This window comes from Triticum aestivum, chromosome 5D (genome assembly GCF_018294505.1).
Source record: "Triticum aestivum cultivar Chinese Spring chromosome 5D, IWGSC CS RefSeq v2.1, whole genome shotgun sequence".
NCBI classification, from domain to species: domain Eukaryota; kingdom Viridiplantae; phylum Streptophyta; class Magnoliopsida; order Poales; family Poaceae; genus Triticum; species Triticum aestivum.
This window is the reverse complement of record NC_057808.1, coordinates 386077845-386149235: the sequence shown is the minus strand read 5'-3', so window position 1 is coordinate 386149235 and position 71391 is coordinate 386077845. Positions and strand designations below refer to the sequence as shown.

The 71391-nt window shown below is 50.9% G+C and overlaps 2 protein-coding genes across 3 annotated transcripts; both read left to right on the top strand.

Annotated features, from left to right (window-relative positions):
* Positions 1-13358: 13358 nt before the first annotated feature.
* On the top strand, positions 13359-18892 carry LOC123121992 (uncharacterized). Of its 2 annotated transcripts, XM_044542099.1 has the most exons (3): positions 13359-13610; positions 14863-14984; positions 18044-18892. In XM_044542099.1, exons 1-3 carry the CDS (start codon positions 13496-13498, stop codon positions 18110-18112), a joined length of 306 nt encoding a protein of 101 aa, XP_044398034.1. In that variant the 5' UTR covers positions 13359-13495; the 3' UTR covers positions 18113-18892. The 2 variants fall into 2 exon arrangements, with proteins under 2 accessions (XP_044398034.1, XP_044398033.1); XM_044542098.1 differs by lacking the exons at positions 14863-14984; positions 18044-18892 and adding an exon at positions 13705-14259 and having other exon boundaries at positions 13374-13610.
* A 6956-nt stretch (positions 18893-25848) lies between these two features.
* LOC123125046 (uncharacterized) lies at positions 25849-28370 on the top strand. Its single transcript, XM_044545582.1, has 3 exons — positions 25849-27000; positions 27539-27605; positions 27701-28370. The coding sequence occupies exons 1-3, from the start codon at positions 25986-25988 to the stop codon at positions 27879-27881; spliced, it is 1263 nt and encodes a 420-aa protein (XP_044401517.1). The 5' UTR covers positions 25849-25985; the 3' UTR covers positions 27882-28370.
* Positions 28371-71391: the final 43021 nt, after the last annotated feature.

Here is a 71391-nt window from a genome sequence, read left to right as displayed (position 1 = left end):
ATGTGCGGTGCTAGGTGTGCCCTGACGCGGTAGGAGGTGGTATCGGCGAAGGGGCAAAACATCCGGGAAAGTATTCCCGGTGTTCCGCGTTTTCGGACAGATGAATCGGAGGGGAAAAGTTACGAGTTTGCTATGCTAGGGATGTGTGGCGGATGAACGGGCTGCGTATCCGGATTCTTCTCGTCGTTCTGAGCAACTTTCATGTACAAAGTATTTTCATCTGAGCTACGGTTTATTTACTATGAATTTCTAAAGGTTAAGGTATTTTCTGGAATTATTAATATTAACAGAAAAGGAATATTGCATCAACATGATGTCATTGTGACGTCAGCGGTCAACAGGACGGCTGACCAGGTTAAACTGACCAGTGGGTCCCACATGTCATCGACAGTGGACTGACAGTGGGTTATTTTAATTAAACATGGCTAATTAGCAGCTGGGCCCCACATGTCAGTGACTATTTAGCCTAATTAATTATTTTTAATTATAAAACATTTTGTTTAGCTTAATTAAGCGGTGGGGCCTGCATGTCAGTGGCACTGGGCTGCCCAGTCAGCAGTTGACTGGGTCAACCCAGTCAACTGGGGCCCGGTGGGCCCACTGGCAGTGAGCCAGGGGTGGGGCCCGGCCGGCCACGTCGGCAGGGCACCAGAGAGGGGCTCCGGCGTGCTCCAATGCGGCGGCGAGGCGCGGGTGAGCTTCGGGTTTCGCCCACAGCGCATCCCCGGGGCTGTGGTTTGGCCCGTTCGAACGGCCAGTGCACACCGCGTCGAATGGAGGTGGTGGCGTGGCCGGGGACGGCCGGGAACGTCGCTGGCGGCGAGTCAGGTGGTGGTGGGTTTCCGATGAGCGGCGAACAGGGGGCTGCGGGGCACGGCGAGAGCAGCAGACGCGCGCATTGGGCCACTAGGAACCCCAGGAGCACGATGCGGCGCTCGGCCGCATGTGAAGGCGACCATGGCCACGGCGCCGAGCTCGTCGGCGGCGAGGTTCTTCGGGCGAGCTACGGGAACGGGGCTACGGGCGTCGGAAAAGCTCGGGAGAGAGAGGGAAAAGAAGCGCAGGCTCACAGTGCTCCTGCAGATGTGCTCAAGCGTGCTCGAGGAGGGCTCGGTGCGGCGGAATCGACGGCGAAGCTCCTCGGAGAAGAGGAGGAAGACGGCAACGTAGGGGATGATGCAGAGGCGCTCCTGCTCGGGTGATTCGTCGGGGAGGAAGAGGAGGTCGAGGCGGTCCTTCTTGGCGCGGAGGAGAGGCGAGGCGGTGTTGGGGACCGCGTGCGTTACTGCAGCAGGGCCACGGCAGCGCTCGGATGCCGTGGGGAATGGGAGAGGCGGAGAGGGAAAGCAGCAGCTCGCGGGGAATGGGGGAAAAGATCTCTCGGAGGAGGCAGGGGGGTCGGCGCGGGCGTCTTTATCCTCCCCGTGGCGCCTGTAGCGGCGTGGCCGGCGAGGTGGTTCGGCGGCGACGCCCCTGTTGCGGTCTGAGACCGAGGAACAGGGCGGGGGGAAGAGAGACCGCTGCGAGGGGGCAACTGGGCTGGCTCGGGTGGGTTAGGTGGGTCGGCCCAGGTGGGTTCGGTCCAGGGAGGGGTTGCTCTCTCTCTCTCCCCCTTTCTTTCTCCTTTTTTTTGTTTTTCTTTTTCCAGCAACTTTTGCATTTTTCTTTTAGCCACTAATGACTTTGCAAAATTATGCCACTGGCTAAAACAATTCCAAAGAATTATTTTGCATTGCCACAAAAAGATTGTGAGGCTTTGTGAAAAAGGTAGCAATTTTTATAAATTAAAAAGCCATTTAATCTATTGTTTTAGCCATTGCTTTAATTGGTTTAGGCCATTTAAACACCTTGCAAAAATGTTGGTCCACCACCAATATTAACAAATGATTATTTGCCACAAGATGAACATTTTAGATTTCATGTCTGACAAAAAGAATTTTTGACTTTAGATTGGACTTGAATTTGAATGGTGATTTGGATCAAGTGAAGATTAGCAACAATAACCTGATGACATGGCACCATTAACAGGTGATTACTGTAGCATGACACTGGGGGTGTTACATTTTTGGTGCCAATCTGAAAATTGGTCTTAAAGTTTTGTGCTTCTGTCGTGCTTTAACATGACACATCCGGTCTCTAGACTTCAAGTGGATCAGCCTTCGGCTTCAACCTCTCTATTCCGAAGGCGGAGTGCGTTTCCAAGGCCAGTTTAGCGAACCAAACTCGAGCGGCTTTAGAGAGAAACTAGGCCATCTGGCGATTGACCACACACTCGAGTCGAGTAAGGAGTGGTAGAAAAATACTTTGCAACAACTTAGAAGAAGAACATTTATTATAAAACAGCTCATATAAATTTAAGAGCCCCCAGTTAACATGGGAAAGAAAGTGCTTTTAACAAACAATGTTTGTTGACAAACTAAGTTTTTAACGCAAATATAATGTTTGGTCGAACCGAAAAAGAATAAAAAAATGAGCATGGAAGCGACTTAGCTGGTTAATGTGCTCAGTGTCGATGCGCGTCCTGAGCTTACGGCGGGACGAGGTCCCAGCCCCCAAGCCGGTCCCGAGGTGGCGGAGCGAAGAGCTTGGCACTCCGAAGTGGCGACATAGCACAACTAATGTGGCGAGGTGAAACTCCCAGTCCGACTGAGGCGACGGAGCAGGCTGACAGTATGACGCCTAAGTCCTCGGTGTGGGTTAATGAAGTGATGACAAAGCCCCGGTCCAGCCGAGGTGACGTGGTACGTCGGTACGCCAAGGTGACAGCGCTGCCCAACCTGGATCATTTACCTGTGCACAGAAAATAGTGCAAGCCGGAGATAATAGCAATAATAATAAATTAAAAAAATTCGTTGCATAATTAATAATTTATGCAAAGTGAATAATAAAAGAAATATGGCTTGTGTGCCGAACACTCGATGAGGTAGAGCTCTCTCAACATGCCGAAGTCCCTGAGGCAATCGAACATGTCCGTATGGCAATTCGACCAACAAGGTGATCACGCGAGCGACGTCGGCTTGCCGAAGTGACCGCGTAACGCGGTCGAAGTCGATTACCTACACATGTAAAATAGTGCAGTCCAAAAAATAATAATATAAATATATAAAAATCCTCGCATAATTAATTTACGTGATTTTTTTTAAAGATGTGGCCTGGCGTCGAAGCCAATGTCGATGTGGCCTGGCGTCCAAGCCAATGTCGATGTGGGGCGTCGGCATGACAAAGCCCGAATTCGCAGGGCGGTCCGAGTCCCCGATGCGACGTTCGCCGAACTGCAGACGGGAAACTGACCAAACCATCACGCAACCATCGTTAATGCGGCCATCATTTGAGAGACTTGTGTACAGATGATGAAACAAACCATAGTAATAGGACGTCATTAACTGCCACACGTGTGGCAGGAAGGGAGACGCACCACACGTCTCTAATGCAAACAGATTGCCACGTCATCGCATGCATGCATGTAGGAATCTTTTTGGATTTTTAGTTTTTAAAAGGTTTTATCTCTTAAATGAAAAATCCGATTGAAGATCCGTTTTCACCATTAAATCTCTCACGACGAGATCTTCGAAACTAGATCCCATGTTGATATGTTTTGATGATTTTTTGATTAAAAGTTGCCATGTCTATTGCATATGAATTGCCATGGTGTTTACACTGAAGTTGCCATGATATGTTTTAGCTATTTTCTTCTACATTTAAAAGTAAATTTTGACATTTATAAAACGGGGAATTAAGAAACTAGACTTGTCATGAACCATAAACTAAAATTGCCATGATACATGCACGTAAAATTGCCATAGTTCATACAAAAAATAATTTTCATGGTTAAAGTACTGGAGTTGCCATCATCAAAATACTAAAATTGCCATGATCTACAAACTAAAATTGCCACATGGCAACTTTAGTTTAAGCCCTATGGCAACTGCAGTATAAACATCATGGCAACTTCTGGGCAAAAAAAAACGTCAAAACATATCAACATGGGGTCTAGTTTTGAAGATCTCGTCGAGACGGATTTAATGGTGAAAACGGATTTTTAGTTCGCTTTTTTATTTAGGAGATACAACATTTTTAAGCCAAAAACCAAAAAGATTCCTGCTGATGTCATCTATTCATACGTGGCAAAATGAGTGGTGATGGAGGCGTGTGGGCGATGTGCAAACGCCCACACGTGTGGGTGTTAGCTTTTTCCTAGTAATAATTCCTCGGGAAAATAAACCCAAGCAAGCAGAAATTACTAGGGTTAATAGCACATGGTTTATTTGTTGTAGCAATCCGAAAAGACACATGTGGATGTTCACGGATTTGCTTCTGTTAGGCGGACGCAGGCCGAGCCTTTATGATGCCAGCGACTGACGAGATAGCAAACTTTTTGATCCTCATGTGAGGTATTGAATTAAAAGGGAAGAAACAAATCTCCCTGTGGTGTGCTGCCATCGAGCCGAGCTTTGATCAGTGCATTGCTTCGCACTATCTCTTCGGCTAGATCATGCGGGGGCAGATTGAGTCCGAATTCGATGTATCGCCAAGCAGCGGACGCGTACTTAGGCCGTGTTGTGATCTGTATACATACAGCAGTATAAATCTAACAAAAAATATGATGGCACAAATAATTTGTGTTGTATGTAATTATTCGGAAGAATGGCACCTGATGTCTTGTGAGGCAATCAGCAGATGATGTAGTAATCAACATTAGATCCGAATCAAACAAGGTGGAGGAGGTCTAGCATCTCACGCAAGTGTTAGCAAATACTAGTATAATACTACTTTTAGTGCAACGGTCAAATTAATCTAGTACGTGAAAAAGTGCACGGAAGACAGACGACAAGACAAAAGCGTAGGCTGCCTCCAGGCTTTGATTAAATAAACAAAAGGGAGAGGAAGGATTAACTCTCCCTGCGAGTTGCCGTATGGCCGAATTCTTGTCGGCCCTGGCGTGTTGGTCTCCTGGGCTGGAATGCCGCCGGTCGGATCGCCACATATATTTTTATTGCGCTAACTTAGATCGAGGCCCGCAAACTCCAGGCTCTTGTTTGCACGCTGGCACTTCTCAAATCCGAAGTACTGCCCAGTGACGTACACGGGCTGTCGCTGTTGAAATTTTCTCAATTCTGATCTGCCAAAATAAATAAAAGGCAATGGCATGTACAAAATAAGTAAGAACTAGTTCCATGAAAAGATTCTCTTTGATCTCTACGCGAGGTAGTATTTTGGATTACTAGAATCCAACCACGTCCAAGACACTGTACTGCAAAACTAGTAGTCAATTGGATTAGTATACTAGTACTCAATTACGTGAAGCAGTAAGATTTTAGGACTATGCACTTTTTAGCAAAAAGGTAACAGAGGACTGGCGGCCGAGCAGGAGATGAATTAAAAAAGGAAGGGAAACGGATCTCCCTGGTGTGTGCGTTCCATCAGGCTGATTTGATCGTCCGTTGTGCACAGTTGTCACGCGTGAGCACTACTAGTTCAGGGTGGCTCGTTGGCTAGGGCGCCGCCTCATGGATTTTTCCATTGCCTCCATGCCCGTTTCTCTAACACCTCCACGGCACGCCGACGCCGCAACAACAGAGATTGGATCTGCCGTATTATCAGACGTCGGACACTTTTGTATGATCTTGATTTGACTACGAACAGGGTATGCCGAGGCAGTAGTCATAATTTACAATAAAGATAGTCTATACATAACACATGTAATTGTAAAAATATCATCTGATCATCCCATCGATCCACGACGACCACCCAGCAGGCTCTTGATGAAAGCATCAATGTCGGTGTCAAATCCGGCATATCTCGTAGTAAGGGTCCTAAGCTAGGCGTCTTGAAACGATGGTAACATGGACACAGGATTTACCCAGGTTCGGGCTCTCTCGAAGAGATAATACCCTACGTCCTGCTTTTGATTGTATTCATATGGGGTTTAGTACAGAGTACATGTATCTACCACGAGATTGTTTTAATGAATATTAGATTATCTATTGACTAGCATGGCATCGGTTTATATAATGCACTAGAGGCCTAGGGTTTGGAAGAGTCTTTATCTTGGGCACCAAGTCTTGTGGAATATCCCTTGTATGCGGCATGGGTTGCCCGAACTGGCCCAATAGTGAACCGCCATGGGGGTCCTCGGCCCGACCGACTGGTCGGGAGACGACGTGGTGAGTACCCCCTAGTTTAGGACACCGTCACTAGGCGCGACCCCCCGGGGAGGCCCGCCAAGCGCACATCTGAATTTTTGTTGCCATTGCTATTCTTCCCACTGTTTCTTTCATTAGTTGTTGTAGAAGGTCTGTTCCTTTTGGTTCCTGTTTCGAAGAGGGGCTCGGAGGTGGATGCTGGGAATTACTCCCGTCCTCGAGGAGGAGTGTATTCCCCGCAGGGGCTGTGAGATCCGCCGCTAGGGTCGCTCCCCTCTTTCTATTGTTCTCAGCTTCTATCATCTCTGAGTCTAGGTCATCATCCTGCTCTGATCCACCTTGTTCATACCGGGGAGAGCCACGTCCGGGGCCACGTCCTCCTCTTCCCCGTCCTCTATTTCCTCCTTGTCCCCTTCCCGCTCCCGGGCCACGACCAGGCCCGTGGAACCAGTCTGCATGTAGGTCCTTGAATACCAAGGCCGATGGAGGGTGAACCCCGTCGCCACAGTCCTTGTGGAGGTGCCCTAAATAACCGTAGACTGCACACCAGTCGGGCAGCCGCTCGTATTTCACCAGAATGATCTCCCTCCTCTTTTTAATCACCAGTGAGACATCGTTCCTCAGAGGCTTGGTGACATCAATCTTAACCCTGACTCGGTAAAAGTTACCTTCACAGTCTGGAGATTTCTGCTCAGCGTAGATGAAATCACCTACTGTGCTTGCCAAAGATTTGATCAGATGGAAAAATAGGTCAGACATCGTGGATTTGAATCCACAACTCAATCTTATTCAGCTCTATCGATGAGGGCCTTGTGAGTCCATCGTAAGGTTCAATCACCACAACCTTCCCTTTGAAAGTCCAGGGGCCTTCTTCCATCACCTGCTCCCAGTCACCTAGGCACGAAAATTGAAGGATATACAGATTGTCATTGAGAGGCCCGAACTTCACCTCTTGAGCCAGATCCCAAGCCACCCTCATATTACGGTAGAACCAGTATTGGCTGAAAGTTTTGTCCGTGTGAACCCGGGCGATCGCCAGCCATCTCGCTGCATCCTTTGGCAGATCGTTGTCCTCCACGACTATGTCTACCATGTCATCTTCTTTAAGTCCAAGTTCTTTCATCATCTTCTCCACATCGCTCATGCCCGAGCCCGAAGCTCCGGTCGAGCTACCCATCAGATCTCTTATCCGTGAAAGAGTGGTTCCACGGACGGGAGGACCCTAGCGAACCCCCTTCCAGCCGCAGTGCCGAGAGCGCCGGCGCCCCGGCCAAGCCTGTGGTAGGGGGGCAGGGGATTGGAGATCTCCACGAGGTACCAATGGCGCCGCCAGGAGGAGCAAAACCCTAACGAGAGTGGTACGAGTCAACGCAGCTACATGTGATGGAAGAAAGCGAGCTAGGTGCCTGCGTGTTTAGTTTCCTGGGTTGCACCTGGCTCACACCCACCGTGCAATTTCTGAATGTTTGGTATCCTGCATGACGAATTGGGCCTAGCCCGACAGATGCAAAATGAGGCTCCAGTCAGGGTGAGGGGAAATGCAAGTTTCGGCCGTTTCCCCAAGCCTGCAGCCGCGCAGCACCCGCGCGTGCCAAAGCAGCTACGGTCTCTCTCCCAATCGGCTCACACCCTCTCATTTGCGTTGCTCTCCTCGCTCCTCTCCTCTCTCGTGCAACACTGGATCTCGCTGCCTCGTCGCCTCTATGCACGTCGCCGACGCGCCTCCTCGCTGTTGCATAGTTGACCTCTCCTCCCCTCCTCTCCCATCTGTCCTCATCCATCTCGAATCCCCTCCATCCCCGTTTCTTTGCTGCTCGTGTTGCTTCTTCTGCAGATGCGGATGGGTGAGCGGATGGATCGGCAGCCTCCTTCGGCCATGGACGAGAATGAAGGCGAGGTGAGGATCAGAGATGTTCGCCGAGCGTTGCGTGTGGCTTGATACCAATGCTCCTCATCCCAACGCCCCATCTGGATTAGAGATATATAAGCTGAGATATGTCCCCAACCTCCTTTTCCCGTAAGGATTTGAGATGGTTTGACTATAGTATGGACTGATTGTGTGGATTGTAATGGAGTATCGACGCTCTTTTTCCATGTGAGCCAGATTGTGTGGAGTATCAATGCTTGTTTGTTAAACTGTAATACGCACTCTTATTGGACTTTTATTGTACTGGATAATTATTTGTGTGCACTCATGATTCTGGTTCATTGCTTTTGATAATATGTAGACATGTGATTTTTTGAACTTCAACCATCTCTGCCATTTCGAAGATATGCGATTATATTTGACCCTATTTTTTTACTTCAAGCAGCAAACATATTTGAGTTGGAGTTCTATCACCAAAACAATCTTCCAATTATTTTTACATACATGTACAAGCACCTTGAATCAATATATATGCAAACTACCAAACAACATTGGTTGTGTAGCATCTCTATCTAATACAACCCAAAATGCAATATACCAAAAAAATATGAGCTTAGCCTTCCCCATATCATGCAGCCAACTAAACACGCTTCTCTACTCGTTCTTGCATCTGCTCAACCAGGTCAGGCTCAGCCAAGCTCCTTCATGCGATGCAAGCTAGAGCCCGCCTAGGGAACCAAATACACCCTATTAGTATGTGTTGTGAATTTTCCCCCATGAGAATTTAATCTTGTCTTAGATATTCAATTGTCTTTCTGATATAATATATGATAATATGATCATTACTATAATATTTTAGTATTTTGGGGACCTGATGTTGGTCTACCTTTTTGCCCGGCCTATGGATCGGCCTTGTCACCTTCCAAAGGCCGCCAGGAGTAGCGAGCCTGAAGGTCGTCATTCCGGTGGTGAGGTCGCCAATTACAACTCGCTCCGGGCTCCGGCAGCCGCTCCATGTCTTGAACACGCAAGTAAAACCCCAGTCGAAAATGGGGCCCCTTAACCCTAGCCTTTGTAGTAGGAAAAGGGAGCGCCTCACATGAGATGAGCATGGGAGGAGGGCAATTGGGGCGGTTAAAGACCATTTCACCTTGTGTGAGCCCAAGTGTTTTTATCTACTTTTCAAAATTTAAGAATAAACATGATTTCATAAATGTATTCATAAATGCCGCACCTCACCTGACTGATAATTGATCGTGTATCAACTGCTTTTGCGACCGTCAGATCCGAGTTTTATCCGACGCCACGCAGGGCAAATCTCTCCCACGCGCTGACTCATCAGGTTTTGCAACACAGGCTATGTTGCAAAGACCTGAAGCCCAATACAGGGTTTGTTACGGTCCGAGTAGGTGAGGCCGCTGTCAGGTTATCGACTAATTCGTCATATTTTTCCACCTCAGTTCACCTCCGTCCGTAGTTGAATACGTCATCTTTCATCTGTGTCCGGCCACCCCGTGCCTACGAGACCACGCGAGGCCCTCCTTTGTTTCCCCCTCTTCTTTGATCGATCCCTACTCTTCTTTGATCGATCCCTACTCTAGCAACGTTGTCCCACTCGAAGTCCGAGCTCTTGGCTATGGCCTCCATGACCACAAAGGCCAAGCACGGCCGGCCTTCCCTGACTCACGGCATCCCACATGACCTCGCACCCCACGATCGCACAACCAGTGCCACACCCCACGCCGCACTAGCCAGCGACTCCCGACTATAGCGAAGGGTGTGTTTGATTTTGTTTCTGCAACAGAGGTTATGTTTCAGGAAGGGAAAACAGTTTGGGGTGATTGCAACAAGCCTCCTTTTGCATAGGCCAAGTGCAACACTACGTTTGTTGCAAAGGGGGCAACAATGAAGATTATTTTCTACGGCGCGACGTTACATGGTAGATCGGAGGTTCCGGCTGCGGCGACGGCCGGCTTTTCGACGTTGGCTCATTTGCAGGCGGACCATATTGGCCTTCGCCTTCTCCCTCGTCACACGTGTATTGCCTTAGCCGGAGGGTTGGTCCTCTCCCAGCCGTTGTCCACCATTTTGGGATAATCCCGCCGCCAGCAAGGCCACAGAGTCATCCTTGCCTCCCATCGGTTGGTGGTGTGCCACCAGGCAACTCATCCTTTGCCCAGGAGGGGTAGGCGCGGGGAGGTGGCGGCCAGATCTGGCCGACCTACGGGGGGTCTTAGGGCCGCCCAGGGGTGGGAAAGGAGGGTCCTTTCTGGTCGTCTCTCTTTATTCATCGTAGCTGCGTGTCTCGAGTTGGGTGGTGTCGGAGTCTTGGATGCTAGGGCGGCGGCCTTGGTGGTGGTAGCCACGGTGCTCATGGGTGGAGCTCGCGGCTCGGGTGTGGACTAGCTGCCATGGTCGTGCGGGCGGCATGGTGGTTAGTGTGCAATGGACAATGGCGGTGGTGTGGTGTGTGGTGGCTTGGTGTACTCCGTTTGGGAGATGCCGAGGGCTTGCCGGGGTGGAAATCTGGCCCTGCCGGGTCGCCGCCGCCGCCGCCTTTGGTGTCTACCCTTCTTGAAGGCGTCCTCGTGACTCTTCTCTGTCTCCCTGTTGCTCCGGGGAAACCCCGATCCCTGGATCGGTCGGCACCACAGTATCGTATCCTGTTTGAAGGCGTTGTCTTGGAGCTCCCTTTTCGTCATTCACGGCTTCTCTCGTAGATGTTTCTATCACCGTTGTATCTTGCCTTGCGTGTTGCGCTGTGGTACCGAGTGGGGTCTGTTGAGTTGTATGTTGATTGGTCATTGCTCCACCACTGCGCCCCACCATCGACGCCGAGCATCCGCCTCCGCTACCATCGGTGCCTGCATCCCGCCGAGCTCTGGGCTGACGCCGCCGCGTCGTCTGCGCCGCCGCCGAAGCTTCTCCAAACACCGTCACCAAAGCGCCTTTACGCGCCACCGCGGAAGCGCCTCCATGCACCGCCACTACATCCCAATGCCGTCGTGGCCGGAACCCGCGCCCACCGTGGCCTCACTCCGCCACAGGGAAGTGCCAAGGACCACGGGCCTGGTGGGGCATCTAGCTGCCTCACTAGTCCCTGGTGCGAGCGCGTCCACACGGCTAGAGATTCCGCTGGCCTTCGAGTTGAGGTGAGGACGACAATGGACGACGGTGGTCATCGACGACGTCTTGCGTCATGGCGGCATCCAGGCTCCAAGCGATAGCGATAGCGGGTGTTCCTATTGATCAATTGTGCGTCGCGACCGTGCAGTCACTGTTGAATACATGTGGTGGTGGCCATCGGCTACCAGTCTTTCTTCCTAGAGTTCATGGAGTCTGACGATAGGAAGCGAGAAATACGATGAACCAAGCACGCCCTCGTATATGGGAATATATCCGCATGTATTATTTACTGGTATTACCCGGTATTGCCCGATAAACTCTGGAACCCTTACGCTGAGGCGCTGACCTCGAAACGCTTCCAGTTCCTCTCGAAACTATTTTGAATATTAATAAAACAATTTCACAAATAAATCCTCGATACTCTCGTCTTACTAAGATTCAGCAAATCGTGATTACCTTAAACTGATGACCCTGTAGGTTCGATAAAACATAGACATGAACGAAACTCCTTCGTTCAATGACCAATAGCGGAACCATGGACATCCATATGAATACTTATGATTACAAGAATGACATTCGAGTGAACCTTTGGTTATCATGTGATTTCCCTTTGCTTCGTGATACTTTACAAAACCCGAGGTGAGATATATCGGTATTCTCTTGAGTCATACACATGCTCACTATACCGGTCTCCTTATTACCGGTTTTGTTCTTCTTTCTCGTTGACGTGTTCCGGCATCCCCGTGACATTGTTACCTATGTCTGGCCAGATGATAATGGACGTTGTCACAGCGGGAGGGCCTTAAGAATATATCTCCATTGTCGGAGGAGCAAATTTCACTCTCGAGTTATCTAGTCCCTTTTCAAAGTTTTCGATGCACCTGTAAGTTATCATTATGATCACCTAGTTACAGATGATGTTTGAGCAACCCCAAAGTGCATCGTACGGTAAGAAGTGACTATGATACTCTCCTGGTCTAACAACTAAAACACACGTTAACATTCTGTGTTATAACAATTGACATATGATGATATTATCTCAAAGTACAACAAACAAGTTTAGGTCGTTTCGATATGATCATTCTTCTAACGTCATACTCTCAATAATGTTTTGGGACTATCGTTACACTTAACAATATCGTAAGATCTCGAAAACGTGATCACCAACAACACTTGAGCTAGTCTTAGAGGCGAGACTAGGAATCTTATTTTAACGTTTATCATTTCACACGTGCATATGAGTTTTCGACTGAATCGCATATTCCAAGATCATAACAGTTATAGCATAAAATAAAAACTCTTAATTATGAACAAAGAAATATATTAATACAACATTATTGCCTCTAGGGCATATTTCCAACAACACCTTTGAGCCTAGGCGAGGGAAGGGGTCCCCTTTGATGTTTGCGGAGGCAGGTGTCTAGGCATCTCTAGCCCCTGGTTTCAGTCTTGTGCTCGACTCCTTCAGGCGGTTTGCTGATCCTCAAGGCTTCATCCAAAGTCGTTTTAGGTGCCTTTGAGCAGAGGGCTTCTACTCAACTAGCTGTTCTATCTCTGTAATTCTCTGTTTGCTAGTTGTGTGTAGCTTTCTAAATTGTCCTAACAGCTCCCTTGTACCTTTCTGCTGTTGTAGTTTGGTGGCCTAGTTCTTGTACTCCTGGCCGGTTGATGGCTTTATTAATTTAAAGTCGAGCTCTTCTTGAGCCTTCGTTCTAAAAAAGAACAAGCTATATAAGATATCTTACTTGAGGTAGAGCATTCATCATAAATGAGAGGGAAATAAATGCAGCACCATACAACTTACTCGGCTTAAATATCGATGTCAATGAGAAGATGAACACAGTGAAAAAGGAACTTTCTATAGAGGTGATCTATGTCTGAGCTTGTTAAATTGAAGTGAAAAAGTAAAATTGAAGCTTCTTTATTCGGCGTTGCCGTCGTCGCCGCCGAAGCCAAGACGTCTAGCGACCCAAAGCCTAAGCTACTGAGGCCTAAAACCTAAAGCTACCTAATCAATACGTGTGGAACTCGGCGACCCCCTTCATCCCCGATGACAGAGACGTCGCCTCACACTGGAGAGGAAAACACTTCGCGGGGAAACAAAACTCAATCCCTACATTTTCCCCTTTTCTGTTGATTTCGAACTCTCGGCTTGTTCAAGAGCAGTGCCTTAAAAAACTAGGAAAAAGAGAAATAGAAAAAAGCTGCAATTTATATCCATAGAAAAGAAAATCCCTAAAAAGGAAAAGGATCGCGCTCAGGGTCATTTGTGCAAAAAAGGAGAGGGGGGAGGGGGGAGTTCGCCGCGGCGGCGCAGAAGCGCAGTTCGCCGGCGACCTCGCCGCCACATCTGCCTGCGATGTCCCTCTTCCGGGTCGTGCCTGCGAATGCAGGTCCCTACGCCGTGGCGCCGCGGGCCACCGTCGTCCGCTTCATCACCTTGCGCTCGACCGTCGCGCGCCCCGGCCTCGCAGGTTACTCCGCCTTCCCCCTCCCCCTCTCCTCCTCCATCTGTCGAGGTCCATCCACCCTCCCCTCATAGTTCCCCTTCCTCTCTCGCTCACGCAGCAAGAGGGGTGCGGGTTACGCGTCGTCTCCCCTCGCGGTGTGCACCCGAGGCGCCGCCGCCTCCGCCCGACGTGCTGCCACCTCCGCTCGACGCCTCGCTGCCGCCACCGCCCGACGCCTCGCTGCCTCCACCGCCTGACGCCAAGGAATCGTCAAGATTGTTCACAGGGTTTGCGAAGGCGTGGGGCGAAGTGAAGAGGAATTGCTTGTACCTTTCTATCATGCTAGTCTGTATCGGGGTTGGCTATTTAGTCACAAAGGAAAACCCGCAAGCTGCTTCCTTAGTTACCATGTGCGACAAGGTCGAGAAGCTGTACAAGTTGCTGTCTCGCTTGGTTCCTGTTTTCACTGCGATTCTTAAGTGTTTCAAGTGAGACGGAGGGCGAGATGTAGTACGTATGAGTTTTGTCAGGTTCACAGGTTGTTTCATGTTTGACCGAACTAGTTAGCGGGATAAACTTGAGATGCATTTCCTCTGGCTCCTCAAAAAGACAGTCCTTCAGAGATCTGTGAGTGTTTTCATGTGAAGGGAATATTAAAGAAGATTAGACTGCCTTGCTCGCATCTGGGTGCTCACGCACTGAAATTTGTTAAGCTTGTTCAGCTTCTGTGGTCCATTCATTAGTGGTAGCCATTTGTGCTCCCAAGCACAGTTTGTTGACTCTCTACTTGGTTTGGTGATGGTTGGCTGTTTAAATTTTGGTTCTAGATGGCTGATGCTTCGCGTGTGGCTGGGCGGCGTGGTCGCAAGCGCCCTTGTATTTATTTTTCTGCCCAGCTGTTTTTTCCTTTCCCTCAGCCTCTATTGCCAGATGCATAACCAAAATATGTCTCAGTTTACCCTGATATGTTAAAGGGAAAGAGACTACACAAGCTACATGCATTTCTTACTCACAACTGTACTTTTACATGTGCACTATTAACTTCCCTTCATTTGTTTTAATAGTAGGCTTACTGGAAACACTTCACATTCATTTACATTTCGCCTGAAAATAGCATGATAGGATGGTCTAGAAGGTTATAGTTATATGTGCTATGACCTTATGATTACGTGATGTAACTGATTTCATTTTATGATTCTCTAACTTGCTGCTTTTTCTGATGTGATGAAAACAACAGAGTTTAAGGAAAATAAACCTTGCTGATTGCTTTCTCTAGGATTGTCATCCCAAGCACATGGCAGATACCTTATGTGCCGAGCGATGGTCATTAAGCTGATATCATTAATTTGGAATGAGTGGATTTCTGTTCCATCAACCTGTCACACTTTACAACGACATGTGAGCCCGTCTGTCCCTGATCTTTTCATCTGTTCTACACTTTGATTGCACATTTTCATCTCTATTTGATCAAATCAACTGTACTCCCTTTAATCCGGCAAAAGATTATTTGAGATGCAATTCATATAATTACTCCTTTATTATGTCTGATGCATTATTGTATAGTTAGCTCGATTATGGCTTTGTGGGTTGTTAAATCCAAGCATCAGAATTTAACCAGATAGGTGAGGCCTCTGATACAATGGTTGGATACTTGCTACTATTATTTTTACTAATTGTGGTGAGTATTATGGTCTTGCCATTGACCGGTAATATATCCACCTAGCGGTGATACTGATATATATGATCAACCTTTTTCCTATCTAATGTGTTTGCTTCCTTTGTGCCTAATCGGTTACCTGTTGACATTCTTTATAAATACACAGTTGAAGAAAGATGCGACTTAAGTTTTCTGTGACAAATTCAGCTGCTTCTCTTTAAAAGAGACAACCCGTCGGATGTACTACAAGATAAACATGATGTGTTTGTATCATACCTTTTTTTTGTGGTAAACATGATGTTTTTGTAGTTGAGTTCCTTCTTACAAACTGTGAATTATGCTACCCTTTTTGGTTATATCCTGTTGCTGCTCATTATGTACTGTTTATAACCTGCCCATTATGTACAGTGACCATGCTCCCATTCTTACCATTTCCAACCGGCCACTGTTAAATCTAAGAAAACTTCTAAACTTGTGGTTATTTGAAAGTGATTTTCAGGCGACTGCTCAAACTGCTTGGTCCAGTTCTTGCAATAAACCTTTACATTTAAGAACTTCCAAGCTTTGCATGTTCCCTTAAAAGATGGAGCAGAACCAAGAGACTTCTCCAGCAGCAACTAACTAGACTCCATTCATGCAGAGCTGGATGCAGTGCAGTCCACTCCTATTGACTTGCTGGAGCAACTCTCTTTGATCAATATGATAAAACTATGATAAAATCAAGTGAATATTATAGACAGAGCTAAGAGGCACTGTGTTGTTCATGGTAACATAAATACTACTTAGTTCCCTCCAAAACCCTGCAGGGATTAGTTCCCCTAGGTGAACAGAGCCTTAAGTTTGTGTAGCGGGGGTTAGCGAGTTGGTAGAGCTGACAGTGTCATGCGTCATCCTATGTACTTGCAAAATTCGATTGGGACTGAATTAGAAATCAGTCGAATGACAGGGGAGCAGCGAAATGACTCCCGAGCTCAGGTGCTCTTGGAATCTGGACGGTACAGGTTGGCTTCTGATGTGTGTCGATTAACTTTTTGCCGCAGATACGACTTAGCATACAGAGGAGAATACATCAGCAGGTGGGCCATACTGTACCGAAATACCACCGAGAAAGCTCACAAAGGATCTACTATTGTACAGATTATTGTTCCTTTGTTTTGTTTATAGATATTTGGATTACTGCAAATTATCTGTTTAGAGTTCTTGTGTGGTGCATAATTTTTTTAGACATGAGCATTGTTAAATTTAATCAATCTTACCGATCCCTAAAAAGGAAAACAAATTGGGCTGAAAAGTGTAATCTGGTTTAATCGGTTGATGCTTTAGTGATCTGCACTTCTTTTTGACGATGCAAATGAGATCCTTGTGTGTGTGGCAATTATTTTGATCCTTGGTTCATGGATTTGGTTGGAGTACTTAAGCGCTAATTAAATAGGAAAAAAATGTGTCCCTTAATCTCTTGTATCTATGCTGCTGATCATGCATTACTGCCTGTGAGATGTGCCACATGAGGCTTAGCTTTTACAGATGTCAAACCATTAATCCTCCATATGTGCTGCAAAACCTGCGCCTGCTAGTTAAGTGCTCGTAGATCATGCTCTTTTGACTTAAATGTGTGGCCCTGATGGTGCTTCCAAACTATGCATTTGTGCATGTGTCATGGTAGTGGAAGTTATGAGCAAATTCTTCTGTCACCCTGAAAGATCATTCTTCACATTGAAATGGTGAGCTTACCGTTTTTCTTATGAGACAAATTTGCCAAGCAATGCTACAAAAAAGGGGGCAAATCAGTTGCGCAACATTTTGCTAGCAAAGATAATAGCAGTCAGGACCCCAGTTTGGTTCATCCCTACAGTTACTATGCTCCCTCCTGCGTCGGGCTTGGGGAGCGTGTGGGCCAGCTCTGCCAGCTTCTGGACATTGTTTCCCCTCTGGGTGGCTCACCTGCCAGACTAACATTTTCCCTTTCAAGTGTCGTCGCGGCAGGAGTGGGGAAACGAGAGTTCACGGCCGTACTATGGTCCATTCATTAGTGGTACTGGAAGAAGATTAGAGCTGTTGTCCTGGTGGCCATGGACTGAAATTGTTTAGTTTGTTCATGCATCATTGGGTTTTGTGGGTTGTACTCCCTCCGTAAACTAATATAAGAGCATTTAGATTACTATTTTAGTGATCTAAACGCTCTTATATTAGTTTACAGAGGGAGTACTATTTTTGGTTTGTGTGGTTTGATTTCTGTTTTCTTGGCGCTATGATGTTCTGAGGCTAGCCATTTGTGCTCCTGAGCGCAATTTGTTGACTCTACTTGGTTTGATGATGGTTGGCTATTTGAATTTTTGTTCTTGATGGCTGATGCTTGCCGTGTGGCTGGGCAGCATGGTCACAAGCGTCCTTGTATTTATTTTTCTGCCCAGCTGTTCTTTCCTTTCCCTCAGCCCCTATTGCTAGATGCATAACCAAAATATGTCTCAGTTTACCCTGATATGTTAAAAGGAAAGAGATTACACAAGCTGACTGTAAATGTACTTCTTACTCACAACTATGCTTTTACATGTGCACTCTTAGCTTCCCCTCATTTATTTTTAATAGTAGGCGTGCTGAAAACACTTAACATTCATTTTTATTTCGCCTGAAGATAGCATGATAGGATGGTCTAAAAGGTTATAGTTATATGTGCTATGAGCTTATGATTACCTGATGTAACTGATTGCATTTTATGATTCTCTAAGTTGCTACTTTCTCTGATGTGATGAAAACAACACAGAGTTTAAGGAAAATAAACCTTGTTGATTGTTTTCTCTAGGATTGTCTTCCCAAGCACATGGTGTATGCCTTATGTGTGGAGCGATGGTCATTAAGCTGGTATCATTAATTTGGAATGAGTGGATTTCTGTTCCATCAACCCGTCACACTTTACAACGACATGTGAGCCCGTCCGTCCCTGATCTTTTCAGCTATTTTATGTTTTTGTTGCACATTTTATCTCTATTTGATCAAATGAAATGTACCTCCTTTAATTCGGGCAAAGATTATTTGAGATGGACTCCCTCCGATCCATAATAAGTGTAGTAGTTTTAGTTCAAATTTGAACTAAAACCAGGACACCTATTATGGATTGGAGGGAGTAATTCAAATAATTACTCCTTTATTATGCCTGATGCATTATTGTATAGTTAGCTCTATTGTGGCTTTGTGGATTGTTAAATCCAAGTATCAGAATTTAATGAGAATGTAAGACCTCTGATATGATGGTTGGATACTTGCTGCTTTTATTTTCACTAATGTTGGTACGTATTTATGGTCTTGCCATTGACTGATGATATATCCACCTAGCGGTGATACTGATATATATGATCAACCTTTTTTCGATCTAATGTGTTTGCTTCCGTTGTGCCTAATCAGTTACCTGTTGACATTCTTGATAAATACACAGTTGAAGAAAGATATGACTTCAGTTTTGTGTGACAAATTCAGCTGTTTGTCTTTAAAAAAGACAACCCGTCAGATGTACAAGATAAACATGATGTTTTTCCTACCGTACCTGTTTTCCCTCGGCAAACATGATGTTTTTGTAGCTGAGTTCCTTTTTACAAACTGTGAATTATGCTGCCCATTTTGGTTATATCCTTGTTGCTGCTTATGCACTGGGTTTGCTTCGTAGCATTGCTACAGGTGAACATGTGTAGTAAAGGGATAGGTTGCAACTAGCACATATTTACTTCGTTTTCCAAGCATCTTCCACTACCTATTTGCGGCCTGGTTTCCAAGGTGATTTTGCACTTCCGCATAATTTGTTTTGACAGCCATCCGTACCTCGTATATTATGTCTTGAGGCCACAACCAAGAGGGTGAGGAGCTGCTGATGCTGTGGGTATTACCCCGGCGGCTTCCGGATGTAAATTGGTCCCTGCCGTTTAAGCTCATTTATATCGGTCTAACAGTTCAAAAAAAAATCAGGGAAAATGAACTATCGAGCTAACTAAACTGGACTTGCGGCGCCGTTTATTGTGCCATTTACATCCCTAGGCTTCTCCTTTTTTTTGCGGGAAATCCCTAGGCTTCCCTGATGGCCTCTAGCAGCTTGGTGATGCCGCAGACGCATGGCGAGTTCTCTCTGGGAGCACAAACTTCTGTCTACCAGCTGAAGAAAATGAATACGTGCTACATACACATCATTAGTCATGATGAAGATGCATTAGTTATTGCAAGTAGCAGAATTAAAGTGCAAAGGTCATGAAGGAAACAGCAGCAGTTAATGGTGTTAGCTGGCATACGTACGCGTCGACGGCTGAAACCGTTGAGCGCGGGGTATCGTCACGCACGCATACGTCCCAAGTGTAGCAACCGTTCCGCGCGACCGAGCGTCTCCAAGTTAATACTACGAGGCCAATTCCAACGCACGACCCCAAACAGATGTCTATTTCGTCCCCCGATCTTCCATTAAGAATCATCAAAACAATGAGAATTCACAGTTTGAGATGGCAATGGGTGCTAAAATGGACATACATGTCCGGCTTTTTTTAAGGCGCCCAACGCAGCAAACGACCCCAAAACGTCCGGCTGCACTTTGCCAGTCACACCACGCCCCGACAACGCGCCTGCCGCCTCTAGAGCCTGCATCCGCGCCCCATCGAGCTCGCCCACGCGCTTGCCTTCGTCGCTTGCTGCCCGCCCTCGCCGCCAGCAGCAGCAGTCAGCCCTGCCTGCCTGCCACTCGCGACATCCCCGCCCTGGCCGCGCCCCGCCTGCGCCATCTCCGCCCTCGCCGCGCCCCGGCCGCCCTCGCCCACTCCATCCTAACCCCGCCGCGTCGCGCCCCGCCCACCCCGCACCCTGGCCGTGCCCTTGCCTGCGCCATCCCTGCCATGCCCGCGTCATTGTCGCGCTCCAGCCATGCTCACCTGCGCCCCTCCCCGCCCCGACCTCTCCTGCTCGCCCTCGCGGGGGGCGTGCCCGCACTCGCCGACGCCCGCACTCGACGGCCCTCGCCCCCGCCGGCGCCCGCCCGCGCCCCGCCCCGCAGCTCGCCGCGCGCTTCCCGTCTGCCGCCCCTCGCCCCACAACTCGCCTGCACGCCGAGCGTCGCGCCATAGCCGCCGGCCTTGCGTTGTTGGTGAAGAGGAGAGAGAGAGAGAGGTGCGGTGGGTGGTGGTGGGTCCCTTTGTTTGGATGACAGATGGGCCATCATTTGCATGCAGCGAACATAGACGGACGCAGAGACACAGAGAGCGTCTGCTTTCTGTCCATTTTGGACCCAAATCACGACCAAATTTGGTCCGGAAATAGAGTGAAACGGTACAAAACGGATCAAAAAGTGAGATAGGGTCTGCAATTGGGCAGTCTTTTTTGTCCATCTGCTCCAAACGGACGCCCACAGAGGAGATGGGGGCGCGTTGGAGTTGCCCTAGACATGACCGCGCTGCGTCGAAGAACGATATCCTGGAGGAAATCCATCAGTTTCCGTTGAACCCGGCCAGCCGGCGAGTACTGTACGTTACGTCCCCATGAAAATAACGTCAGGCATGCAAGCAACCACCGCACCAGTAGGTTTTGCATGCAATAAACACTATGTTAGTATTTTTATAGTGCAAAGTAACGTATGTGTGATGTTATGCAACTCTTTATTTATTAAGTTATAGATTCTTATTTTGGTACGTGTAATGTTACTCATAGTATGAGTAAAGTAACTAGCTATGTTACTATATGTCTCTCTTTCGTCATTAATTTCTTTCCATGTCATCTATTTTGTCTAGATAAATGTAATGTTATCACCTAATGTTGCTTCCATTATGGGTAGTCTAAGCAACCTAGAGATTGCTAGGATACATTTTTTTAACGCGCTAACATTACATTCCTTGATTCCTGTCTGTCATGCCTTTTTAGAAACCTCCTTATTGTTTCTTGAAATCAACTCGTGGTCTAGATTTAAGTGAGGGAAAACGTTTTGTCTTTTGCAGAAAGCTTCCTGCTTTTTTTTAAATCAAACTATTGTCCGTATTTAAATGAGTCTAGAAAAATGTTTCACTGTTTGCAGAAAACCCTCACTATTTGGGTTATTCGAGGGAAAATCCAGATGATTTTCAAAAATATCCATCATCTAATACACAATGCTTCCTAATTTTAGGGGCCTCACATTCAATGAGGTGTTATATTTGGATTTGGTTCACAATTTTGATCGGGTCAGCGATTTCGCAAAGAGCTCTCCCATTCAATTAAGATAATTAATTTTGAATTTGATTCGTGATTTTGACCGGGTCAACAATCAACCAGAGATCAAGGACAGAAATCAATTCCCAAGACAAAGACATTGCTTTGTGTCATGCTTGGACGAACGTCTCGCTAAATGCATCTGTTAGTGCAGATCAAACTAAGGAGAGATTTTGGCGTACTACTGAAGGCAACTATTGCAACACCATGACCCTATCTTCAAACCTCACACATGACTCTCTTGGACACTGTGGGGAACCATCCAAGAGCAATGCAACCGATGATCCGATTATGTTGATCAAGTCAACCATGTACCACAGAGTGAGGTGCGAGTCATGGAGTATGGGTCTACATCTAAGCCTATACAAGCAAAGTAACAAGAAGAATGGCGACAAGGCCTTTACATTGCACCATTGTTATAAAGAACTAGTTGGCAATGAAAAGTGCATGCAAGCACTATAGCATGTTTTATGGTTGATTTATTGTGTATGTTGAATTTGAATCTTTCAAATGATTGATGAAATATCGTGCAATTGCTTGAAGTGCATGAAGTCTATGTGACAAAAAAAAGGCTAAAAGAGTTGGTAAAAAACGGTAGGAAAATAAATATAGGTATTCGCCCAGGTCTGACAACCGTTTAACTCCTCAAATTATATATAAGGAGTTAGATATATAAAGAGGCATATTAGGAGTTAAGATGTACGGAAATTATAAATCCCGAAAGTTTGGGATTTGATCATGTCAAATCGAACATTTTTATGGCAAACTTTATATCGAAAAGGAGGATAACCCCCGGCCTCTGCATCAGGACGATTCATGCAGTCATATATTATTAAGAATGGATTCGACACAGCCGCCAAGTCGCTCCTCCTCCTCCAAGAAAGAAAGATAGGGTTTCTGCCTCCCGCCGGCGCCGCCTCAGGTCCGCCTCGTCTCCGGTGGGCCTAGGGCCATGGGGGCGCGGTGGATCCTGCCAAGGGCCGGCGGGAGGGCTCCGTTTTCAGTCGTTTTTTCCTGTCTTGTTAGGGTTTGTGTCATGCTCAGGAAGGCGAGACGGTGGCGGCTCCCTGTAGATGGAATAAAGGTCTCCCCGCTTAGCCCCCATTCCGGCGGTGCATCTAGCATCGTCGGTGGGCGTGTGGAGGTGTGTCTCCGGCGGATCTATCTTTGGTGGATTTGCTCGGATCTCGTCGTTGTTCGTCTACGTTCGTGTGTCTTCGGGTTGAATCCTTCCAACCTACGTTATTCTTCATCGGCGGCGGTTGTTGTTCTGGTGCGCTGGTCCTATGGGGCCTTAGCACGACGACTTCCCGACTGTCTACTACAACAAGTTGTGCCCGACTCCGGCGATGGAGGGGTGATGATGGCGGCGCGCCTTCGGCTCGCTTCAGTGCTTGTAGTCGTCGCTAGGTGGTCTACGGATCTGGATGTAATTTTTATTTCTGCTATTTGTTGTACTGCCATGATTGAAGATGAATATATAGAACTGCTAAAGTGAGCCCGAGCGCATACTTCTTATTCTGCGCGCTGGTCCACCATGCGAGCGCGCCCCTGCTCCAACTCCAAGTAAACCGGTTTGGCTAATCGATTCAGCCACTCCACCGGTTGATGGTAAAGTTGGGTCTAGTCATAGTAATACAATTATGATGCATTACTAGCGTGCCCTCCGCTCCGTGTCACAAAAGATAGAAACGTCTAATTATAGAAATACAAACATGATTCATTAGTCCGTGTCAAAATTAGTGGTAATACTGGTCCAATTATAGTAATGCAAACATGATGCGTTGCTATGGTATGCGTTCATGTGAACAGTAAATGGAGCATTTGTAGTAGTTAGCAAAAAATAATTACTAGTATTTTGTTTTTGTGAGGTAAGTAATTACTAGTATTAAACTCATATTTTTAATAACAATTAGCATTGCGACGTAAATTAGTTTGATTTACAAGACTACATACTCTTGCATATTACAAGGTTTATTACTACAAATTGCTACATTTATTAGATACTCCAAATTAATTGTATTTGGCCCAGACCAACATCGTAACACAATTACCATCTTGTATTCATTAGAAAATAATCATACAAATTCTTTTTGGATGGCTCTTTTACTAGTAGTGAGAGAGGTAATTCTTTTTCCTCTTTTACTATGTTCCACATAACTTTTACCCCTCGTACATCCATCAGGTAACCATTTTTATTTCATTATTGTGTTTGCAAGGGATTTTACTACGAGAATTAGGTGAATAGCTAGTACTTGGTGTGGTATAGTAAATGGGCTAATATAACATGGTAAGGGATCTAGTTCGCATGGCCCCTCGATGGTAACCAAGAGGAAGCTAGTAATGAACTGGTAATGGAACTTGAATACGTTACTATATTTGCTATTCCTCTTTACTCTCCCATGATTAGTGAACGAAGCCATGTGATGGAGGTGGGCTGCATGGCAGCAGTAATGGAAAGTAAAACAATTACTATATTTTGTACTTTTTTACCCTCACATGATCAGGGAACGAGAACCACGGGATGGGTGTGAGAGCGCGGGAGTGGTAACATAAATTAAATCCGTTACGATATTTCCTATATGGTTTTACCCTCATATGATTAGAGTGGAGCCACGAGTAACCCTGTGTTACAAGATGACATCAAAACGGAAAATACACAACGCCTAGGCTACGCCTTTAAGAAGGAATCACCGCGCGTGCGTCGATGATGGCGAGTCCAATACAAGGTCGAACTCAGGATTCTCATCCCCAAGGCAAGCTTCAATCCACCACCTTCAGCAAGCACACGACGCAAGCGCGCGTCGACATAGCCTGATCCGAGATCTTGTGTATTCATCAGAGTGCATAAAGTCGTCGTTGAAGCCATATGTACCATCATCCTTTATCCGGTTACCGACGCCTCGATACCCAGATACCTCTAGAGAAGACACCAGAAAACAGACATCCCATACCGCCTGCCGCCCGCCACTGTTGCATCACCTTCGATCCAGTAGCAACAAGATAGAGATGAGACCTCCGCTAGAGCCACCATGCAACACGTGCCAATAGCAGGCATGATTTGTCGTCCCCGCATGAGATGTCGTGCGTAGCATCCGCCAGTGGCTTCACCTGCCGGAGACAGGCACTGCCCGATGACTCCGAAAGAGACGCATGTGTCATCTGCCGAGCCACATCGAACCCGGTCTGTTGATGGAGGGGACATCCCATACCGCCACCAGCCTCAGAAAGGCCGTCACCACCTCCAGATCTAGACTCCGAGTCACGCACACGACCATAGAGTCCGCCTCGTCGAAGAAGAGGGGCCACCGCCCCGATTCCAGGTGCTACAGGGAGCACCCACCGTCGCACAAGCCCATGTTGTCGCCCATACAACGGCAACCGCCTTTGCGAACATCAGATCAAGGCACTTGGTTCCGAATCCCTCGCATGCCGCCCCAAGGTCAGCCACGCTCGACCTGCCGTCGCACGGACAAGCAGGCCACCGCCAAATCCGCCGCCCCGTAATCCGTCGTCGTGCAGCAAGAAGGCCACAGCTGCCAGACCATGACCGGAGGCCAAAGCCGCATGCTTCTGGCTCCGATCTGCTCCACCATGCCCTCCAGTACGTCCTCTCCAAGCCGCCGCCACCGAGAGTCGACCGCCGTGCCGCCATATCCCGGATCACGCCGGTGCCTCCACGCGCCAGAAGGTTCCACACCACCTCCCCGGCGCGAGAAAGGGGGGAAGACCCCGGCCACCGTCGTTGGCCTCTGGGCTTAGCCCGGTGGCGACGGAGAGGAGGGAGGGAGCGGACAAGGGCCCCGGTGGCTAGGGTTGGAAACTGCCCAAGTCATGCTTACCGACTAAACTTCTATGGTCAACAAATATGAATTGTCACGAAATCGTTCGATTTGCCATGGCCAAATTCCAAACGTTCAGGATTTATTGGTGTCCGAGATACAATGAATCGGGTAGAGATGCTCCTGTAAGTTATAAGTTTGCGAAGGACCGGGAAGATGCTTTGCCGCCGCTGCTGCCGGGAACGAGTACATCAGGAAGATCCACTGTTGTCGAGAATCAGAAGTCAGCGAGTCTCCAACGAAAACCGGCCACCACGCTACCCCTCCCCGAAGCCGCTGCGGCATGACCACCGGCGAGATGGGCCGCGGCCGACATCCACTGCGACCGCGAGGACTCGTAGGGCGGAAGGAGACGAGCCCAACGCCACCGTTCATCAGACAGGCTTTGTCCACTAGCTTCCTCCGTCGGTGAAGATACAGGCAAGAAGGAGAGCAGACGGGGCGGAGGCGGTCAGTGTTTTGCTCGGCCAACCCATGAGCGACTCGGGATTAGAATCAGGATCCGGGTTGCCCAGTATAGGAAACGATTTGGGGATAAAACGGCGAGGACAAGTCTCTCCTCATCACATACGTTTACCGCGAACGACACGGCGAGGAGAAGTCTCTCCTCGCCATATACGTACGGGTCCTGGGTTCGTCAACCGACAAAGCACCGAATAAGCCCGTCGACAGATCGAGTCGGTCGACAGGTACGTGATGGCGTCGTGTCTTGGGCCGGCCGCGAGGGTTTACACCGCGCCACGGCGGCATCCGGCCTCCCCATTCTCCCCGCCCGCCGCCCCTGCTCGCGTACGTCTGCCGCGAACGGCGCCGCGCTCCCTGTCCATGTCACTGTCGGCACTGCGCCCGCGCGTGCACCGCTGCTATTCTGATCCCGAGAGCGGGCCTTGGAGCGATCCGGCCGTCGACCACCACTACGATGTCGTGAACATGGACCACAGCGACGAAACCGATGCCGGTTTGGTTCTGGGCGTCCCGGCCGTCGAGGAGCCCCGCGAGCGCGCGGTCACCACGGACATTGGCGCGGACGTGGACGACAAAGATCGTCACGATGTCGTGGCCATGGTCCTCAGCGATGGCACAGACGACTTAGTTCTGGACGGCTCGGCCGTCGAGGAGCCCCGCAAGCTCGCGGCCACCACGGGCATCGGCGAGGACGACGAAGACCATCACGATGCCGTGGCCATGGTCCTCAGCGATGGCACCGACGCCTTGGTTCTGAGCGGCCCAGCCGTTGAGGATCCCCGCGAGCTCGCGCCCACCACAGGCTTTGGCGAGTGCTCGCACGACGACGTCGACGACTGGGGCGACCTCGACGACGTCGTGTATCCCGCGGGGCTGACCGTCAGGGAGATCCAAGAGTTCGAAACCGCGGACTTCAGCCAGGCCGCCATCAACGAGCGGTTCCGGCGCGAGTCCAAGGAGGCAAAGGCCGCCGTCATAGGCGCTGTCACCGGCATGGTCCGCCCACTCCGGGAACTCCTCGACGACCTGCGGAGTCTCAAGAGCGTCTTCGACACCCAGGAGTTCCAGATCGGCATGCCCTTCGGCGCCATCATGACGTGTATGGGGATGTACCAACTGTGGAAGCTTAGTCCCTCCACGTGCATCGAGGTTGCCATGTACTACGCCTTCTACAAGCTCAGCACCATCGCGGCCGACGTCCGGCGGCGTGGCTTCTCCCCTGACTGGATAATCCGGATTAAACTCGGTGAGTCCATCTCCCCCACCTTGATGCTTTCTTTCTTAGGGTTTAGTGTTTGGGTGTGGCTAGGTTTCAGTCGACTGAGATTTAACCAATTCTCACTCAAGTGACATAGCATGCAGGAGAGAAAAAAAAAGTACATGAATCTCAATGTAAGACCTCACGAATATAGCATGAATTGAGACTTAGTGATACTGTTAGGGTTTAGGATCGGTCTAAACTAAGGTAGTTTCCAGAGGATCTCCGTAACTAATTGCATTATTTTACCTTACAGTTTAAAGTACTTCATCGCAGGATTTCACATTTTGGAGTAGTATCTTTTTCTGTTTATCTAATTCACATCTAGATGTTTTCTAAGAATGTCACATCTAAGCTCCCACAAATAACACAGCAACAAGGAATAAAAAAACTGGGGCAAAAATAATAGACCACACATATAGTGGACATCAAGTTAGATGTGACATAATTATGTCACATGTAGATGTGTCCTAGACAGACCTTATCTTTTTACTGACCTATGCAATTATACGTGTTATCTGCGCAGGTATAATCATCGCTCTGCTTGTCAAATATCATAGGAAAAGCACTGCGCCCCTTGGCAATTATGTCAGGTTTGTGTGCATTATAGGATCGTTGACATATCAGTGATTGTGCAATTGATTGAAGGTTTGGCTAACATGCATGCATCCTATCAACTGTGACGCAGGCTAGCAATCTTGGTCATCTATGTTACTTCGGTGTTTTGGGACGTGCGGGGTTTGAAGAAGTACGCGAGAATGATTCTCCCTATGGCCCTCGAGATGGCAAAGCATCCCATGGCAACGACAATACGGTGCAAACGAGTGAAAGCGACAGGAGAGGTTGAATATTTCGAAATCAAAAGATGAAACAAAATGTAATATGTTGGGAGGATGATGTTCCGTAAGCATGTGTCCAAATTCATACTCATACTCGGTTGGTTTTTTCTACATACCTCACAAATGAGCATGAGCTCGAACTTGAAATTCCACATGTTTATCACTGTTCTAGCATTTTTTTTAGTTTCTTTGAAAAGTCGATAATTAATCTTCTATGGGTTCCGGTCAATGATCTACTGCGGCGGATTTTCATACATCTCCACACGGCCTCTACAACGTGGGTTGGATGGGTCGGGTCGACGATGGCCTACGGCGAAATCGGAGTCGTTTGCTCAGGGTTTTTAGGATGACGATTACGGCTTCAAGGGAGGAGTGAGGACGATGACGCCTGGGTGTCTCGGCGATGCCCTCTTTGGAGTGTTGTGCGTGGAGTATCTTTTGTGTGCCGTTCAGCGGTTGTGATGGTTTGCGCCCGGTTCTTCATGTTTAACTGGGCAACCTAGTTTTCGCTCGGTATTTTCAAATTAATTGAGCAACTCTTTTCTGAATATAGGAATCCTGTCATTTCAGAAGAAAAAAAATTCTTCTAGGTGAGTGTAAACTAAATGTTTCCGGTTTCATTTCTCGTTGAGTTTTTTTTGGATGTTGGAGCGTATATATACGTCTTAAAATTAAGAGTAAAAGCGCCACATATTTGTAGAATTTTTGTCCTTTCAAAGAAGATCATGGGTGCACAACTTCACGGTTTAAACTCGTGGTGACGTGAATTTAACATCAATGTATTTCTACTAGGCATGTGATGTGTGTGCCTTTTCATTGTAACAAAAAGCTCCGTATGATGAGTATTTCACCAAAAATTATCACTATTGTGGTTTGCGTCGCCATAGACCTACAACTTTTTAAATTTTAATAAAAAGCTACCACTTTTTTTGTAATTCATCCTTAAAAACTACTCTCTCCGTCTCATAATGTAAGATGTTTGTGTAGTGTCAAAAAAACGTCTTATATTATGGGATGGAGGGAGTACAACTTTCGATGATGACCATTTTATAGGATTTAGATACGTTTATGACAAGCGGGACCCACCCGCCAGGGCTGACATGGCAGAAAAGTCAACGCCGTTTATTTTGACCGTTATTACAGGTGGGGCGCACACGTCAGCATCAACCTCCTCCTCCTTCCTCCTCTCTTTCTCTCTGGCATTTGAACAATCACGTTGTGTGCATCGGGCAGAGCAGCTGGCCGTGGCCACGAACACCGGCGTCGCGCTGAAAGCCAGAGACTGCATACGATAGGATGCAGTATGAATAAGGCCACTGAGGAAGGAGTGCTCAGCTCGTTTAGAGGAGTTTCGGTCACCCAAAGATTGTCTTTATACGCTGATGATCTGGCGTTTTTCTTGAGACCGTCTCTGCAAGATCTCACATTCATGAAAGCCACCTTTGACATCTTCGACGAAGCCTCAGGCCTAAGGATCAATTACAGCAAATCAAATGCAATCCTTATCAAGTAGAACGAGTTAGACCATTAGAGAGTGGAGACGGTACTGCAATGCAAACTTGGGAATTTTCCATGCCGCTACTTGGGTTTTCAGCTTGCGATCAACCAGCTCTTAAGAGCCGACTGGCGACCGTTCCTTGATCAGGTCGGAACTTTATCTCTGCATGACAGCGAGGCTTCATTCAACGGCCTGTCAGACTCATTCTCGTTAAGACCGTGATCGCAGCTAGACCGATCCACCGGCTCCTGTGTTGGATCCCCCTGCTTGGGTCCTTGAGGACATTAACAAGTGGATGTGCTCCTTCTTCTGGGCAGGGAAGGACAAGAGCCACGGTGGGCAATGCCTTGTCGCTTGGGACGCGGTTTGCCGGCCGACGATCTTTGCAGGCCTCGGTGTGAAGACCATGGCCTTGCAAGCACTTGCACTCATTTTGCGTTGGGAATGGTTGAGGAGAACTGACCTGAACAAACCATGGCAAGGGATGCACTTGTTGGTGGATGAGCATGGAGTTTTTGACAGCTTGGTAAAAATCACGGTGGGAGAGGGATCGAAAGTCCTCTTTTGGAAAGATCGTTGGATCCATGGAGTTGCGGTTACAGATATCGCCCTGTTGCTCCTCCAGTTAGTCAGCACGAGGAACAAGAATAGGAGAACATTGCAAGATGCGCTTATTGACAACGCGTGGATGAACGATGTTCAAGGAGAACTCCCGTTCACAGGCCACATGCAAGTATACTTACTACCGGAATCGCACCCTACGACGACGGCCAGGGCCGTCGGCATAGCCTTGATATGCCGTCGGGACAGGCCTATGCCGACGGCCCCCATCGGCATAGGGCCGTCGGCAACATATCCGTCGGCGCAGCCCGGGAGGCCGTCGGCATAGAAAGGCCGTCGGCATAGGATCTATCCCGACGGTGTCCGTACATCTATGCCGACGGCCCTGGCTGTTGGCAACGTTCCCGTCTAACAGCGGCCGCCGTCAAGTGACGATCAACCGCTGCTCGCCACGTGGCTCATCTATGCCGACGGCCTAGCCGTCGGCTTAGTTTAAATATATGCCGATGGCGAGGCCGTCGGCATAGGCTTACCCAAGGAGCGCCAAGTTGCTGACACGTGGCATCTATGCCGACGGCCTGGCCGTCGGCTTAGTTTAAATCTATGCCGACGGCGAGACCGTCGGCATAGGCTTACCCAAAGAGCGCCCAGTTGCTGACGCGTGGCATCTATGCCGACGGCCTGGCCGTCGGCTTAGTTTAAATCTATGCCGACGGCCTAGCCGTCGGCATAGATGCCACGCGTCAGCAACTGGGCACTCAGGCCAGCCCTATGCCGACGGCCTAGCCGTCGGCATAGTTTGTATTTGATTTTTTTTTCTTTTTTCTGTTTGTTTTCAAATCAATTCAATTCAGATTTACAGCACATATCAGCAGATATATATGATGTAAATAGACATATAAAACACATCTAAGTATCATCCGTCACCATCACAACAATATATGCATAAGCATCATCATAATCAACATAAAGATAAGCATAAGCATATAAAGAAGCACACAAGTCATCTAAAGGACCATCAAAGACCACAAGTTTATCATCATCACCACACACAAGCCATCTAAAGGTACATAAGCATAAGCACACAAGTAACCAAAAGGCTTAAGCGCCAGGACGTCGAGCACCGCGGAGGTCGTCACCGCCAAGACCGCTGAAGCCCAGGTCGTCACTGCTAGCGGCAGCGCTACCGCCAAGACCGCCTCCACCTCCGCCTCTGCCTCCATGGATCGGAGTGGTCGGGCTCCGTGACTCGGGGGTGCTGCGAAGACCACCGCCAACGGTTGATCCACTGGTTCCCTGGATGTTGAAAAGACATATTAACGGGATATATGACTGTGCTGAAAGGCATGATATGCTTTGAGTGAATAGATTGGGGATGAACTAACCGGCGAGGGGCCAGCGTTCTGTGCCACAAACTCCTCAAAGGTCAGCAACGTTGGTTGTGCTGGAGGACCCTCTGCTGATGGCCATTGAGGACACATGCCGGCCGCCATTTCCTGAAAAGCGTGCTGCATCTGGCGATCCCTCTGCTGATGGTATGCATGAAGGCGGTCGTGCCACGCCATGGTCTCCTGGCGTGTGTACTCCATGTAGGCCTACAGTATGACATGATGAAACTCATAAAACTACTAAATGCGGAAAATAAAGTGAGCAATGAAGATAAAAGGGAAAATACTTACAGTTTGCTGCTCCTGAAAGAGGGACAGTGACGGTGCACTGCTCATGGGCGTGCTCGTGCGCTGGCTCAGGGTCGGGTCGATCCGACGGAGCTGTGTGTAGGAGATAGTAGGAGTGATCACAGCATCGAGAACCGCCTCCCGACCGTGCTCCTTTGGCCCCATGCCCACCACCACCCTTTCGTCCAGGTCCGCCGCAATGGGGTCAGGTGTGTCAGGATGTAACGCCAGATACCCATCGGAGTAGGCCTTCTTCCTATGCGCGGTCTTCTTGCCGTAGTACTTGGGCTCGCCAGGCTTGGGGTCCTTCCGCGTATGGGCGATCTCCCACGCCTGCATGTGTGAGAGCGGCCGCTTCAGTTTCTCCTCCTGCACCACCAAACAGAGGTTAGTCATACATAAGAAAGTAATGGTAAATAGAAGAAGAAGAATGTTTAATGGGGTTAGTCATACATTAACTGCCTTGTGGAGATAGTGGTTTCGGTTTCCCTGAGCATGTACTCCCTCCTTCCCTCGGTTAGCCTTGTTTTTGACTCTCATAGCCGCCCAGGCTCCAGCCTCATCACACCAAAGATCCACCAATGCCGCCCAGGACTCGTCTTTTCCATAACACCAATTTGGTAACACCTACATAATGAAAGCATAATGGCATGTCAACACGAAACGGTGAAATGTACCACAAGGTAATGAAAGCATAATGAAAAATCTTTTATACTTACCTTCAAGAACTCGTCCCTCTCCAAGGTAATGCCCATCCTCCGCGCGTCTTCCTTGGTCATCTTCACACCAAGATAGTCGTGATGGTATGTCGAGATGGCCACATAGCGCACCTCGTACTGCATCTGGCGGGCCTTCTTCTTGCATTGGCGCAGCACGATCTGGTCCGCTCTGGCCCTGTGCTCCGGGAGAACTCGATAGAATTTCTACAATCATGCACGAAACAAGAATGGAAGAAGCCATGAGTTAAATCATTCATGAAACTAGAATGGACTTGTGCTTCTGAAGAGAACTCACCCAGAAAGTGGTGATCACGGCCTTGGCATGGGTCCCATGGTCCGCGTGGAGGGCCGCTTCCCAGTGCTCCCAGCTCGTGGCCAAGACCCGATGGTTCGGGTGCCTGACTGGATCCGGACAGTACAACCCCGGCCAGTGTAACTTCAGCAAGACGGTGATGAGGCCGTTGGGAATACGGACCCCTTTAGAATATATCCAGTTGCTGCAAAAGAATGAACTATTAGCATGTGACAAGCAAAATAAATAACAACCGGAATGAGCATGTGACAAGCAAAATAATGAAATTATTATAAAGTGGCACTTACTCTTTCCCCGTGGGCTCAATGAGCCACTTCTGCTCCTCAGTAGCAGGAACCTGCTTTGGTAGCTTTGCGTTACCACGCAGCCACCCCTTGTTGTCAACCCCCTCCCCGCCACCACCATCATCCCCGCCACCACCCTCCTCCTCGCCTGCCTCCCCCTCCCCAACCTCCTCCTCATCCTCCTCCTCCTCGTCCTCCTCCTCCACCTCCTCCTCGGCCCCATCCCGAACCTCCTCCTCCTCGCCTGCCTCGTCGTCCTCCTCCTCCTCACCAGAGGAGGGTACCTCACTAGAGGAGGGTACCTCACTAGAGGATGGCCTCGAAGACAACACCCCTAAGTCGGTGAGGGTGCGCTCTTTCTGGCCACGACCCCCTGTAGTGGCTCTCCCCCCACCACCTCGCCCTCTAGGGGCTCTCCCCCCGCCCCTCCTCCTCTAGGGGCACCTCTCCCTCGACCTCCCTGTGAGGAGTCATCGTCAAGTAGCCGGGGGGGAGGATTACGTGCTCGACCACTCCGACTAGGCAGGCCAACGACCTTGCGTAGGAAACCCACGCCGTCGGCCTTCCCCTTGCCCATGTTCCACGAACCTGCATTGAAAAGAGAATAAGCAATTAGTAAATTAATGAAATGAAGGAAAAGGCATGATAATAAACACATTAATAAAAATGCATAAAAGGCATATTCCTAAACTATAGAAAAAAAGACTTGACACGTACATCTGCTAGAAACCATATGAATCATCACTGTTGTAACCTCTTTCTCGGTCCATCTCATCATCACTATCAATCATATCATCTTCGTTGTCTGACGGAGGTGGAGGCTCTTCCTCGTCGTCAGCGTCTTCGTTTAACTTTTCTAGCATAAGTATGTCATTTTCATTGACAATGGTCTCACCATCATTCCGTGCATCATCGTCGTTTGGATCCACATCATCATCACCCAATGGTCTAGCGTCATCGTTTCTAACCACATCATCATCAGGTTGCTCTTGATAGAACACTCCCTCGTATGTCATGGGGTTAATGTTGTAGTAATCGTCTTCATTCGGGTTCGGTAGCTTACCATGTGGCGACACCTTGAACACAACTTCCCAACCCTTTAGGTACTCTTTCCGGCATGGGTAAGGCAGATAATATACTTGTGTAGCTTGGGTAGCCGCAATGAAGAGATCGGCTCCGGCATAGACGGTTGATGGTTTAACTTCGACCAAACCAATGGAAGGCGTATGTTTTACCCCCTCCCGCGGATCGAACCATCGACATTTGAACACAGGCAGACTTAGGGTCTCGCGCCCCTGGTGGAATTTAATCTCGTATATATTTTGTACCCTTCCGTAGTAGTCTACTGAATTTTGACCGGGGGTGTACACTCCGGTATTTATAGTTTTGGGATCAGGCCGGCTGTTCTGGTGCTCCTCTGTATGGAAGCGATACCCATTCACATCATACTTTTTACATGTCATGACGGCAGGGTCAAAACCCATGGAAACCCATCTCAATTCATCATCCATAGATATGTTCGGATCTTTTCCCTACAAGTATAATTGAAATTGTTGCGTGCATTAGTTAACTAATAAATGTTGAACTAGGTATTTAATAGGGGAGTGTGGAAAATTACTTTCTCCATGAACCAAGCAACAAAATTTTTACGTCCAGGGTTTCCATGACGGAGAAGAGTAAGTGCCTCCGCCTCAGTAGGAGGATTCATTCCCGTCCATTCCTCTTGAACGAAATCACTAAAAAAAGAAAAGCGGTGTTAGACCGGGACTAAAATGTGGAAGACATAAAGGAATGGTGTAGTGGTATTACCTCATCCACACTTCCTCAACTTCCCTGATGTTGTGCAAGATATAGAACATGAGGTCCTCCCACTCTTGTCGTGGCATGTTATAAGGTTTCGAGGCCCCAGCCCTCCCACCTTGCGCGTTGAATAGATGGAGCCTGGGTTGATACTTCGGCTCTTCTATATTGTATCGAGGCACCTTGTTATGCAGATGGGGAACGTGGTCTGGATAGTATGATGTCCTGAGGTCTGACACCTCCTCTAGGATAACTGCCTCAGCTATGGAAGCTTCAATCTTAGCTTTGTTTCCACATTTCTGTCGGAGATGCTTGTTCTGTCTCTCAGGGCCGTACTGCCAGCGATTCTGCACAGGCCCCCCCAACAATACCTCGTTCGCGAGGTGCAGAATGAGATGTGTCATCGGTGTAAAGAAGCCTGGCGGAAAGATCTTCTCTAGCTTGACTATCAACTCCGGTGCCTTCTTATGCAATTTTTCAATCACGTCTTTACTTACTTCTTTAGCACAGAGCGTGCGGAAGAAATGGCTTAGCTCGGCAAGCACTCGCCAGACATGCTCGGGGACATAGCCTCGAACCATCACCGGCATTATCCGCTCAATCCATACATGGTAGTCATGACTCTTCAGGCCGGTCACTTTGCCCGTTGAAAGATTGACTCCCTTACTTATATTCGATGCATAACCATCGGTGAACTTCAAAATGTGTTTCAGCCAGATAAGTACTTCCTTTTTTCTGGCGGTTTAAGGACAAAGTCAGCATCTGGCTTGAACCAGTTTTTTCGACCGCCTGTGGGAGGCTTCATGTTCAGACGTGGTCTATCACAAATTCTCTGTTGATCGGCTCTAGCTTTAACGTTATCCTTCGTCTTATCAGGAATATTGAGGATCGTGTGGAAAAGGGACTCTGCCACATTCTTTTCGGTGTGCATCACATCGATATTGTAAGGAAGTTTGAGGTCCTTGAAATAGGGAAGCTGCGAGAAGGGGGTAATGTGAGTCCAGTTGTGCGTCTCACCATATCCCTCGAAGCCTTTGGCTTTGGCTTTGCCTTTGCCTTTGACTTTAGGCTGGAGAGCTTTTAGCTGAGCAAGAACATCTGCCCCCGAAAATGTTGGAATCTCGGTTACTTCATGAACAACCCGGCCTTTCGTGAAGTTCTTCTTGTCTTCCCTGTCTGGATGGTCTGGAGGGAGGAACTGTCGATGCAGGTCAAAGGCTACATACTTGCCACCCTTACTCAGCCAAATCATTCGCAGAGCCTGCATGCACACTGGGCATGGCATCTTCCCACTTGTACACCATCCGCAGAATAGAGCATAGCCGGGAAAGTCATGCATGCAATAGTGCAACCAAACTTTCATCAAGAAATTTCTCTGCAGATCCCGGTCGTATGTCAACGTCGGAAAGTACCAAGAATGGTGCAAAGCATCCACCAGCGGCTGCATAAACACACCCAATTGCTTCCCCGGATAATCAGGCCCCGGAATGATGAGCGACAAGAACATGGTCTTGCGTTGCATTAGGGCACCGGGAGGAAGATTGAGCGGAATTACAAACACGGGCCAGCAGCTGTATGGATTGGACGACATACCATATGGATTCAACCCATCACCTGATATGGCTATTCTGACATTCCCAGCCTCGGCTGCTTCCTCGGGGTATTCTTCATCGAACGACTTCCATGCTTCCCCTTCCGATGGATGTACGATTTTTTTGGATTGTACCTTATACCTTCCTTGTGCCACTTCATCATTTTGGCAGACTCCTTCGTGATGAAAAGGCGCTGCAGTCTTTTTATAAAATCAAGATACCGAAGAACCTTAACGGGGATGGTTAGCTGCTTTTTCTCACCATCCTCACCGACCACCTCAATGTACCGAGACGAACCGCACTGCCTACAGTACTTGTCATCCGCATACTCGTGCCTAAACAAAAGGCAATTCTTCGGGCAAACATCTATTTTCTCATAATCCATAGAGAGTGCCTTCATGATTTTCTTTGTATCGTACATGATTTTCGGCAGTTCATGACCCTCAGGGAGGCTGTTAGCCCATACTCCCAAGAATGCTTCGAAGCATTTCTGGCTACAGCCGTACTCAGCCTTGACTGCAATCAGTTGCGAGATGGCATCCAGCTGAGATATTTTCACACCCGCATAAAGAGGTTTCTTCGACGAGGCCAAGACCTCCAAGAAGGCCTTTGCGGTTGCCTCCGGCTCCTCCGGTTCATTCTCTGAAGGTGTCGCATTCACCGTTTCTACAACAATGACATCATCTAGCATGTCCCTGACCCCGTCGTCCTCATATCCATCAATGCGTTGTCGCATCACCTCCTCTCTACCACGGTCCTGCTCGGCTATGTTTATCGGCGGCATGTCAAAGTTTGGCATATATCCGTGTGTGCGAAGGTGCTCACTCATGTCCGTCTAATTTCTACGGTGACGTCTGGCATATCTCGCACAGGGGCATGGTGGGATAATTCTCATTGGACGACGGAATATCTCCTTCAAATACACATCGGTTTTCGCGATCCACTCTGATGTTACTCGATTCCGACGGATAAAACCACTGTACATCCACTGATTATCTGCCATCCTCTGCTTTTTTGCAAGCCACACAACATAATTAAGGATTCACTTAAATTAATCACATCAAATTTTTAGTTTCTACCGCGTTGAATCCACCTACATCTCTAATAGGTAAAGATGGGTCCTAATCCCACCCGAGGATGTGTAGATTGAGTATGTTCTCCATTCTACCCCGTTCCGAGACAAAATTTCGGCAGCACCTCCCCGCTGTTCTCCAGATACACGTCTCGGCAAATATCCGAGAGAATGTGCTCTGGAGAACAATGGGGAGGCGCCGCCGAAATCCTGTCTCGGAACAGGGTAGAACATGGAGAACATAACCAATCTACACATCCTCGGGCTGTCCATGGAAAATGCTGGACAATCCAAAAGAGCTGCGGTGATAAATATGCAATTGAATGCATATTTATCGATGCAACCCTTTCGGACGGGAGACGCCTAGGTTACGCCAGTTGACTTGAGAATGAAATCTAGTGACATGATTCGTAGCTCACCCTCGGCTGTAGAGGAAGTATTCGAATAGCAGACGGACGACCAGGGACCAACAGCTCCTACGCCGATCACTTCACCGACATGGAACACCACAGAACCTGCACCGTGACAATAATTAAGTACATCACAATATATTCATCATCATCATCTAACAATCACCAAATCATAAAAATCAGCATCCTATATCATCTCTTCCGCAAAAAAAATCATTATCTATCATCAACATCATCATCTATCATGTAACAATCATCATACATTTGCAACTATCATCAAAAAATCTATCATCTAACATCATGCCCCTTGTTAAAAAAAATTGCATTTGTTGTATTTCTCACATTTGTAACTATCATCAAATCATCTATCATCTAACTATGCATCCATCCATCTAGTTACATAACTATGAACAACAACAAAATTAACAAAAAAATCTACAGAGAGGGAGGGAGGGAGCTCACCGTGGGGGAGGGCCGGCTCGGGGGGAGGGGCAGGCACGGGGGGAGGGGCAGAGCAGGCGGTGGAGGGCCGCCGCGGCGGTGGCCTAGCGCGGGGAAGGGCCGGCCGCGCGCGGGGCAGAGGCGAGGGCGGCCGGGTCGGGGACGGGGTGGACGAGGCAGCGACGGGGTGGCCGACGCGGGGACGGGGTGGCCGGGGCGGGGGCGGTGTGGCCGGGAAGGGGTCGGCGGAGGTAGGGGAGGGGACGAAGTGGCCGCCGGGGCGGGGTCAACGGAGGTCGGGGCGGGGACGGAGGTCGGGGGAGGGAGGGCCGGCCACGCGGGGGATGTGTCGAGGGAGGCCGGGGCGGGCGGATAGAGCGGCGGTGCGGGCTGATCCGCGCGGAGACGACGGCGGCGTGGGCGGATCCAGGCGGCGGCACGGTGCGGGTCGACGTGCGGGCGGGGGGGGGGGGGGTGAGACAGAGAGGGAATGGGTGGAGGAGGATGGGTGGAGGAGGATGAACAGCGAGTGGATAAGGTCACCCCTATGCCGACGGCTTGGCGTCGGCATAGGCAGGGTCCACAAGTCAGTGGAGCGGGAGGAGTGGATAAGGTGGCCCTATGCCGACGGCCAGGCCGTCGGCATAGGAGTGGTCCCACCTGACAGCGAGAGGGCCATCGAGTGGATAAGGGTGGCTCTATGCCGACGGCCAGGCCGTCGGCATATATAGGAGGCCTATGCCGACGGCTATGCCGTAGGCATAGATGGCAACTACTTTTTTTTTGAAAAAATAGTCCCACCTCGCCGAGGGAAAAGCAATTTGACCTGTTTAAATAGTTCACTAGTCCATATGTTATAAGCTCCGGTATTCATTAGACTTATATGAAGAAAATGGACACTTACCGTGAACTTTTCAGTGCCCGGGCAGCCGGCCCGGTGCCCGAGCACTAAAAGGTTCACAGTGATAGTACATTTTCAATGATGAATACCGGAGTTTTTAATCAATTCAATTATTACATTTTTAGATTCTTAGTTTACCGTCTGTATAGGACCCGGTACCCGGTGCGACGCCTGTGACACCGAGACCCTGGGGGTTAGGCGGTACGGGGGCCGTGGGGGGTAGCAATGCCACTGGAGCTTAGCCGTCGGCATAGATGGACATGCCACGTCCGGCGAAACTCAAAGGGCTAGACCCGGAGGTCGTCTGTGTCAGCGATAGACAGGACGGGGTACCTGTGGGCGGGGGGGTGTTGGGTAACGTAGCAATAATTCAAAATTTTCCTACGTGTCACCAAGATCAATCTAGGAGATGCTAGCAACGAGAGAAAGGGAGTGCATCTTCATACCCTTGAAGATCGCTAAGCGGAAGCGTTACAAGAATGCGGTTGATGGAGTCGTACTCACAGCGATTCAAATCGCGGAAGATCCGATCTAGCGCCGAACGGACGGCGCCTCCGCGTTCAACACACGTACAGCCCGGGGACGTCTCCTCCTTCTTGATCCAGCAAGGGGAGAGGAGAAGTTGAGGGAGAACTGCAGCAGCACGACGGCATGGTGGCAATGGAGCTCGTGGTTCTCCGGCAGAGCTTCGCTAAGCACTACGGAGGAGGAGGAGGTGTATGAGGAGGGAGGGCTGCGCCAGGGAAGAGGTGCGGCTGCCCTCCCACCCCTCCACTATATATAGGGGCAAGGGGAGAGGGGGAGGCACCCTAGGGTTTCCCCTAGGGGGCGGCAGCCAAGCAGATTGGATCTCCCTAGGGAAAATCCTAGGGAGACTTGCCCCCCAAGCCAAGCAGGTGGAGGCTTGCCTCCCAAGCCAGGTGGAGGCGCCCCACCTCCCCAAGTAACGTGGGAAAGGGTGTGGGGGGCGCACCACCCCTTAGTGGGCTGGTTTGCCCCTTCCCCTTTGGCCCATGAGGCCCTCCAACACTTGCCGGGGCTCCCGAAACACCTTTCGGTCATGCTGGCCATAGCCTGGTACCCCCGGAACACTTCCGGACTCCAATACCCTTCGTCCAATATATCGATCTTCACTGCCGGACCATTCCGGAACTCCTCGTGATGTCCGGGATCTCATCCGGGACTCCGAACAACCTTCGGTAACCACATACTATTTCCCATAACAACTCTAGCGTCACCGAACCTTAAGTGTGTAGACCCTACGGGTTCGGGAACCATGCAGACATGACCGAGACATCTCTCCGGCCAATAACCAATAGCGGGATCTGGATACCCATATTGGCTCCCACATGTTCCACGATGATCTCATCGGATGAACCACGATGTTGGGGATTCAATCAATCCCGTATACAATTCCCTTTGTCTATCGGTATGTTACTTGCCCGAGTTTCGATCGTCGGTATCCCAATACCTCGTTCAATCTCGTTACCGGCAAGTCTCTTTACTCGTTCTGTAACGCATGATCCCATGGCTAACTCATTAGTCACATTGAGCTCATTATGATGATGCATTACCGAGTGGGCCCAGAGATACCTCTCCGTCATACGGAGTGACAAATCCTAGTCTCGATTCGTGCCAACCCAACAGACACTTTCGGAGATACCTGTAGTGCACCTTTATAGCCACCCAGTTACGTTGTGACGTTTGATACACCCAAAGCATTCCTACGGTATCTGGGAGTTGCACAATCTCATGGTCTAAGGAAATGATACTTGACATTAGAAAAGCTCTAGCAAACGAACTACACGATCTTGTGCTATGCTTAGGATTGGGTCTTGTCCATCACATCATTCTCCTAATGATGTGATCCCGTTATCAATGACATCCAATGTCCATGGTCAGGAAACCATAACCATCTATTGATCAACGAGCTAGTCAACTAGAGGCTTACTAGGGACATGTTGTTGTCTATGTATTCACACATGTATTACGGTTTCCAGTTAATACAATTATAGCATGAACAATAGACAATCATCATGAACAAGGAAATACAATAATAACCATTTTATTATTTCCTCTAGGGCATATTTCCAACAGTCTCCCACTTGCACTAGAGTCAATAATCTAGTTCACATCACTATGTCATTGTAATGAATCGAACACCCATGGGGTTTGTTCATATCTCGCTTGTGAGAGAGGTTATTAGTCAACGGGTCTAAACCTTTCAGATCCGTGTGTGCTTTACAAATCTCTATGTCATCTTGTAGATGCAACTACCACGCGCTACTTGGAGCTATTCCAAATAACTGCTCTACTATACGAATCCGGTTTACTACTCAGAGTCACCCGGATAGTGTCAAAGTTTGCATCGACGCAACCCTTTATGACGAACTCTTTCACCACCTCCATAATCGAGAAAATTCCTTAGTCCACTAGTTACTAAGGATAAGTTCGATCGCTGTCATGTGATCCATTCCTGGATCACTCTTGTACCCCTTGACTGACTCGTGGCAAGGTACACTTCAGGTGCGGTACACAGCATAGCATACGTCTAAAGCATAGGGGACGACCTTCATCCTTTTTCTCTCTTCTGCCGTGGTCAGGTCTTGAGTCTTACTCAATACTCACACCTTGTAACACAGCCAAGAACTCCTTCTTTGCTGATCTATTTTGAACTCCTTCGAAATCTTGTCACGGTATGTATCCATTTGAAAGTACTATTAAGCGTTTTTTGATCTATCCTTATAGATCTTGATGCTCAATGTTCAAGTAGCTTAATCCAGGTTTTCCATTGAAAAACACTTTTCAAATAACCGTAGATGCTTTCCAGAAATTCTACATCATTTCTGATCAACAATATGTCAACAACATATACTCATCAGAAATTCTATAGTGCTCCCACTCACTTCTTTGGAAATACAAGTTTCTCATAAACTTTGTATAAACCCAAAATCTTTGATCATCTCATCAAAGCGTACATTCCAACTCCGAGATGCTTACTCCAGTCCTTAGAAGGATTGCTGGAGCTTTGCATACTTGTTAGCATCTTTCACGATTGACAAAACCATCTGGTTGTATCACATACAACCTTTCCTCAAGAAAATCGTCGAGGAAACAATGTTTTGACATCCTATCTGCAAGATTTCATAAATAATGCAGTAACTGCTAATATAGTTCCAACAGACTCTTAGCATCGCTACGAGTGAGAAAATCTCATTGTAGTCAACTCCTTGAACTTGTCGGAAAACATCTTAACGACAAGTCAAGCTTTCTTAATGGTGACACTTACCATCATTGTACGTCTTCCTTTTAAAATCCATTTGCACCCAACAACCTTACGACCATCAAGTAGTTCTTCCAAAGTCTATACTTTGTTTTATACATGGATCCTCTCTCGGATTTTATGGCCTCGAGCCATTCGTCGGAATCTGGGCCCACCATCGTTTCTCCATAGCTCGTAGGTTCATTGTTGTCTAGCAACATGACTTCCAAGACAGGATTACGTACCACTCTGAAGTAGTACGCATCCTTGTCGTCCTACGAGGTTTGGTAGTGACTTGATCCGAAGTTTCATGATCACTATCATAAGCTTCCACTTCAATTGGCGTAGGTGCCACAGGAACAACTTCTTGTGCCCTGCTACACACTAGTTGAAGTGACGGTTCAATAACCTCATCAAGTCTCCACCATCCTCCCACTCAATTCTTTCGAGAGAAACTTTTCCTCGAGAAAGGACCCGTTTCTAGAAACAATCACTTTTGCTTCCAGATCTGAAATAGGAGGTATACCCAACTGTTTTGGGTATTCTATGAAGATGCATTTATCCACATTGGGTTCGAGCTTATCAGCCTGAAACTTTTCACATAAGCGTCGCAGCCCCAAACTTTTAAGAAACGACAGCTTAGGTTTCTCTAAACCATAGTTCATACGGTGTCATCTCAACGGAATTACGTGGTGCCCTATTAAAGTGAATGCGGTTGTCTCTAATGCCTAACCCATAAACGATAGTGGTAATTCGATAAGAGACATCATGGTATGCACCAATCCAATAGGGTGCATTTATGATGTTCGGACACACCATCACACTATGGTGTTCCAGGCGGTATTAGTTGTGAAACAATTTCCACAATGTCTTAATTGTGTACCAAACTCGTAACTTAGATATTCATCTCTATGATCATATCATAGACATCTTATCCCCTTGTCACGACGATCTTCTACTTCACTCTGAAATTACTTCAGACTTGTATTTCATCAAGTAAATATATACTCAGAATCTACTCAAATCATCTGTGAAGTAAGAGCATAATGATATTCACTGCGTGCCTCAACACTCATTGGATTGCACACATCAAATGTATTGCTTCCAACAAGTTGCTCTTTTGTTCCATCTCACTGAAAACGAGGCCTTTCAGTCATCTTGCCCATGTGGTATGATTTGCATGTCTCAAGTGATTCAAAATCAAGTGAGTCCAAACGATCCATCTGCATGGAGTTTCTTCATGCATATATACCAATAGACATGGTTCGCATGTCTCAATCTTTTCAAAAACGAGTGAGTCCAAAGATCCATCTACATGGAGCTTCTTCATGCGTTTTATACCAATATGACTCAAATGGCAGTGCCACAAGTATGTGGTACTATCATTACTATCTTATATCTTTTGGCATGATCATGTGTATCACTACGATCGAGATTCAATAAACCATTCATTTTAGGTGCAAGACCATTGAAGGTATTATTCAAATAGACAGAGTAACCATTATTCTCCTTAAATGAATAACCGTATTGCGATAAACATAATCCAATCATGTCTATGCTCAACGCAAACACCAAATAACAATTATTTAGGTTTAACACCAGTCTCGATGGTAGAGGGAGCATGCGATGCTTGATCACATCAACCTTGGAAACACTTCCAACATGTATCGTCATCTCACCTTTAGCTAGTCTCCGTTTATTCCGTAGCCTTTTATTTCGAGTTACCAACACTTAGCAACCGAACCGGTATCTAATACCCTGGTGCTACTAGGAGTACTAGTAAAGTACACATTAATATAATGTATATCCAATATACTTTTGTCGACCTTGCCTACCTTCTCATCTACCAAGTATCTAGGGTAGTTCTGCTTCAGTGACTGTTCCCCTCATTACAGAAGCACTTAGTCTCGGGTTTGGGTTCAACCTTGGGTTTCTTCACTAGAGCAGCAACTGATTTGCCGTTTCATGAAGTATCCCTTCTTTCCCTTGCCCTTCTTGAAACTAGTGGTTTTACTAACCATCAACAATTGATGCTCCTACTTGATTTCTACTTTCGCGGTGTCAAACATCGCGAGTTGCTCAAGGATCATCATGTCTATCCCTGATATGTTATAGTTCATCACGAAGCTCTAATAGCTTGGTGGAAGTGACTATGGAGAACCATCACTATCTCATCTGGAAGATTAACTCCCACTCGATTCAAGCGATTGTAGTACTCAGACAATCTGAGCACAGGCTCAACGATTGAGCTTTTCTCCCTTAGTTTGCAAGTTAAGAAACTTGTCAGAGGTCTCATACCTCTTGACGTGGGCACTAGTCTGAAATCCCAATTTCAGTCTTTGGAACATCTCATATTATCTGCGACGTTTCAAAAACGTCTTTGGTGCCACAATTTTAAACCGTTAGCATTACGCACTGAACTATCACGTAGTCATCAAAACGTGTATGTCAGATGTTTCGCAACATCTACAGACGACGCTCGAGGTTCAGCACACCGAGCGGTGCATTAAGGACATAAGCCTTCTATGCAGCAATGAGGACAATCCTCAGTATACGGACCCAGTCCGCATAATTGCTACTGTCAACTTTCAACTAAATTTTCTCTAGGAACATATCTTAAACAGCAGAACTAAAGTGTAAGCTATGACATAATTTGCAAAGACCTTTTGACTATGTTCATGATAATTAAGTTCATCTGATTGTTTAATGAACTCCCACTTAGATAGACATCCCTCTAGTCATCTAAGTGATACATGATCCGAATCAACTAGACCATGTCCGATCATCACGTGAGACGGACTAGTCATCAACGGTGAACATCTCCATGTTGATCGTATCTACTATACGACTCATGTTCGACCTTTCGGTCTCTTGTGTTCCGAGGCCATGTCTGTACATGCTAGGCTCATCAAGTCAACCTAAGTGTTTCGCATGTGTAAATCTGGCTTACACCTGTTGTATGCGAACGTTAGAATCTATCACACCCGATCATCACGTGGTGCTTCGAAACAACGAACCTTCGCAACGGTGCACAGTTAGGGGGAACACGTCTCTTGAAATTTTAGTGAGGGATCATCTTATTTATGCTACCGTCGTTCTAAGCAAATAAGATGTAAACATGACAAACATCACATGCAAATCATAAAGTGACATGATATGGCCAATATCATCTTGCGCCTTTGATCTCCATCATCGAGGCGCGGCATGATCACCTTCGTCACCGGCATGACACCATGATCTCCATCATCGTGTCTTCATGAAGTTGTCTCGCCAACTATTACTTCTACTACTTTGGCTAACGGTTAGCAATAAAGTAAAGTAATTACATGGCGTTTTCATTGACACGCAGGTCATACGATAAATTAAGAAAACTCCTATGGCTCCTGCCGGTTGTCATACTCATCGACATGCAAGTCGTGATTCCTATTACAAGAATATGATCAATCTCATACATCACATATATAATTCATCACATCCTTTTGGCCATATCACATCACGTAGCATACCCTGCAAAAACAAGTTAGACGTCCTCTAATTGTTGTTGCATGTTTTACGTAGCTTCTATGGGTTTCTAGCAAGAACGTTTCTTACCTACGCAAAAGCCACAACAGTGATATGCCAATTTCTATTTACCCTTCATAAGGACCCTCTTCATCGAATCCGATCCGACTAAAGTGGGAGAGACAGACACCCGCTAGCCACCTTATGCATCAAGTGCATGTCAGTCGGTGGAACCTGTCTCACGTAAGTGTACGTGTAAGGTCAGTCCGGGCTGCTTCATCCCACAATGCCGCCGTATCAAGATAATACTAGTAACGGCAAGCAAATTGGACAAATCATCGCCCACAACTACTTTGTGTTCTACTCGTGCATAGAATCTACGCATAGACCTAGCTCATGATGCCACTGTTGGGTAACGTAGCAATAATTCAAAATTTTCCTACGTGTCACCAAGATCAATCTAGGAGATCCTAGCAACGAGAGAGAGGGAGTGCATCTTCATACCCTTGAAGATCGCTAAGCGGAAGCGTTACAAGAACGCGGTTGATGGAGTCGTACTCGCAGCGATTCAAATCGCGGAAGATCCAATCTAGCGCCGAACGGACGGCGCCTCCGCGTTCAACACACGTACAGCCCGGGGACGTCTCCTCCTTCTTGATCCAGCAAGGGGAGAGGAGAAGTTGAGGGAGAACTCCAGCAGCACGACGGCGTGGTGGCAATGGAGCTCGTGGTTCTCCGGCAGAGCTTCGCTAAGCACTACGGAGGAGGAGGAGGAGGAGGTGTATGAGGAGGGAGGGCTGCGCCAGGGAAGAGGTGCGGCTGCCCTCCCACCCCTCCACTATATATAGGGGCAAGGGGAGAGGGGGAGGCTGTCGGGTGGTAGGTGCGACATATGCCAACGGATGGCTTATCATAGTGGGTGCCAGTAAGACGTCGCCGGTGCCTGGAAACGGGATGAGGCGAAGACATGCACGCCGGCGAATCTTACCCAGGTTCGGGGCTCTCCGAGGAGATAACACCCCTAGTCCTGCTCTGCGGGGTCTCCGCATGATCACTAGATCAGAAAGAGTAGCTACAAATGCTCCTAGAGCTGCTCGGTTCAAGGGAGAAGAAGAGCAAGGCTAGCTCTTGCTTCCCTCTCTCTATGGTGTGTGTGTGATGCTAAGAAGCCAACCCTTTGCATGGGTGCCCCGGGGGGTTTATATAGGCCTACCCCCCGGGGGTACAATTGTAATCCGACTGGGCGTGGGTCCCAACCGTCAGTCTCTGCGCTCGCCGGCTTCTCCACCGGCCGTTGGGGCCCGCCGACTGGTGGGTCCCGCTGGCTGCCGGCCTCTGGGTCGATAGGCCGGCCCCACCGCTTAGCGTCTTGTCGGCGGCTGCTTACTGTAGCCTCGCCCCTGATGACGAGGGCTTCGTCGAGGTAAGCGTGGCTACAGTGTGCCGCCTCGAGGGCTCTCACTGTAGCCTTACCTCGTCTTGTCTCCTTAATGTGGCACATGCTTCGAGGAAGGGGGTAGCCGGCTTCTGGGGGCCGGCTACGCCCTTGGCCGACTAGGGGAGGCCGGGCCGCCTTCGCGCCTCTCTCTGGCTGAAGGGGCCCGCCGCTCGTGGGCCGTACTGGCGCCAGTCGTGGGTGACGTTGAGGCCAGCATGGCTACAGTGCCGAGCCGGACGGGAGATGGTCGTCCCGTACGGCGTCCTGTGGCCATGCCTGCCTCGGGCTTCGGGGGTAGTGGGCCGCACTGTGGCCACACCCCGTCTTGTCACCGTTATGTGGGTGTAGTTTTGGTGGGTGCAGTCTTGGCCGGCTTCTTGGGGTCGGCGCTCTTCGTGGCCGGCTCTGGGGAGTCGGCGTTCTCTATGGCCGGCTTCCTAGAGTCGGCCATCCCGTGGTTATCTTGGGGGAAGGTTGCTGAGGCTGGGTCGCCTTCTTAGAGTCGGCTTCAGAGGTAGCCGCCCGGGGAAGGCGGCCCAAGGCTTGAAATGCTTGTAGGCCCAAATGGCCTGATAATTTTCTGAAGAGCCAGGGGCAGTCGGTTAGGCTACCCGTGGCCATTTACTCCGACAGTAGTCTCCGAAGCTGGTTGGGCTTCGAGGTTGGGTAGGAGTCGAGAAGCTCGATCAGCTTCCTATCTTGACAAGCCGGCAGCTGGGAGCGGACTTTGGTTGGGGGCCCCATCTCGGTGAAATTTTTTGGAGTCGGAGGGCGGGAGCTCGCCAGCGCGTGCACCGGGCCGCGGGCTGGCCACTTGCCGCCTGCGAACCACGTGGCCTCTCTTGGCTAAAAAGCCTGCCAGCCCACGTGCGCGACGGGACGTCACCGCAGGGCGGGGGCCCGCCACGCCCACGCCCGGGCCCAGGCGTGGATCCTCTGTAGCCCGAAACCGCCCGCACGTCTCCCTGCGGCGGTTTCGGCATGCCTTTAGGGCGTAATAATCGCGAGGCGTGGGGGGAGTGGGTGCAGTTAATCCCACGTCTCACCCCACGTCCTGCCTCCCCGGCTTCACCTCGCGAAGCTATAAGTAGGGGGAGAGGGAGAGCGGCAGGCTCTCGCACGCTCCTCCTCCTTCCATCATCTTCTTCCTCCTGCCGTTTCTTGCAACAGCGCCTCGCCGCCGCGCTCTTCCACTACTCGTTCCTCCGCCGCCGCGCTCGTTTTCGCCATGCCTCCCGCCACGGAGCAGTATGGCGGGGATTGGGACGGCTCCAACGTCCACGAGGATCACGTCGAATTCCTCCGCAAGACGCGACGGCTGCCCGGCGCGGACAAGGTGGAGGTCCGTCTCGCGCCGGCGAAGGAGATTACACCAGAGCCGCGGGAGGGCGAGCGGGTGGTCTTCCGCTCGCATTTCTTGTGCGGCATCGGCCTGCCCATGAGCGCCTTCTTCCGCTCTTGGCTCGAGTTCTACCAGCTCCAGCCGCACCACCTCACCCTGAACGCGGTGGTGCTGCTGTCTGCCTTCGTCACCTTGTGCGAAGGCTACCTCGGCGTCCTCCCTACCCTCGAGCTCTGGGGGGAATTCTTCCAGACCAAGCTGGGCACGCGCATGCAGGGCGTGCCGGCTCAGACTGGCGCCTTCATCGCGATGCGGAGGGTGGCTGCCAACAACCCCTTCCCCATCATCCCGCTGATCCAGTCAGTGAAGCTAAGGCAAAAGTCATACTTCTACGTGAGGAACGTCGCCCCGCAGGGCGACTACGTCAATCTGCCGGCTTACGTAGCCGGCCCACCGGCGGGCAGGCGGCCCCAGTGGTCATACCGGGCCGTGACGTTGACGCCGGCTAGAAACGCGGTCATCGCCCGAGTGCGAGTGATGATCCAGTCGGAGGGCTTGTCGGGGCCCGACCTGCTGGCCGCCTTCGTCATGCGCCGGGTACTCCCGCTCCAGAGCCGCCCTCATCTGATCTGTCAGATGAGTGGCCAGCTCGATCCGAGCCGGATGTGTACCAAGGACATGCCGCACGACGAGGTGGCCTATATGGTGAACTACCTTGCGAACTGCAAACTCTCCGAAGAGTGGCAGTTCGGCAAGGAGCCATATTGCAGAGCCAATCCGCCGCCTACGGTATGTTCTCCTAGTCTCTTCTTCTTCTCTCAGTTTTGTTGCCGAGTTCCTTTTGAACGATTCTGATTAGTCGGCTTGTTTTTGACAGAGCCCTCTCCTTCGGCCTGCAAGCGGGTCGGACGCGGAGCGCCGATTCACCCCCGACCGGATGGAGCACGATCTGGAGGACCCCGACTTGGGGGCGGCCGCTATGGACGACAACACCGAGCCGGGTGGTGGCCAAGCCGACGGCGAAGCAGGCGGCTCCGGGCATGGAGTCGGTTTCGACGACTGGCCGGACGATGACGAGGCCGAAGTCGTCCCGCGCCGTCAGCCGGCGTCTGGCCGCGGCGCGGGTTCCTCCGCTGCACCGCCTGCTCGGGGCGGCGGGCAAAAGCGTCGTGCCGCGCAGGGTTTGTTCGGCAGTCGGACGAAGAAGCCCAGGGGCGGGGCGGCGGCGACCAGGCGGGAAGAGGCGGTCGTGAAGGTTGCTCGCTTCCGTAAGACGGTGAAGCAACCGCAGACGGTGTCGGCGTAAGTTCAAACTCCTTCGTGTACTCTTTTTTCTTTTCTCTGGTGGCTCTTGAATCCTTGTCTTTTTCTCCAAACAATCAGAGCTCCACTGTCGCTCGAGCGGGCGGCTGCCGCCTCCGTTGTTGAGTCGCTGAGGGGATCTAGAAGCACCACTCGCCGCGTGGACCCCCGTGCCGACCTTCAGGCGGCGACGGAGCGGAACGCGCGGGAGGTGCGGGAGGAGCGGGAGGCGCGGGAGGCGGAGGCGCGGAAGGCGGCCGCCGCCCAGACAGCGCAGGAGGAGGAGGCGGCGAAGGCGCGCGCCGACACCGTAGCCAAGGCCCAAGCGGAGGCTGCAGCTGCGGCGATGGCGGAGGGGGCCTTGTTGGTCACCCCACTGCGCGTCGCAGCGCCTGGGGCCCCGGAGCCCCCGCCAGAAGAAGCCGGCGGTGACCAGCCGGGGCTGGAGAGGGATGACGACGTCGTCATCCTGGAGAGGGCGCCGGTGCTGACCCCGCCGACTGGGGCGGCTCAAGGCGGCCGACCTGATCTGCCGCCTGCGCAGTCGGTGGGGGGCGAGCCAGCCGCGAGAACTGAGCTGGCGGTCCGGATGCCGCCGAGCCGGCGCGCGGGGAAGGCTGCGTCGGAGCCACAGAAGGCTGCGTCGGAGCCGCAGCTGGCCGCGGGCTCCAGCTCGTCGGCCCAGGATGCGGAGGCGGCCAGCGCCACCTCGGGGTGGACGCCGGGCGGAGGGTCGGCCGTGATGAACGTGGCCGCGCAGGACGTCCGGACCCGGCTCCAGGCCCAGGCTACGGCGCTGAGGCAGTACACCGACGAATTCCTTGCGACGCGGGCGGCCATCCGGGTTAGTCTTCTTATCTTGCTTCTTCTTGATCTTGGTTTCTTCCGTGGGGGCGTGTCAGCGCACCCACTGGGTGTAGTCCCCGAGTTCTGAGTCGGCTGCTGAGCAGGCGGCTTGGAACTTCTTAGTGGATTTGGCTTTGCTATTCTTTTTCTTACTTCGATCTTCTGCCTATCTTGCAGGACTACCACAATCTTCGTGCGGCCGCCTTCAACTCCCAGGCTCGGGAGCTGACCCAGAAGACCGCCGACCTAACTGAGAGCCGGGGTAAGTGCTTTGTTCTTTATCTCACGTGGGGGCGCGTCAGCACACCCACTGGGTGTAGTCCCCGAGATTCGGGTCGACTGCTGAGCAGTCGGGTCGGATCTTCCTTGACGACTTCCTCTTATTGTTTCTTCTTTTTCTGCCGTCTCTGTAGCGGCCAACGCTGGTCTGAGGGCACAGCTGGGAGAGTCTCAGACTGCCCTTCATGCTAAGGAGGCCGAGCTTGCCGCCTTGGTGCAGGAACGCGACCGCCTGGCCAAGAAGTTGGCCGACCAAGAGGAGGGCCACAAGGCGGCTCTGAAGGCGGTGCAGGACCGTGAAGCCGCCCTCCAGGCCGAGTACGAGACAGAAGCGGCTGGTCTGAAGCAAGGCAGACTCTGATCACTGGCTATGGTCAGATCGAAGATCTAGTTGACGGTAAGCCCCCTACTTCTTCGTCCTTTCTTGCCGTCTGCCGCTTTTGGCTCGTTTTCTGACTTGGTGTTTTCTCTTCTTTCTCTTTCTTTCTTGCACAGAGTACTTCCCTGGCTACTCTACCGCCGCCAACCAGATCATCGAGGCCCACCGCCAAGCGCGAAGGCTGGCTGGCTTCGAGATTGCACCGAGCGCTGGCCATTTGCTGGAGGAGCAGCTCTTGGCGATCCAGGCCCGTCTCCAGCTGGCTCACCGACTGCTCCGCCGGCTTCAGCGTGCCGGGGCGCAAGTATTGGCCGCCCTCTGGCCCGGCGTAGTGGTTCCCCGCACCCCTAGTCGGACTGCCGACTGGCTGGAGGTGGCGGTGGGTCGCCTCGAAGCCTGGAAGGCCTCGGCAGCTCGGTCCGGCGCCAGGCGGGCGCTGGAGTTCGTCAATGCCTGGTACCCAGGCCTAAGTCTGGACCAGCTGGCTACCTGGCGGCAGCAAGCCGACACGGAGCTGGAGCCGGCGCGGCCGGCTATCATCCGGCGGGCTTCGGCGATCGCCGACTACACCGACACCAGCGTCTTCGCCCCTGAGGTTGATGACAACGGTGTCGCCCAGCCGGAGGAGTGGTTCGGGCTGAACCCGGCAGACGGTGAAGACTCGGCGGAGGAGATCGATTCCAGCGACGAGGGCGAGGAGGAGGAGGAGGAGGGTGAAGACGCCGAGCCGGCTGGTGGAGCGGCCGACCGGCCTCAGCCTGACCGCGCCTCCAGCACCACGTCACACGCGGGTGCGTCGCCTGCCACCAGTGGTGACCAAGCCGAGACCCGCCAGCCGGCCACTCCTTCAGCCGGCGACGCCATCTCCACCGACCAGCCTGGCTCCCGCACCGCGCCTTAGTCTAGTCTGCTATCTTTTGTTTTCCTGTCTTGTCACTTTTGGAACAATATTCTATTAAGTCTGCACAATTCCACCCACTGGGGGTGTATTCGAATGTATGTCTATTGCCGGCCTGTTGGGGGCTTTATATGTATATACGACTTATGCATGCGTTTTGGCTTTTCCTCGTTCTTTGCTTTTCATCCTTCTGCTGTTTCCTTTGCCGCCCTCCCTTGGTTGCCGCGTCCCCAGTCAGACAGTTGCTCTGCAATCTGTGGCTGGAGGAGTGCTTGGCCAATTGGGAGGGCAAGTACTTTAGCTTTGTTGGATTTAGAGCTAAGTATTTAGGAAGCCGGACAGCCGGCTGTTCTGACAGCCGGCGAGCGTGGTTGGAGGCCGTCTTTTTGCTATATAAGTTCGTTAGTCCTTAGCCGTTTTTCGTGTGGGCATCCTTTCTGCCTTGTCTCTTGCTAGTCGGACAGTCGGTTCTTCGAGCTGCGACTTTCAACAAGAGAGGACTCGGGAGCCGGCACACTACTTGTCTGACTTCAGGTAGAACTTTTAATATAGCTCAAGGCGGCCAGTCCCCGGGCCGACTAGTCGAACCCGGTGCCAGACAAGAAATCAAATGTAATAATACATTCATGGATATGACACTCGTCATTCATAGATAAATAAAGGCAGTCCCCGTGTGCTCCTCGGGGAGCCTGTTGTTTCATACTTAATACAAAAGGGTAGCATGATACATACTGCTTTTAACTGTAAAATCTTCTCAGGAGGTTCGCGTTCCATGGTCGCTCCGACTCCTTGCCGGAGTCATCTCTCTTGCGTGCTATTGGTTTTTGCGCGTCGATCAAGTAGTAGGAGTCGTTGCCGAGTGCCTTGCTGACGACGAAGGGGCCTTCCCAAGGGGCCGAGAGCTTGTGCTGGCCGGTTGTTCGCTGGATTAGCCGAAGCACAAGGTCGCCCTCTTGGAAGGATCTTGGCTTGACCTTTCGCTTGTGGTAGCGGTGCAACCCTTGCTGGTAGATGGCGGACTGGCTGAGTGCTAACATCCGGCCTTCTTCTAGTAGGTCGACGCCGTCTTCTCTTGCTTCCTTGGCCTCCGCCTCCGTGTACATGGTGATCCGAGGCGAGTCGAACTCGATGTCGGTTGGGATGACAGCCTCGGCACCATATACAAGGAAGAACGGAGTGAAGCCGGTTGACTTGTTGGGTGTAGTGCGCAGACTCCAGAGGACAGCCGGCAGCTCATCAAGCCAGCAGCCGGCTGATCGCTCCAGTGGTACAACCAGTCGGGGCTTGATGCCGGAGAGGATGAGTCAATTTGCTCGCTCGACCTGGCCGTTTGACTGCGGGTGGGCAACGGACGCTAAGTCTAGTCGGATGCCCTGCGTCACGCAGAAACGTGCCAGTGCTCCTTTGGCGAAGTTCGTGCCGTTGTCGGTGATGATGCTGTGTGGCACGCCGTACCGAGTAGTGATGTCAGTGATGAATGTCACAGCAGTCGGCCCGTTCAGGTTCTTGATCGGCTTCGCTTCGATCCACTTTGTGAACTTGTCCACAGCGACAAGTAGATGAGTCAAGCCGCCGCGGGCTGTCTTGAAAGGGCCCACCATGTCCAGTCCCCAGACGGCAAAAGGCCAGGTGAGGGGAATGGTCTTGAGTGCAGAAGCCGGCAGGTGTTGCTTGGAACTGAATACTTGGCATCCTCTGCAGCTCTTGACTATTTCTTTGGCATCTTCCAAGGCAGTCGGCCAAAAGAAACCATGGCGGAAAGCCTTGGCCACAAGAGATCTTGAGGCTGCGTGGTGGCCGCATTCGCCTTGGTGGATATCCTTGAGGATTGCCATTCCTTTTTCTGGCTCGACACAGCGCTGGAAGACTCCAGTGACGCTGCGCTTGACAAGCTCTCTGTTGATTATTGCATATGCTCCGGCTCGTCGTTGCACTAGTCTTGCTGAGATCTCATCAGCCGGCAGCTCTCTGCTGACTAGGAATCTGAGGATGGGCTGGGCCCAAGATGGAGCTGTGACTTCTTCTTCTGTTAGCGTAGCCACCATGACTCGGGTGGGTGGGTTGGGTGGCGTGGAGTTGGAGTCGGCCACCGCTTTTTGCGTTGCTGCAGTCCCCGGGCCGACTGCTGCAGTCCCCGGGCCGGGTTCTGAAGTCCCCGGGCCGGGTGCGACTACGGCAGTCCCCGGGCCAGTTGTCGAAGTCCCCGTGCCGCCTGCGGGGTTCCTCCAGTCGGATCCGGCTGCATCTGGCACAGGCGGTACGAAGATAGAGTCCGACTCTGGAGACGGCTTGATGGACGGCTTGAGGAGGCGCTGGAGGAAGACGCCAGTCGGTATGGCTTGTCGGGTGGAGCCGATCCGTGCTAGGGCATCTGCTTGGTCGTTGTCGGCCCTTGGCACGTGAAGGAACTCGCACCCTTCGAAGTACCCGCTGATCTGCTGGACGAGGAATCGATAGCTCGCCATGTTCGCGTCTTTGGCGTCCCAGTCGCCAGACGACTGCTGGACCACCAAGTCTGAGTCGCCGTAACACAGGATCCGGCGTATACCGAGCTCTTTGGCTAGCCGGAGCCCATGTACGAGCGCCTCATACACGGCCACGTTGTTGGAGGCGGCGAAGTGGATCTGTAGCGTGTACTTGAGCTTGTCGCCTTTGGGAGAGGTGAGGACGATGCCGGCTCCCAAGCCAGTGCGCATCTTGGACCCGTCAAAGTGCATCCGCCAATGGGTAGAGTCGGGAGCCGGTGGTAGGTACTGGGTCTCGGCCCAGTCGACGAGGAAGTCGGCCAATGCTTGGGACTTGATGGCGGTGCGGGTTTGGTAGAAGATCGTATAGGGCGCCAGTGCAATGGCCCATTTAGCCACCCGGCCGGATGCATCCCGGCTGCCTATGATCTCGGCGAGCGGGGCGGTGCACACGACCGTGATGGGGTGCTCTTGGAAGTAGGGCTTCAGTTTCTTGGTGGCGAAGTAAACCCCATAGCACATCTTCTGGTAGTGCGGGTAGTTCTGCTTTGAGCTGGATAGCACTTCGCTTAGATAGTACACCGGCCTCTGGACTAGCTGGGCTCGGCCTTCTTCCGGGCGCTGGACCACAACAACAGTACTGACCACTCGGCTAGTCGCGGCAATGTAGAGGAGCATGGGCTCCTTTTCAGTCGGCGCTGCCAAGACAGGCGGAGTGGTCAGCATTTTCTTCAACTCATGGAAGGCTTGGTCGGCTTGGTCATTCCACTCGAAGTGAGTGGACTTCTTCATGAGTCGGTACAGGGGAAGAGCCTTCTCTCCTAGTCGGCTGATAAAGTGGTTCAGGGAAGCCAAGCACCCAGTGAACTTCTGCACATCTCGCAGTTTGGTGGGAATCTCCATCCTCTCGATGGCCTTGATCTTCACAGGGTTGCACTCGATGCCGCGTTCGGAGACCAGGAAGCCTAGCAGCTGGCCGGCTGGTACTCCGAACACGCACTTCTCGGGGTTGAGCTTGATTTGGAATCGGCGCAAGTTGGCGAATGTTTCTTTGAGATCTTCCAGCAGGGTACCACGCTTCTCTGTCTTCACCACAATGTCGTCTACATAGACGTGGGCATTTCTGCCGAGTTGTTTCAAGAGGCATTTCTGCATGCAACACTAAAAAGTGGCACCGGCATTCCTTAAGCCGAATGTCATAGTCAGGTAGCAGAAAGCTCCAAATGGTGTGATGAAGGCAGTCTTCAGGCGGTCTGCTGGGTCCAACTTGATCTGATGGTACCCTGAGTAGGCATCCAAAAAACTCAACAGCTCGCATCCGGCTGTGGAGTCTATCACTTGGTCAATCCGTGGCAAAGCAAACGGATCCTTTGGGCAGGCCTTGTTCAGGCTGGTGTAGTCTATACACATACGCCACTTGCTATTCTTCTTCAAAACCAGAACTGGGTTGGCAAGCCACTCTGGAAAAAACACTTCCATGATAAAGCCCGCGGCGAGGAGCCGGGCTATCTCTTCTCCTATGATTCTTCTCTTCTCTTCTGACAGTCGGCGGAGGGGATGCTTGACCGGCTTCGCGTCGGCTCGGACATGTAATTTGTGCTCGGCGAAATCCTTCGGGACACCCAGCATGTCCTTTGGGGACCATGCGAAGATGTCTCGATTCTCACGGAGGAAGTCGACGAGCTCGCCTTCCTATTTATTGTCCAAGTTTGCCCCAATGACAGCGAACCTCTCCCGATTCTCCGGGTCCAGAGGTATCTTCTTGGTCTCTTTGGCCGGCTGGAAGGAGCCCTGCGCATCACAATCTTTGGGATTGGGGGACAGGGCCGGCTGCTTGCCGGCCATGGCCACAACCCGCTCCAGCATTTTCTTCTCTTCTGCCACTACGAGGGACTCGGCCAGCCGGCTACTGGCCATGGCGCACTCGATGGACTTCTTGTAATCGCCGGCTACCGTGATGATCCCCTTCGAGCTCGGCATCTTCATCTTCAGGTAGGGGTAGTGGGGCACAGCCATGAACTTGGCCAGAGCAGGTCGGCCAAGCAAAGCATGATAGGGGCTCTCCAGATCCACTACCTCGAACCAGATCGCTTCTCGGCGAAAATGATCTTTGTCTCCGAAGAGAACATCCATTTTAATCTTGCCGATTGGGGAGCAAGACAAGCCGGGGACGATACCATGGAACACGGTTCGGCTCGGCATGAGCTGCTTCGCCTTGATGTTCAGTTTCTCCATGGTATCGCGGTACAGTATATTGATACTGCTTCCGCCATCTATCAGGACGCGGGAGAATCGGGCAGCTCGCCTCTTCGTCGCGAGGGTGACGTCCAAGACCAGTGCATAGGAGCCAGGGGATGGCATCACCTCTGGGTGGTCGGCCTGGCTCCAGCTGATTGGCTTCTCTGACCAGTGCATGAACTCGGGGGTGCTTGAGGCGACTGCATTGACCTCTTGATGCTGACGGCGCCGACTGCGCTTGTCATCGGTTTGGCTGGTGAAGACGACGTAGGCGGCGTGCTCTTCAGGGAACTCGTCTTGGATGGCTCCGACTGCCGGCCGAGCCGCCGGCTGCTTGGGGGCTGGAGGCGGAGGCGGCAGCAACCCTTCGCCCTTGGAGATTCGTGTCAGCCAGTGGCATTTTCGGGTCGTGTGGTTGGACGGCTTCGCGCCGCTGTGGAACTTGCAGGGGGCGTCGAGAGTCTGCTCGTAAGAGAAAGCCGGCTGCCAAGCCGGCCTGCCACCCTTCTTTTTGGGAGCGGGCCGTTCTTCGGGCTGCTCATCTTCAACTGTGGCCACCTGCCGACTGGTGGAAAGCGGCATGGGGGCCTTGCGCTTGTGGTCGTTCTGGTAAGGGCGCCGATTGGAGTCGCCAGCCGGCGTCTTGGGAGCCGGAGCAACCACCTTCCCAGAGGCGTCTACTCAGAGCTCGGTCTTCATCGAGGAGTCGGCCATGGCGTACTTGTCCGCGATGACCAGCAGTTCGTCGAGGGTAGCCGGCTCGTCGCAGAGGAGTCGGTGCTTGAGGAGGGTGCCCTCTCGGCACCCGGCGGTGAAGTACTCAATGGCCTGGACCTCGTGCACTCCCTCGCAGGAGTTGCGGAGCTCGGCCCACCGCGTGAGGTAGTCGCGGGTTGACTCATTGGGCCCTTGGACGCACAGGGAGAGCTGGCGAGGCTTGGGAGGCCGCTTGTACGTGCTGGTGAAGTTGCGGACGAAGACTTCCGTGAAGTCCAGCCAGCTATTGATGCTATAGGGCTTGAGGCTGTTGAGCCATGTGCGCGCCGTGCCTTGCAGCATGAGGGGGGCGTACTTCACAGCCACGCGCCGATTGCCGTTGGCTATGCTGACAGCAGTGGAGTAGTCGATGAGCCAATCTTCCGGCTTCACCGAGCCGTTGTACTTGGGCGTGTCTCTGGGAAGCGAGAACCCTTTGGGGAAGGGCTCGTCGCGGATGCGGGGGCCAAAGCATGGCGGGCCGACATCGTCTTCTTCTTCTAACGCCAGGGATCAAGCAAGGCGGTCGATCTGGTGGCGGGCGTCGTTCTCGCCGACTCCTTCTCGGCGGCCTAGTCGGTCACCAAGAGTCGGGTGCGTGACGGGCGGCGGGGTGAGACGTCTCTCTCTTCGAGGCGGGGGAGGACGCAGGTTTCCTTAGTGCTCCACTACTCGAGGGCGGCCTTCCGTGTCGCGCTCGATGGTGATACGAGTCCGGCTGCGGCTAGCAGCCGGCTCCTTGTCTTTCTTCTGCCGGGCGCCGCTCGTAGTCGGCGGGCGCCGCTCGTAGTCGGCGGGCGCCGCTCGTAGTCGGCGAGCGGGACGTTGCAGCATGCTCTCGGCGCATAGGATGACTATCGGCGCGGGCGCCGGCTTCATGCCGTTCTGCAGCCGCGTCGATCAACTGCTGGATCCGTCTTGTCATGTAGGGGAGTTCGTCGGCTCCCAGCCCATTTAGCTCTTCGGCGGCCGCCTGAGCGGCTCGCAGATTCTCGAGCGGGGTGGCGTAGACGGGGCGATCTGCCCCCAGCATGCTGGCAATAGCCGCACCGCGCTTCTGGACGAAGCCGGCTCGGCTCGGCCCGCTAGGCGGCGGCGTACCGAAGGCGGCGCGGTCGACTTTGCGCTGGTGGGCCTCGGTGAGGCGTCTCATGGAGGCTATCTTCTGGCCTTCCGCGATGAGGGCGAGGCGGCGTGCCTCCAGGGTCTCGGCGTCGGCGTCAGACAGGATTGGGACGGAGAGGTCGTGCATTGCCGCTTGCAGGGCGTCGTGGGCATTCTCGCCCGAGTGGCGACGTGGCTGATGACCAACACTTCGGTGACAGCGCTGCTTCCACTGTCAGCTCGAGGGAGAGGATCGTCGAAGACCACCACGTCGGAGGGGTAGGCGTCGAGCGATGCCGTGTCGGAGTGGACGAGCATCGGGTCGGTGGAGCCGACCGACTCCACATCTGCAGCGGGCTCGCTAGAGACGTGAAGCTGGTCGAGGAGGCTGACGAGGCGGCTCTCGGGGTAGTCCGTGCCCGCGTTGGACGCGGGCTCGTCGGAGATGCGAGTCTTGCCGAGAAGATCGGCGAGGCAGCTCGCCACGCAGGCGTCGTCGACGCCTTGCAGCGCGTCGAGGCAAACGCCATCGGGCGCAGCAGGCTGGCTGCGCTCGCGGGGGAGGAAGAGGGTTCCTCTCCAGAACAGGTCTCCGGACGACGGTGCACCTGGCCCCACGGTGGGCGCCAAATGTCGGGTGGTAGGTGCGACATATGCCAACGGATGGCTTATCATAGTGGGTGCCAGTAAGACGTCGCCGGTGCCTGGAAACGGGATGAGGCGAAGACATGCACGCCGGCGAATCTTACCCAGGTTCGGGGCTCTCCGAGGAGATAACACCCCTAGTCCTACTCTGCGGGGTCTCCGCATGATCACTAGATCCGAAAGAGTAGCTACAAATGCTCCTAGAGCTGCTCGGTTCAAGGGAGAAGAAGAGCAAGGCTAGCTCTTGCTTCCCTCTCTCTATGGTGTGTGTGTGATGCTAAGAAGCCAACCCTTTGCATGGGTGCCCCAGGGGGTTTATATAGGCCTACCCCCGGGGGTACAATTGTAATCCAGCTGGGCGTGGGTCCCAACCGTCAGTCTCTCCGCTCGCCGGCTTCTCCGCCGGCTGTTGGGGCCCGCCGACTGGTGGGTCCGCCGGCTGCCGGCCTCTGGGTCGATAGGCCAGCCCCACCGCTTAGGGTCTTGTCGGCGGCTGCTTACTGTAGCCTCGCCCTGTCACGACCGGATTTTTGGGATATAATTTCCCAGAAAAACGGCCTTGTGCTCACCAGCCCCAGGATTACTGTTAGCTGATGAGGCACCAACTTGATACAAGAATTCCAAGCAAGGTACAAAAATATGTAGTACAAGACCATTGTGGCCTAGGAGTACAACACTTGGTTTCTAGCGGAAGCGGTTGGATACATCTGCGTCTATGGGACTCCATTTCCCACAAGAACAGCTGACCAGGATAACTCCTATTTTCGCGAGGCTGCTATCGTCAACACGTAGGTTCCGAGGTTGTCACCGCGATGCTTATCTCCAAGAGGGGAATCTGGCCAAGACAATAGCCAGGGACAAGCCTGTGAGTACGTTTGAATGTACTCGGAAACTTTAGGAACACGGGTATAATGTAATAAGGGACAATCAAGCTCCGAACTAATTATGATCACAACATCTGCCACGAAAGTCTGCGTTGCTCGCATGCAGAGATAATATGAACATGCAGTACGTGGGTGAGGACTATGAAAGTACTCGCAAGATAGTTCGAACATAAAATATAACAAATGTGAACACGATGCAGGAGCACAGGTTAACAAGTGCAATCAGACATAGAGATAATGATGCATGGGAGACAAAAGAGAAGTCGGGCGGTAGTCCTCCCGAAATCCCAAAGTAAAATACTGAGGGCCAAGCGAGTGTCTGAATGACTCCTCGAGAAGAAAACGCAAGAGTAAATATCCAAAAATAAATACTGGGTGCCAAACGAGTGTCTGAATGACTCCTCGAGAGGAAAATGCAAGAGTAACCATGCCGCAGTCGGGCGTCTGAGCGACACCACATAAAGGGCTTTTAAAAGATAAATAAGCAACAAGCATGCCGCAGTCGGGCGTCTGAGCGACGCCACAGAAAGGGCTTTATAAAAGAATAATCACAGTGAGTATCCAGGAGGTAGAACCATCCCAGGGATACTCAATAAAATACATAATGTAAATGGTTAGTCCATACTAATAATAACAAAATTAAAACATGATCCTCAGATGTCACAGGTCATGAACACAAATCTAGTCTAGCCGTTTCTCCATCCGAAGACCGTCACTGAGCTCTAGCTAAATCGTTCTCCATCCGAAATACCGTTACTATGATCCAGTTAGCCGTGTCTCCATCCGAAAACCGTCACTGAGTTCTAGTTAAATCGTTCTCCATCCAAATACCGTTACTAGATTCAACTCAGACTGTGGTCCTTACTCAAGAACATGGCTATCCAACAGGATATATCCTCTGCAGAGGGAGTACTATTTTCCCACGAGTAACGGATTTACTTAGTCCATCGGGACTAATTCTGCCTACGGCCTTTTAATTGAAAACACGCCTGACCTGCACACACCAGCTTAACTCACCGATGTCTGGAATCACCCACGACACCTGCCAAGCAAAACTCTAAGTGGGGAGGCTACAACCTCGACGTAGCATGGGATCAAATTTCTATACGCGCGCTCTAAGGGGTGCCCCCCTCTCGGTCCCAACCGGAAACACCCATGCCCCCGGACCAAGTGGCATGCCTACCGGAGGCCTCCGGTATCTTCCACTATGGCCTCTCTGTACGGTGTGTGCTTTGGTAAGGGGTTGACAACTTACTGAACCATACCCCGTCTGCGACAGGGGCAAGTGGTGGTACCAACAAATAGGGAAGCTACTGGCCAAGACTCAACCTACGACCGACTCAGGTGGTCCAAGTAGCCTCCAACAATATTACCATTAATGGAATAAATCACCACTCATCAAGCCTCACCATGCCATACCGGACCTACTCGTCTCGACGAGGGACTAAGGAAAAGCTCGTGTCTACCCAAGACCACGACCTTTCCCGGCTTCCTTCCGATATGCATGGGGAGCTCACGAGATTGATCCAAACCACTAGCGTATCCATTGTTGACCACAAAATATCTCCAAAAAGCACTCATGCACGAGACTTTATCGTTACATAAGGATAACGCACACTCCAAGCCAAATGGTGTTGTAAACGTATCAGAACACCGCAACAAAATCTTATGCCAGAGTTCAGAAATGCTTGCCTTCAAGAGTATGCAAAGGATGCACTTTTTTGAAAGCTTTCTCTTCTCTCCATTATCCCTATTTTGCAAAATCCAAATAACAAATATTTCAAACACAGTACAAAAAGTTGTCTCAAATATTTTTTAAATAAATCTTAAAATAAACTAGGTGAAATTTGAGAGAGGTAGGAAAAAGAATCAACTCATTTGGAGTTTTATTTTAAAAGTTATAGCTGGTCAAAGTCTGGTCAAAACTCTGTTTCTAAAAAAACCAGAAAAGAAAACGCTTCGAGGGGAATACGCTTTCGCAGCAGAGGAGACGTACTCGGGACTTATGCGCCTTCACTTAAAACAGAGAAGACGGCACGCGGGTCGCTGACAGTGTGTCCAGAGGGCCCACTGGTCAGGTTTGACCGTTCTTCCCTCCCTCCTCTCTCTCTCTGCCCGAACGGTGGCGGCCTCCAGCGATCGCCGTCGACGAACGGCGGCTCCTTGAGGGCATCTGAGGGTAGGGATGGACTGGCCAGACCGAGGCGGTCCTCTTGGTGGTCGCTGGGTCGTCGGGGGTGGCAGAAATCGCCGGCGGCGAGCTCCGCGGCGGAGGGGGCTACGGTGGAGAAGTGGTTTTTGGGCTCCGGTGGTGTCCGATCGAGGTTGGGTAGCTGGGCAGCTCCGCAAGGAGAAGGGGAAGCTACTGGTGGCGTTGGTTGGGCGAAAGAATGGCTGGCTGCGACGTATTTCACCAGAGTTCGGCGGCGGCCGAACTGGCCGGAGTTGGGGGAGGTGGCCTCTCCGGGTCAATCCGCTGCTTGGGGGGAACTAGGGGGAAAACCTGGCGTCGCCTGAGTGCTCGGTGGGGCTCGGGGTTCCCTTTAAATAGGCGCTCGAGGTTGGACCGCGGCGGCTGGGGATAAGATCGCCGGCGACAGCCGTGCTGTAGCCGCAGGGCGACGTGGCGGCGACGAACGCGTGCCGACGAGCTTCGGGATAAGATCGAGCTATTCACAGGGGCAGCTGGCGCGCTGGTGTGGTTTGGGCGGTGCCGAACATGGCAGAGGCCGCTGCCGACGCCGGCGTGCCGCCAAGGGCTCTGCCAGCGGCGCTGCAGGGCGCCAGAGATGGCGTGGAGAGGAGGCGAGCTAGTGCGCGGTTCAGTGGTGGAGCAGGGGTTAGGGACGGGTCGCGTCGAGTGCGGCAGCGCGGCGCGGCGGCTCAGTGCGCGCGCGTGCCAAACGTGCGCTCTAGGCGCACCCAGAGCACGCACGGAACCCGCTCGACGAAATGCCAGGGCGGTCTAGAGCGCGAGGGTGAGGCTGGCAATGAACAGGACAGGGGTAGGGGTGGCTAGGAGCTCAGTGGACAAGGTTGCTGAGTCATTGGAGCAAGTTCACAGTGCAAACAAGGAACTCATGCCAAAACAGACTGAGCACACCAAGTGTTCGACAGAATGCCAAGTGCACTTAGGCAACTCTTGGAGTGGCCAAAATCTCCAGATCAGGGTCTCTTTAGGTGTGGAAGATGAAGGCAAGATCATATGGGCAAAACCAGAAACTTGTTAGTGCAAGTTTTGCAAAACTCCAGTTTTGGACAGAAAGAAAAAGGGTTTATTGCATGCACTTAAAAACCTCCATTGAGTCCACTCTCCTGGACTTAAGGGTTTTGAAGGGAGGGCTACAAGTAGGAAAAAGGGTCATGGGCACCAGAGCAAAATAAAATAGGGTTGCAGTACAAATCACCAAATTGGACCAGAATGCAAAAGAGGTTGTTTTACTCAAATTTTTCAAAGAACATCACTGGGTTTTTTGCATGACGATGAATTGTAGGCATCCACTGACATCTCCAAACACTTGGAAGAATTTTTAAAGAAATATTTAAATGGGTTGTAGTGCAAAAGTGCCCACCGGACCAGATTGGAAAAGTTGGTGTAGAGCTCAAAATCTCCAATGGCCAAAAGGTATTTTTGCATAAAAGTGATGTGGAAACATCACATGACATCCCCAATTTTTGGTGGAAATTTTAAATGCATTTGTCAAATGGTTGTAGTGCAAAACAGGCTCCAAATCCAAAAGAAATCATCTTAAAAGAATAAAGCTCTGAGAAAAACAAATCTTGCAAATTTAAATCCACTGATAAAGAATTGTTTTATCATAGAGAGTATTCAAGTCCAACAATACTTTTTGGAAGTTTTCCACTTGAAGTAAAAATCCATAAAAACAAAAGGGTAAATCTTGACAAATGGAAAAGTTTTATTTCCTGGCAAAATTTTAAATCAATAAATCAAGGTCAAAATTTTGGGGTGTCACAACACTACCCCCCTTAAGAAAAATCTCGTCCTCGAGATTTGTTAAAAACTGTTTTGAACCAAAAACTGTTTTTATCAAAAGAAATCATTCAACTGCACAAAAACAAAGTGGCTATAGTGAGAGGGCAATAAGTGGTGAAAAACTACAGTGTGGTACACTGGCGTAGTGTGGAAAAATCCACGGTTAGGGAAAACGAGATATTTCTACGCAGATACAGTAATTTAGAATAAATTCTAAATTACTAAAATACGCTGGTCGCACCCGAGAGCACAGTGCTCTCTCTGGCTGATGGGTGGACCCAGGGCCCACTGTCGGCCTCTTCTCCTACCTCTGGCTCTCTCTTCTCACTCGTGCGCTCTCCCGCGCTTCCTGCACCGGCGATGCCTAGCTCGTAGGGCATCGAGGTCGTACCGTGGTAGTGCGCGGCGTGCTAGCTGCCGGGGCAGCGTGCACTCACCTCGCGGGCCAGTGTGTTGTCGGCACTGCTCGCGGACTCGCCTCCGAACACCGGCGGTCGAGCGACGAGGGGTGCTGGTGGACCTCGCCCACCGTACACCGATCTCGAGATATAAAACGACCGCGGTGCTCCTCTCTTCTTCCTCACACCTGGCCTCGCTCCTACTCCTCCTTCCTTCTCCTTCATTACTGCTAGCAGGAGCTCGAGCCGAGGCTCTAATGGCGGAGGCGATGCCGGACTGGTATGTGGTCCTGGTGTGTGGAGGTTTGGCGGTGCTGTTGGGGTTCTCCGTGCTCCTGTGCGCGATGATCCTGGATGATCGTCGTGATGCTGCCGCTCGAGTGCTAGCTCTTCGCGGCGGCGGCGATCACGTGGATTAGGCGCGGCATCGGGGCTGACTGCTGTCGGTGTGCTGGGGCAGCTCGCGCTCGAATGAACACTCACAAATCTCTCTCACTGAGACTGTGGTGTCCTCGAGTGTGGTTAGTTAGGCGCAAAAATGTGCTCAAGGATTTGTAATAGTGCCCGAGGTCGAGTGGTTGCTGCTGAGAGTTGATACGATGCTGCGCGAATAAAATCTATGCCGTGAAAATATATACGCAGCAGTGACTCGGGGAAAGAAATCTCCTCAAAAACATGTTGCGAGAGAAAATAATTAAAACAAAACTAACAGCAGTAAAACTGCTCACATAACTAAAACTAAAGAAAATCGGATCCCTCGCACAAAATTTTGGGAACCACGAACATGCTACAACACATAAAGTACTGGGATAATAAATACAGCGGAGGCGTTTACAAGGAAAACGGCAAAAAGACAGGGTCCTGAGAAAACGCCTCTGGTACTGGGGCACACTCCTCTTCTATCGGAGGAAGCGGGTTGACCAGTCGATGAATGCGCCCTTCTTGGCCAGGCCTCAGTGGTCTGCCAATAGCGATCCGAGGATTTAAATCAGCGAGGCTCTGGAGATAACCCATTACCCGCTGAGTTAAACGCTCCTGAGCGATAACGTATTGGGCAAGGTTGGCCAGTACTGGATCTCTCTCAATACGCCCACCGGGAAAAGATGCAACTTCTCCGGGTGCTGCACGACTCGGAAAATAATAGTATCCTCGCTCGCTGGCATAGGGTACCGCGAATCGAAGACGAGTAAGCGCCTCGTATGCAGCAGCTTCTATGGCCATATGCGGAGTCGGCATGGACTTCCCCACGAAGGAGACTTCCGTTGGGTCTTGGTTTGGGTAGGCGTGAGGGATGTGCACCACTGCCCAATATTTTGAGGTGGATGGGGTGATCCTCGATTTGAGCAACTCGTACTGGGGTGGACGGGTGGCACTCATGGTACTGCAGGTAAAGTCCCACAATAATTTAACAAAACTACCCGGGGTTGCGTCCGGGGTTCTCAGATAGATACTGGGGGTCGGCATGGCAAAGGAATGGCTGTGGGTGCTGCGCACGTAGGTGAGGGGGTACTCGGTAAGGTCACGAAATGGCCTTTATATAGCAGCGGGGCCGGGTTATCCACCGGGGTGAAGGGTAACTGGTTGTCGATCCTGTTCTCGGGTCAACGCCACAGATATACATATCACATAAATGTGACGCATTACTGTGGGTGCCGTCGGGGTTGGTCTTGGTAGCTGCGCCCGAAATTTAAAAAAAATGCAACTGTACGCTAACGTACACATGCATGGCTACTATTCCAAAATAAGGGCGCTCAAGCAGACAGCATGCAATAAAAGCGATACAAGACCACACCATTACAAAGCGTAGGAAAACTGAGGCTCGATGCCACTCGAGCGACTTAGTCTACTTCGTTAATGTCTAAGTGGGCTGGCCTGGCGGATGCCGAGGTTTCTCCACGGGTTCCGCCGTCGGGATTTGCTGGTTGAGGTTGAGGGGCTGCAGGGTCGGGGTAATGGTGATGACCATCGCGGGGGTTGTTGGCCACAATCCCGTTGGAATGGGTTCCCAAAAGGCGACGAAGCGCTTCTGGGGTCACCAAAGCACTCTGGTTGATGGCTGGCGCAGACCTCAAGGGATCGATCGGGTGTCCGAACAGCACGACTGGGTTGTTGGCGTCGGGCTCCGCTTCTCCTCTCGCCGGGGCTCGGCGAACCAGTTCTCCACGAGCTGCGATCAGATCGAGGGTGACCTGATCGAACAGTTGCTCTAGTGCGCTTACATAGCGCACCAGATGCAACAGTGCAGGATCTGTCTCGTGATCTCCGTTGGCAACATGGGGCGGCCTACCATACCCGTCACGACTGGGGTAGTAGTAGAACGAGCGACAGTTAACTCTGGGCGACAAGTGCCAGAGTTGAACTATAGCTTCTCGGGCTGCCAGTTGGATGGCTTGAGGCTCAAAGGAAGTTGTCCTTCCCGTGAACCTGTAGGGGCGTTCTGGCGACAGACCCCTACCATAGATGTGCACAGTGGCCCAGTACTGACGGCTCTCACCGTACATGGGTCCCTGGTACACAACATATTCAGGAGACTCCTCTAACACATAGGCACGGCGGGTGAGGTTTGCGAGCACGGTCACAAAACCTCCAAGGTTGGTCGCTGTGGTCTCATTGTGAACAATGGGGCCAGGCATCGTGGCTTGGTTTGGGGAAAGAGGCTGTGCTGTGATGAGGCTAGCGTGCCCCTTTTTATAGGGAAAGGGGACGGAGTCTTCCTCCGCACGCTTGCGATAGAGACAGGTTGGGTGTCGGTCACTGGCGCGTGATCGACGGGCTAGGCTGATAGGTTGGGCACCGTCCGCCGAAAGGCGTCGGGTCACTGTGGAGCTATCTTACGCGGGAAGCTTGACCGGGTTTTGGCTAAGGTCTGGTGGTGTGGTTAACCTAGGATTATTGACCTGGCTAAGATACGGTTAGCCAATGGTCAGCCTGGCTCTGATACCAAGCCTGTCACGACCGGATTTTTGGGATATAATTTCCCAGAAAAACGGCCTTGTGCTCACCAGCCCCAGGATTACTGTTAGCTGATGAGGCACCAACTTGATACAAGAATTCCAAGCAAGGTACAAAAATATGTAGTACAAGACCATTGTGGCCTAGGAGTACAACACTTGGTTTCTAGCGGAAGCGGTTGGATACATCTGCGTCTATGGGACTCCATTTCCCACAAGAACAGCTGACCAGGATAACTCCTATCTTCGCGAGGCTGCTATTGTCAACACGTAGGTTCCGAGGTTGTCACCGCGATGCTTATCTCCAAGAGGGGAATCTGGCCAAGACAATAGCCAGGGACAAGCCTGTGAGTACGTTTGAATGTACTCGGAAACTTTAGGAACACGGGTATAATGTAATAAGGGACAATCAAGCTCCGAACTAATTATGATCACAACATCTGCCACGAAAGTCTGCGTTGCTCGCATGCAGAGATAATATGAACATGCAGTACGTGGGTGAGGACTATGAAAGTACTCGCAAGATAGTTCGAACATAAAATATAACAAATGTGAACACGATGCAGGAGCACAGGTTAACAAGTGCAATCAGACATAGAGATAATGATGCATGGGAGACAAAAGAGAAGTCGGGCGGTAGTCCTCCCGAAATCCCAAAGTAAAATACTGAGGGCCAAGCGAGTGTCTGAATGACTCCTCGAGAAGAAAACGCAAGAGTAAATATCCAAAAATAAATACTGGGTGCCAAACGAGTGTCTGAATGACTCCTCGAGAGGAAAATGCAAGAGTAACCATGCCGCAGTCGGGTGTCTGAGCGACACCACATAAAGGGCTTTTAAAAGATAAATAAGCAACAAGCATGCCGCAGTCGGGCGTCTGAGCGACGCCACAGAAAGGGCTTTATAAAAGAATAATCACAGTGAGTATCCAGGAGGTAGAACCATCCCAGGGATACTCAATAAAATACATAATGTAAATGGTTAGTCCATACTAATAATAACAAAATTAAAACATGATCCTCAGATGTCACAGGTCATGAACACAAATCTAGTCTAGCCGTTTCTCCATCCGAAGACCGTCACTGAGCTCTAGCTAAATCGTTCTCCATCCGAAATACCGTTACTATGATCCAGTTAGCCGTGTCTCCATCCGAAAACCGTCACTGAGTTCTAGTTAAATCGTTCTCCATCCAAATACCGTTACTAGATTCAACTCAGACTGTGGTCCTTACTCAAGAACATGGCTATCCAACAGGATATATCCTCTGCAGAGGGAGTACTATTTTCCCACGAGTAACGGATTTACTTAGTCCATCGGGACTAATTCCGCCTACGGCCTTTTAATTGAAAACACGCCTGACCTGCACACACCAGCTTAACTCACCGATGTCTGGAATCACCCACGACACCTGCCAAGCAAAACTCTAAGTGGGGAGGCTACAACCTCGACGTAGCATGGGATCAAATTTCTATACGCGCGCTCTAAGGGGTGCCCCCCTCTCGGTCCCAACCGGAAACACCCATGCCCCCGGACCAAGTGGCATGCCTACCGGAGGCCTCCGGTATCTTCCACTATGGCCTCTCTGTACGGTGTGTGCTTTGGTAAGGGGTTGACAACTTACTGAACCATACCCCGTCTGCGACAGGGGCAAGTGGTGGTACCAACAAATAGGGAAGCTACTGGCCAAGACTCAACCTACGACCGACTCAGGTGGTCCAAGTATCCTCCAACAATATTACCATTAATGGAATAAATCACCACTCATCAAGCCTCACCATGCCATACCGGACCTACTCGTCTCGACGAGGGACTAAGGACAAGCTCGTGTCTACCCAAGACCACGACCTTTCCCGGCTTCCTTCCGGTATGCATGGGGAGCTCACGAGATTGATCCAAACCACTAGCGTATCCATTGTTGACCACAAAATATCTCCAAAAAGCACTCATGCACGAGACTTTATCGTTACATAAGGATAACGCACACTCCAAGCCAAATGGTGTTGTAAACGTATCAGAACACCGCAACAAAATCTTATGCCAGAGTTCAGAAATGCTTGCCTTCAAGAGTATGCAAAGGATGCACTTTTTTGAAAGCTTTCTCTTCTCTCCATTATCCCTATTTTGCAAAATATCCAAATAACAAATATTTCAAACACAGTACAAAAAGTTGTCTCAAATATTTTTTAAATAAATCTTAAAATAAACTAGGTGAAATTTGAGAGAGGTAGGAAAAAGAATCAACTCATTTGGAGTTTTATTTTGAAAGTTCTAGCTGGTCAAAGTCTGGTCAAAACTCTGGTCAAAACTCTGTTTTTAAAAAAACCAGAAAAGAAAATGCTTCGAGGGGAATACGCTTTCGCAGCAGAGGAGACGTACTCGGGACTTATGCGCCTTCACTTAAAACAGAGAAGACGGCGCGCGGGTCGCTGACAGTGGGTCCAGAGGGCCCACTGGTCAGGTTTGACCGTTCTTCCCTCCCTCCTCTCTCTCTCTCTGCCCGAACGGTGGCGGCCTCCGGCGATCGCCGTCGACGAACGGCGGCTCCTCGAGGGCATCTGAGGGCAGGGATGGACTGGCCAGACCGAGGCGGTCCTCTTGGTGGTCGCTGGGTCGTCGGGGGTGGCAGAAATCGCCGGCGGCGAGCTCCGCGGCGGAGGGGGCTACGGTGGAGAAGTGGTTTCTGGGCTCCGGTGGTCTCCGATCGAGGTTGGGTAGCTGGGCAGCTCCGCAAGGACAAGGGGAAGCTACTGGTGGCGTTGGTTGGGCGAAAGAGTGGCTGGCTGCGACGTATTTCACCGGAGTTCGGCGGCGGCCGAACTGGCCGGAGTTGGGGGAGGTGGCCTCTCCGGGCCAATCCGCTGCTTGGGGGGAACTAGGGGGAAAACCTGGGGTCGCCTGAGTGCTCGGTGGGGCTCGGGGTTCCCTTTAAATAGGCGCTCGAGGTTGGACCGCGGCGGCTGGGGATAAGATCGCCGGCGACAGCCGTGCTGTAGCCGCAGGGCGACGTGGCGGCGACGAACGCGTGCCGACGAGCTTCGGGATAAGGTCGAGCTATTCACAGGGGCAGCTGGCGCGCTGGTGTGGTTTGGGCGGTGCCGAACATGGCAGAGGCCGCTGCCGACGCCGGCATGCCGCCAAGGGCTCTGCCAGCGGCGCTGCAGGGCGCCAGAGATGGCGTGGAGAGGAGGCGAGCTAGTGCGCGGTTCAGCGGTGGAGCAGGGGCCAGGGACGGGTCGCGTCGAGTGCGGCAGCGCGGCGCGGCGGCTCAGTGCGCGCGCGTGCAAAACGTGCGCTCTGGGCACGCCCAGAGCACGCACGGAACCCGCTCGACGAAATGCCAGGGCGGTCTAGAGCGCGAGGGTGAGGCTGGCAATGAACAGGACAGGGGTAGGGGTGGCTAGGAGCTCAGTGGACAAGGTTTCTGAGTCATTGGAGCAAGTTCACAGTGCAAACAAGGAACTCATGCCAAAACAGACTGTGCACACCAAGTGTTCGACAGAATGCCAAGTGCACTTAGGCAACTCTTGGAGTGGCCAAAATCTCCAGATCAGGGTCTCTTTAGGTGTGGAAGATGAAGGCAAGATCATATGG

Bases quoted from the DNA above. Each gene is read 5' to 3' on its own strand.
- LOC123125046 (XM_044545582.1), top strand. From the start codon at position 25,986: ATGGCGTCGTGTCTTGGGCCGGCCGCGAGGGTTTACACCGCGCCACGG. The intron at 27,001-27,538 runs GTGAGTCCATCT...TTATCTGCGCAG, and splicing joins GATAATCCGGATTAAACTCG to GTATAATCATCGCTCTGCTT. The intron at 27,606-27,700 runs GTTTGTGTGCAT...ACTGTGACGCAG, and splicing joins CCCCTTGGCAATTATGTCAG to GCTAGCAATCTTGGTCATCT.
- LOC123121992 (XM_044542098.1), top strand. From the start codon at position 13,496: ATGTCCCTCTTCCGGGTCGTGCCTGCGAATGCAGGTCCCTACGCCGTG. The intron at 13,611-13,704 runs GTTACTCCGCCT...TCGCTCACGCAG, and splicing joins CGCGCGCCCCGGCCTCGCAG to CAAGAGGGGTGCGGGTTACG.